The sequence below is a fragment of the Leucoraja erinacea genome, unplaced genomic scaffold (assembly GCF_028641065.1).
Source record: "Leucoraja erinacea ecotype New England unplaced genomic scaffold, Leri_hhj_1 Leri_779S, whole genome shotgun sequence".
NCBI classification, from domain to species: Eukaryota; Metazoa; Chordata; class Chondrichthyes; order Rajiformes; family Rajidae; genus Leucoraja; species Leucoraja erinaceus.
Window position 1 is genome coordinate 6872 of NW_026576706.1, and position 67322 is coordinate 74193.

The window sequence follows — 67322 nt, forward strand, 5'->3', positions numbered from 1 at the left end:
GAGTGAAATGTTTGGCCTATCCAATTCACCCTCAATCTCATCTGATTTTGATGTTTAAGGTGCGTTTCTTGTAGAAAAGTAATGTCCGTGTTATATGATTTCAACTGAGCTAGTATCTTGCCCCTTTTAATTGGTTCATTAATACCCCTTATATTCCAGCTACACAGTGTGATTCCTCCCATTTTCTTTTGTTTATCATCTTGCATTTTCTCTGATTTTAATACCCTTATTTATTACGGTGCATCCATACCTCAGGACTCTGGATATTTGGGGGGGCGTTTATATTACTAACTTCCTTGGTAGATCCCTTTTGCGATTGTCCTTGAAAAAAAAACACATAGTAGTGACATGTTGTGATAAAAAAAAAAATTGAAGAAGTAAATTTACAGTGTCTGGAGTATTTGACACTGTAGTGCGTGTCCCACCCGTCTGTGGAATTCGACATCTATTCGACTTCCGAAGTTGATGTTGTACAATTAGCTCCGCTCCCTTTATTACTCTAAGCCCAGGAGGACGGTACCATTTCAAAATCAATTATATTTCACCCAATTACACTATATATATATATATATATATATATATTTCATTCAGACTTATCAGATCTGTGTTCAGCTACTGTGAAATGTATTTATCTAACACTTTCATCTACTAATTATTTATAATTAGTTATACCTTTGATAATAGTAAGCTGTTAGCTGTAAGGGTTAACCAGAAACAGGCTCCTGGAATTATGCCAGGTGCCCGAGTCTCCTCCCTTCCCCACACAAACTACATAACACTTAAACATTCAGTATTATCTACTTTAATTCTAAAATGTGTTATCTCTATATACGAGCTAGTTAGTCTTTTTAGCACATTATTACATTTTGCCCATTATATAGTTCAGGTTAGTTTCCATTTATATTTCTATATTAGTATTGTTAATTATTGTTAATTCTCTATATTTTGTAAAGCTGTTTTAAGATCTTAAACCGCCATTTGTCCTTGTGATGTTTTCCACATTCGGCTCTGCTGTTCGTCTCTGCGTTGCTTATCAGTCTTTCCTTCATTTTGAACAAAGAATGTCCTTGAGTTGAATTCCAAAGCGTCCAAAGGAGATAAGGTGTCTAGACCAGCGCATGTTCTTCCATTTTAAACTTTTAGAGAATGGCGTTTCTTCCCATATCTTCGGGTGTTCTCTGTGAAGTAGTAAAAGGAAAGAATTTGTCCATATCGTTCTGCTGTCTTGATTAATCTTCTGTTTCTGCCACAATCTCTTGGGCATATTTATAAGATGCGTACGAATTAGTGAAAGTTTTCTCTTTTCCCTTGAAAGTAATGCGCATCCTGGCCGGATAAAAAACGCCACATCTGACATCTTTAGCTCCATGGAGAATCTGTCTTGTCTGTGCAAACTTTCTTCTCTTTTGCACGATCTCATAGGGATAATCCCGGAGGAGTTTGATAGAGTCCAACTCATGACGTTTCCAAACGTCATCTTCACTCCGTATTTGATTTTTTTCATCAGCTCTTCAAGTGCTGAAATGTCCCGAAGTTTGACTATGATCTGTCGTGGGTGGACTGGATCTGCTTGTGACCTTGGCTTAAATCTAGGTATTCGATGTGCCACTTCAATTTCCGGTTCCACAGGTAAATTGAGTACATGTTTGATGGCAGTGAACTCATGGGCATTGTTTTCCCCTGCTCCTTCAGTTACTCCCAGTATTCGTAAATTTTGGCGTCTTGAGCGAGCTTCGAGATCAAGACATTTATCTGAGACTTTCGCCAGTTGACTCTTGAGGCTGTCTAGTTCTAGCTTCATTCCCTGCATATCTTCAGCCATTTGATCAACAATTGTTTCTATGTCGTTCATTGCAGTTACATATGAAGACACAATTACATGCACAGCCTCAAACTTCTTCTTAGATTCTTCTTCCCCTTTATTAATTCTCCCCGTTAGCTCTTCATGCACATCCTCAATTTGTTTTTGTATAATGCCAATGCAGTCAATAACTTTTTGATTACCAGCATTGATGTTCGACATATTTTCCATCAATTTAACTAATATTTTCCATCATTTCAAATAGACCCGGATTCCACACTGGCCATGTGGAATCCAAAATAAAGTGTTAGAAATGTGAGTGTCAATATTTTGGAATATCAGAAGGAAATTGGCATTTGGGTAAATTGTGATTAGTATACACTTGTACTAGGAATTTTGAGTTTATGAATTATTTTGTAAAAGCTTGTTTTAATGTCATCACAATGTTTGTCTTGTAAAATGAAGCAGCGCAGTCAGGATTCCTGTCTCCAGAAAAGCAAATGTGTAAGTGTTTTATCTTTAGCTTTAGAGATACAGCACAGAAACAGGCCCTTCTGCCCATGGAGTGCGCGCTGACCAAAGATCCCCGGTCTAACACTACCCTACACACACTAGGGACAATTTCCAACTTTACCAAACCAATGAACCTCCAAACCCGTATGTCTTTGGAGTGTGGGAGAAAACCGGAGCTCCCAGCGAACATTGGCGGGTCCAGGCAGCGGGCAATCGACGGCAGCACAGCGGTCGGCTGCCTGCCCCTTTTCCGCGGTTACACCCGTGTCCGCATATCCCTGGAGAGGGAACATGCGGTGTCCACGGGGACTGTGGAAGCCTTCCGTGACCGCTAGTCACCGCGGGAGGTCGAATGTATTGTTGATAAAAATGTTAATATTTTAATTTGATAACTTTGTTTGTAAAATGCCAATGTAGGCATTCTTTGATCGTGTTACTACTTTGTATTTTTGTTTGTTCTGAATAAAAGCATTTTGTATGGGGACAAAAAAACAGCAGTCGGTGGCGCTGTCACTGTCTGCTTCCGTCCACAGTCTGGTTGTCTTTTTGGCTTTTTTGTTATGTTTTTTTTTTTTTTTTTTTTTTTTTTGAAGTGTTAGCATTTTATGTGGGGGGAAGAGGGTATGGTAAGGGGGAACTGTCCTTCAGTCACTTCCTGGGGGGGATGCGGCAATTTTTTTTGGGTCGCCCCCCCCCCCCCCCCCCCCCCCCCTCTCACGGCCTGCTAACTGGATTGGCACAGCCATTCCTGCCGGACCGAACCAGAGCTTCAGCAGCGGCGGCGAGGCGCTGGAGACATCACGGAGCGGGCGAGTCCTTACCTGGGATCGCCGCTTGGAGCTTCGCAGTGTTGGGCCACTGCTCCAACATCGCGGAGCTGTGGGTGCGGAGCTCCCAACGTGTGCGGCGCTGACTTCAACATCGTGGAGTCCCGGGACCCTTTGCCAGGGGTCGCCAGCGCGAATCTCCGCCCACCGCGGGCTGTGGACATCGGGAGCCGCGGACTCCGGTGGAAGGTGGCCGATTCAGAGGACCAGGCTGCTGAGGATGTTCTCCCTTTTGACGTCGGGGTTCCATCGTTCCCGGTGAGAGGGCCTGAACATCGGGCCGCCCGTAGCAGCGACTATGTGGTGCTCAGGAGGCCCCAATCATTGGTGAACATTGGGGAACATCAGCGAGGAGGTTGACTGGACTTTAGTTCCTTCCCTCACAGTGTGGGGCCGCTGTGGGGATGTTGTGTCGTGGAATACTGTGTTCTGTGTTTTTCTATTATTTGTATGACTCAGGGAAAAATAATTTTGTTGTCTCTTAATTGAAGACAATGATAATAAATGAAATCAAATCAAAACCCACACATGTCGCAGGGAGAATGTACCAACTCTGTACAGACAATACCTGTAGTCTGAATCGAACCCGAATCTCTGGTGCTGTTAGCGCTGTGAGGCAGCAATGCAACTGCTGCGCCACTGTGTCGCACAAGTGCTTGAAGTTCAGCATCTGTCTGGTAAAATTCAAATGTGGGTCCACGTTGAATTCTGGTGGTCAATTGCTTCAGATCCTATCTCACAAAAGGGGGATTTAATGAAAATCTCTGGGGAAGGTAAACAGTCGAGAGAGAGAAAGCGAGAGATTGCAGGGAGAAATAAATTTGGGCATTTGCAAAAATCCCACAAACGCTGACCTGTTTCCCCGCCTTGGGATTCCCAAAGTGGAATAAATTCTTCCATTTTCACTGTGACAATGAGAGAGGGTTCCTTAAGCAGTAGTAACACAAATCATGAAGTTGAGAGCAACCCCAGCTGTAGAGATAGGGTTAATACATGTCAGCTGATGACAGAGTGAGTTATCAACCTGCTGACGATGTGAAAACGAGAGGAGCAGAGGTTTATAACGGAAAGGGAAAATTTATCGGGTACATCTGATAGTTAGTAAAACGATTGCATGAGTTTAAGAATGAGTTAATTGATTGGTGGAGAATCAAAGATTGGGAAAGGAGAAAGTAAGTTTGAAGTTAAAATGTCTTCACCCCAGTGGGTGGGACCACATAGTATTATAGTGGCAACAGAAACATGTGCCCTAGTGGACAGAGAAACATAGAAAATAGGTGCAGGAGGAGGCCATTCGGCCCTTCGAGCCAGCACCGCCATTCATTGTGATCATGGCTGATCGTCCCCAATCAATAGCCCGTGCCTGCCTTCTCCCCAAATCCCTTGATTCCACTAGCCCCTCGAGCTCTATCTAACTCTCTCTTAAATCCATCCAGTGATTTGGCCTCCACTGCCCTCTGTGGCAGAGAATTCCACAAATTCACAACTCTCTGGTGAACATTTTTTTTCTCACCTCAGTCATAAATGTCCTCCCCTTTATTCTAAGACTGTGGCCCCTGGTTCTGGACTTGCCCAACATTGGTAATGTTTTTCCTGCATCTAGCATGTCCAGTCCTTTTATAATTTTATGTTTCTATAAGATTCCCCCCTCATCCTTCTAAACTCCAGTGAATACAAGCCTAGTCTTTTCACTCTTTCCTCATATGACAGTCCCGCCATCCCAGGGATCAATCTCGTGAACCTACGCTGCACTGCCTCAATCACAAGGATGACCTTCCTCAAATTAGGAGACTAAAACTGGACACAATAGTCCAGATGTGGTCTCACCAGAGCCCTATACAGCTGCAGAAGAAGCTTTCTACCCTATACTGACGTTGCAATGCTACCCAAACAGCTGCTGGTCGCCTCCAGTCCGTCTGTCTTTTTCTTTTTTGTTTGTTTTTTTGGCCATGTTGGACGTATGTTTTCATTTATTTTTAGTTGTGTATGTGTGGGGGGCGGGGGGAAACTTGTTTTAGTCTCTTCCTTCGGGGGGATGCGACCTTTTCTTGTCGTATCCCTGTCTACGTCTCCGTCTGCGCTGAGGCCTAATCGCGGAGCTAGCAGCCGCCAACTGGGACCGATCTCGAGGCTCCGGAGGCAGAGCCAGGACTCACCATCTTTGCCGACTCCGGAGGCTGTGGTGGTGCTGCGGCGACGGCCCGACTTCGGAGCCTCGGAGGCTTCGGCCGCGGGCCCAATGGACGACAACGTCGGGAGCTCGCAGGTCCCAGGTTGGTGACCGATTCTCCGGAGCTCCCGCAACAACAGCTTCATCCGCTGGACTGGAGGGTGGCAGCTTCATCCGCCCCGGGCCGCGGAGTTTGAATCGGCCCGTTCGCGGAGCTCGGATTTGGCCGCGGGACTTGCCATCACCCGGCGGGGGGCCCAACATCGAAAGCCTGGATCGCCTCAACGCAGAGGGAGAACAAGCAAGGAAGAGATAAGTACTTTAAGACTTTTGACTTCCATCACAGTGAGGAGGTGCCTGGTAGACTCACTATGGTGGATGTTCATTGTGTGTTCTGTTATTTTATTCTCTGTTATGACTGCAAGGTATTTAATTTTGTTCAAACTAACAAGTTTGAATGACAATAAAGGATACTTTTTTAGGCAGTTGTAGGCATTTAGAGTTTACTAGACTAAGTGGGACCTGTTGGGTCCGAGCTTCACATGGGAGGGCTGGTCCCCCAACGCAATATTCCACCTCTCCACCAATTCTAATATACACACACACTCACACACACTCAAGTTCAAGTTCAAGTTCAAGTGAGTTTATTGTCATGAGTCCCTGTATAGGACAATTAAATTCTTGCTTTGCTTCAGCACACAAAACATAGTAGGCATTTACTACAAAACAGATAAATGTGTCCATATACCATAATATAAATATATATACACACATGGATAAATAAACTGGTAAAGTGCAAATAACAGAAAATGGGTTATTAATAATCAGAGTTTTGTCCGAGCCAGGTTTAATAGCCTGAAGGCTGTGGGGGAAGTAGCTATTCCTGAACCTGGTTGTTGCAGTCTTCAGGCTCCTGTACCTTCTACCTGAATGTGGCAGGGAGATGAGTGTGTGGCCAGGATGGTGTGGGTCTTTGATGATACTGCCAGCCTTTTTGAGGCAGCGACTGCGATAAATCCCCTCGATGGAAGGAAGGTCAGAGCCGATGATGGACTGGGCAGTGTTTACTACTTTTTGTAGCCTTTCCCTCTCCAGGGCGCTCAAATTGCCGAACCAAGCCACGATGCAACCAGTTAGCATGCTCTCTACTGTGCACCTGTAGAAGTTAGAGAGAGTCCTCCTTGACATACCGACTCTCCGTAATCTTCTCAGGAAGTAGAGGCGCTAATGAGCTTTCTTGATAATTGGATTAGTGTTCTCGGACCAGGAAAGATCTTCAGAGATGTGCACGCCCAGGAATTTGAAGCTCTTGACCCTTTCAACCATCGACCCGTTGATATAAATGGGGTTGTGGGACCCCTCCTACTCCTTCCAAAGTCTACAATCAGTTCCTTGGTTTTGCTGGTGTTGAGGGCCAGGTTATTGCGCTGGCACCATATGGACAGTTGCTCGATCTCTCTTCTATACTCTGACTCATCCCCATCAGTGATATGTCCCACAACAGTGGTGTCGTCAGCGAACTTGATGATGGAGTTCGCACTGTGACTGGCTATGCAGTCATGAGTATAGAGTGAGTACAGCAGGGGGCTGAGCACGCAGCCTTGAGGTGCTCCCGTGCTGGTTGTTATCGATGCTGACACATTTCCAACAATACGAACAGACTGTGGTCTGTGAATGAGGAAGTCAAGGATCCAATTGCAAAGGGATGCACAGAGACCCAGTTCTGCGAGTTTGGTAACCAGCTTGGAGGGGATGATTGTGTTAAATGCCAAGGTGTAATCGATGAATAACAGCCTGACATATGAGTTTTTGTTGTCCAAGTGGTCCAGAGCGGAGTGGAGGGCTAGCGAGATCGCATCCACCATTGATCTGTTGTGGCGGTAAGCGAACTGCAGTGGGTCCAGGTTTTTGTCGAGGTAGGAGTTGATTTGCTCCATGATCAACCTCTCAAAGCACTTCATCACCACCGGCGTTAGTGCCACTGGTCGATAGTCATTGAGGCACGTCACCTTACTCTTCTTGGGCACCGGTATAATTGATGCCCTTTTAAAGCAGCTGGGGACCTCAGACAGAAGTGAGAGGTTGAAAATGTCCGTAAAAACTCCAGCCAGTTGGTCCGCACAGGTTTTTAGAACACGACCGGGTATACCATCAGGTCCCGGTGCTTTTTGGGGGTTCACCCCTCTGAAGGATTTCCTGACGTCGGCCTCTGTGACTGACACTGAAATGCTATCACAGTGAATGGGGGATCGGGAAGGCACATCAGTATTCTCCCTATCAAAGCGTGCGTAAAACGCATTGAGCTCGTCAGGGAGTGATGTTTCGCCGACATTTGAGCTGCCTCCTGGTTTCGCCTTGTAGGAGGTGATTGCATTCAGGCCCCACCGCAGCTGCCGAACATCTGTCTCATCCTCCAGTTTGGAGCAGAAGTCCATTTTGGCCTTTTTGATGGCCTTACCAAGGTCGTATCTGGACTTCATGTAGGCCACTGTATCATTGGAGATGAATGCCCTGTGTCTGGACTTCAGAAGAGTGCGGATCTCAAAGTTCATCCGAGGTTTCTGATTGGGAAACACTCGGAAGGTTTTTGTAGGGATGCAGTCCTCCACACATTTCATTACGAAGTCTGTAACGACAGTGGCGTAATCGTACAAGTCCATTGCCGAGTCCTTGAACATTGCCCAGTCTACAGACTCCAAACAGTACTGGAGTTGTTCCTCTGCCCCCCCCCCCCCCCCCCCCCCGCCCCGACCAGCTCTGTACTGTCCTCACTTCTGGGAGTGCGCTCTTCAATTGCTGCCTGTAGGCAGGAAGAAGCAGCACCGCGGTATGGTCGGATTTACCAAAGTGAGGGCGAGGGATAGAACGATAGGCATTCTTGATGGTGGTGTAGCAGTGGTCGAGGGTGTTAGGTCCTCTGGTGCAGCAGGAGGCATGCATAATTTCCGGTAAGTGCAGAGGTCACGCTGATTGCAGAAGTGCCGCTGACTGTGGAGAGGCCGTGCTCAGCCCTGTAGGTAGATTCCACACATACACACTAACACACACACTAACACATACACTCACACACACTCACACTCACACATACACTCACACACTCACATATACACTCACACACACTCACACTCATACACAAACACACATACGCACTCACACACTGACTCACACACACATACACACATACACACATACACTCATACACTCATACACACACACACATACGCACTCGCACATACACACTCACACACTGACTCACACACCATATATATGACAGTAAACTTTCTTGAATCTACCTACAGGGCTGAGCACGGCCTCTCCAATGTGGGGCTTCCGCAGTCAGCGGCACTTCCGCAATCAGCGTGACCTCTGCACTTACCGGAAATTATGCAATCTGCGCAACCTTTGCTCTCACAGGAAATTACGCAATCAGCACGACCTGTCCACTTAGCAGAAGTCACAAAATGAGCGGGACTTTTGGACTAAACACAGTTGGACCTAATCAAGCATTTATTCCTTCCAAACACAGTCGGCACTAATAAAGCATTTATTCCTTCAAATCACAGTCGGACATAATAAAGCATTTATTCCTTCCAAACACAGTCAAACCTAATAAAGCATTGCAGTTTCAAGCACAGGCAGGGCAACAGGCAAAACAACTCATGGCATTGTCCTTTCATTTCCAATTAAGCAATGCACTTTCAAGCACAGGCAGGCAGCAGACCACGCAACCCACGGCATTGTCATTAAGGGCTAACAAATCATTTATTGCAAGTACATTGCAAACTCACAGTTCAGTTGATTCACAGCTTAGAATGACAGTTGCGGCCTCTCCCTCGCGATCTTGCAGAGTGACTGACTCACATCCAGGCTTCTGGGGTTTTATAGTCCTGCCCCCCCCCCCCCCCCGGAAGGGGCATTACCTTCAATGCGGTGATTGACAGGCGAGAGGACCAATCAACTGATCTCAAGGTTATTTAAACACTCATAACTTTTTTTATTTTTCATTGATGGGAAAAATCCTCAGGGCTGGCTCAGCGGAGGAGGACTGTGAGTAAGATGGCCAAAAATCACAGAGACACAAGGTAGCGTTTTTTCTAAAATCAATGTACAGCGCAGACAGGAAATGGTCAAGATGAGACGTTTAATTATATAGATGTTATGGGTGGCCCAGTAATGCAGCTGGTAGAGCTGTTGCCTCCCCCTGTCAAAGAACCGGGTTCACTCCTGACCTCGGGTGCTGTCTGTGTGGAGTTTGCATGGTCTCCCTGTGACTGAGTGGGTTTTCTCCTGGTGCTCCAGTTTCCTCCCACATCCCAAAGACATGCGGGTTTGTAGGTTAATTGGCCTCTAGAAAAGTTGCCCCAATATGTAAGAAGTGAATGAGGAAGTAGGATAATATAGAAGCAGTCTGGATCGGTGATGGGTGGTTGGCTTGGACTCAGTGAGCTGAAGGGTAGGTTTCCTTGTGTCTCTAAAAATGAAGTTGGGGGCGTGCAAGAGGCCAACTGGAGGACCACAGAATGTCGTGGGTCTTCAAAGGTGGGGAGGAATGACATGGTGAAGACAAGGAAACTGAGGACTGAGTTGTTGCTGGCCTGGGAGCCGATGTAGGATAGCAAGCATAGAGTACGATGGACATAAGTTGCTGTGGGCAGATGTAGCTCGTCAGCCTGGGAAGGCAGTCCATCTCAGAGAGGGAAAACTCTGATTTAAAACCTCCACTGCCTTGTGGCCCTATCCAGTTATGGAAAAGACTCCAGGAGTAAACGTCAAGAAAATCCGGAGTCAGAGCCCCTAAGGCAGTTTGTCGTTGTCTACAACCTCGCACTGGCAGCTCCTGCGACGGCGCTGGTGCCAAACTGTAACGGCCCTGCTGTTCCTTTGGATCGATCAGCGACGTGGAGAGGGGGGACGTACTCCATGGGCACCAGCCTGTCCTCCATATGGCATCGCCCAGGCTTGCACCCGACCAGGATGCATCACCCATGGTCAGGCATGACCGAGAGGGGCCTACTCCAGTAATGGAAGAATACATGGGATGAACGATAGGACACTAACCAGAAAAGCATTGGAGTGGGAAAATCCAAAGTTAACAAGTATTTCAACACAGATAAAATGAAGACACTGAAGGCAATTTGCATGGGTGGTACGGTGGCGTAGCGGTGGAGCTGCTGCCTAACAGCGCCAGAGACCCGGGTTCAATCCCAACTACGGGTGCTGTCTGTACAGAGTTTGTACGTTCTCCCCATGACCTGCGTGGGTTTTCTCCGAGATCTTTGGTTTCCTCCCACACTCCAAAGACGTGCAGGTTTGTAGGTTAATTGACTTGGTATAAAATGTAAAATTGTCCCTGGTGTGTGGTAGGATGATGTTAATGTCCGGGGATTGTTGGTCGGTGCGGACTCGGTGGGCCGAAGGGCTAGTTTCCGCGCTGTATCTCTAAACTAAACTAATCTATACTAAGCAGGTCAGTGTATCACTGTCAGGTCATAGCTTATCAAATCCATATACAAAGCATTGATGTGTAGGAAGGAACTACAGATGCTGGTTTAAATTGAAGATAGACACAAAATGATGGAGTAACTCAGCGGGACAGGCAGCATCTCTGGAGAGAAGAAATAGGTGACGTTTCGGGTCAAGACCCTTCTTCAGACTGATCTGAAGAATTAATCTCTGCTCCTTTTTTTGTCAATAGATGTGTGGCAAATAAGTAAGTAAGTAACTAGGTTTATTGGCCAAGTATTCACATACAAGGAATTTGCCTTGGTGCTCCGCCCACTAGTAACGGCATGACATGCAGTGACAGTTACGAATGACTCAGAAAACACTAAATATTAATAATAATAAAACATTCATGATAAAACACCATTGATCAAACATGTGAACCAACAAAATACCAGATCAAAGGGAGACTTTTTGGCTGTTGAGTAGAGCAACTACTCGTGGATAAAAACTGTTTTGATGTCAGGCTGAGGCAGCTTTGACAGTCCGGAGTTGCCTTCCAGAGGGAAGTGATTCAAAGAGTTAGTGACCAGGGTGAGAGTGGTTAGAGATAATCTTACCTGCTCGCTTAAATGAACGGCAGGTTGGGTCACAAAAAGTGACAACATTTCAGCACGCGAAAAGCGACAAATATTCAGCATGCGAAAAGCGACGGAAATTCAGCTCTGCCGTACATTTTGTAGTTGAAGGAGTTTTCTCTAAACATATTTTCATTCGGCAATCACATGTGAAATATTACCTGTATCCACTACGCTTACATTTATGATAAAAAAAAAAGAATGAATTTTTCTTCTCTCAAGAGATGCTGCCTGTTCCGCGGAGTTACTCCAGCATTTTGTGTCTAAAATAGAATGAATAGCAGACTTCAGCAGCACATGTATTATCGGTCAGAATGCCCTACAAAAAACAAATGCCAAACAGGGCCTTTGATGATATTTTTGAAGAACCAAAATGAACTAGTGTTGACATAAAGTTTGACATACAGCTTGCCTGCTGAATTCTCAATCACAACATTGGCGGCCTTTTCTCTACTTACATTTCTGTGGTTGATAAAACTCTGGAGTGGAACATTGAGCCTCTCAAACTCCAATAGAACTTGGCCCATTATACCTGTATGGTATTTACCTACTTTGTTTCCTGAATACGGCTACCTGAAAAAAGCTATAAACTTCAGTTTTTAAAAATGCTGTTGACATAGTCACAGCAGCTTGGTGCAAAGAATTCCTGTCATCATATGCTATCTGTAATTTTAAGATTACAATTAATGGAACCCTTGTTCTGAACTCTAACAGCAGGAAATGTAGCGTCTTTCAATCTGCCATATTTTAGCCCATAATCATCATAAGCTCCTTAATGATGTAAACTGTAATCTTCAGTACTTTAGGGAATGTAAGATATGTTTATGCATCTGGCCCCAATTGAATCCCTTTAGTTTTCTGTTTCATTCTGGTAATTCTGCACTTCACTCAACAGCTGATATATCCTTCCTGAAGTGTATTGTCCGGAATTGAACCTGATGGTCCAGGTGCAGTATGATTATAAAACTGTTGAATAATACTCATTTTTTTCTATCATCCCCCCAACCGATACTCCATGGAATAAAAGCTAACATGACATTCCATGTTAGCTTTCATTCTGACACAAAGGTTAATTTTAAATTATTTTGTCATATCTATTTTTAGCACCAAGGAAAGCGTTCACGTCGCGGCCCTGTTTCCACCAATCTTTCCACCACCAGGCACAAGAAGCACAAGAAGCACAAGACACACACCATGCGGATGCCGAGAAGTGTGTTCAGCTCTGGCTGAACAAATTCTAATCTTGTGTGGGGACTCGACAAGAAGAAGCACCAATGGACCATTAAATCAAAATCAACATTATTTACATTTCTTCATCTGAAGTAAATGACCTGATACTTTCCCGCATTGCACTCCACCAGCCAGAGTTTTGCATTAGTATTTGTCGTCTTTTGAATCTCCAGGGTGAGGGCATTGTTGGGTATGCGTCAACCCCCCTCTTCTGGAGACTTGTACATCATGAATCTAGCAAACATGCTCCACCTTGTTAATCTTGGTATCTCCAGTGGTACAGAAGTGGGCTTGGCTGATGTTATGGTGTAAGAACAGGGTAGCTCTTATAGCTGCACCATATACAGCAACAACAAGAGCACCTTGCATCTGATGCAGAGGTTCCGGTCCGCCATCAATAAGGAGTGCTTTACCCATAATCCAAATATCTGCAGATCCTTGTTTACCTGTTTCAGCCAGTCTTTCTACACACCTTGGATTTTTCTCCCTGTCCCGCTGAGTTACTCCAGCATTTTGTGTTTAACATCAGGTAGTCTTAATGGTGTCGGGAACTGAGATTTGAGCCAATTACCAAAGAATGTCTTCCTTCGGTTTACTCTGTGTACCCCCTCTACCCCCCCCCCCCCCCCCCCCCCCCCTCTTGACCAACTCAAACTGCTCGCAGATGTCATCACTCTGCTGACCCTATCGTTCAGTTTAGTTTATTGTTAAAGGGTTACTTGAACAGTCAACCCCATCCCTCCTCCAGCCTAGTTCTCCAACCAGTCTGACTGGCCTCGTAATTACATTTTATCTCTGTATGCTTCGTTGTCCCCTTCTCCTAGCTAACAATAATCTATTTCACATTTTCCTTGAGCTTTTGTCCACTTTGATGTCTAATTTTCAACTCCTTATCTCTGTGTCTCCCTCTCCCCTGACTCTCAGTCTGAAGAAGAGTCTTCACCCATTCCTTCTCTCCCGAGATGCTGCCTGTCCTTGTATTGTATTCTTGTATTCAAATTTTATTGTCGTTGCCTCACTTTGAGAACGAAATGAATTTCCCGTACAGCAGTATCGTTAAAAAAAATCACAAGAAAAATAATAAAAATAAATAATAAATAAATAATAAAACATATTAAAAAATAAAATTGAAGTTGAATTAAAAATTTAACAAAAGCACAAACACAAAAAGTCCACAACACAACATAACATAAATGGCACCCAGGTGAGGATGGCACCATAGTCCAGCCAGCCTCCCCTCCGTGTCCATCCGTAGTCGGGGCCTTCCGAGCACCCGCAGTCGCCGCCCCGGGTGGCCCGATGTTCAGGCCCTCACGCCGGGCTGGTGGAACGCCGACGCCGAACCCCGACGGTGAGCATCCTCCTCCTCAGCGGCCCGGACCTCCTGATCAGCCGCCTCCCGCTGCCGGAGTCTGCAGCTCCTGAGTCCGCAGGTCGAGCTGGGCAGAGTCGCAGGACCCCGCGTTGTTAGTCAGCGCCGCCCGCGTTGGGAGCTCTGCAAACCGCAGCTCCATGATGTCGGCAGCAGGTCCAGCACTCCGGGCTCCAGACGGCGACCCCCGGTAAGGCATCACCAGCCCCGCGATGTTTCAGCGCTGTCCCGCCGCTGCTGGAGCTCCGGTCGATCCCGGCAGGAAAGGCCGCGCCAATCCAGGTAGGTAGGCCGCTGTGGGGGGAGGGGGGGGAGGACGCGACTCAATAATAGTCGCGTCCTCACCAGGAAGCGGCTGAAGTACGGTATCCCCCGCACCGTGTCCTCTTCCCCCACATAAAGACACCAAAAAACACACAAAAAAAACACTTTTAACATAACAAAATAAACAAAAAAACAAAAAGATACCGGGCTGTAGGTGGAGGCTGCTGGCACCAGCGCCACCGGAAGTCCCACTGAGTTACTCCAGTTACTCCAATAAATACAATGCAGAAAGGAGAGAAATCACAGCTAAAGGATTTGTTAGGGAATCTGACAAAGCTTTGGAGGTGGTTTGGTCTCAGGATTTACATTGAGATCTATCCTACTTTTTAAAAAAAGTCAAGTTTGATACATGATTGTGAGCATTCCATGTCATTTCAAACACCAGCTGTGTTTTAGGGAATTAGGGAATCATGGACTATTGATTTGAAGTTATGCTCCAAGTTTCTGAAACGTATAAGATTATTAAGGGATTGGACACGCTAGAGGCAGGAAACGTGTACCCGATGTTGGGGGAGTCCAGAACCAGGGGCCATAGTTTAAGAATAAGGGTTAGGCCATTTAGAACAGAGATGAGGAAAAACTTGTGATTCTGTGCAATTCTCTCCCTCACAAGGCAGTGGAGGCCGGTTCTCTGGATGCTTTCAAGAGTGTTAGATAGAGCTCTTGGGGCTAGCGGAGTCAGGGAATATGGGGAGAAGGCAGGAACAGGGTACTGATTGTGGATGATCAGCCATAATCACATTGAATGGCGGTGCTGGCTCGAAGGGCCGAATGGCCTACTCCTGCACCTATTTCCTATGTTTCTATGTAATAAAGGCTAATATATCCATTTGGCTCCCTAATTTCATGTTTGTTTTCTAGTTCTGCACAAAATTTGAGAGTCTTCAATTTACAACAGAAGTCTTTAATGCTTTACCCAATGCTGGCAGCAAGACAACTCAAAATGACTACACACACACACACACTACAGACTGGAAAAAACTATATACAAAACATCTCCCTTTGTCCTGTGCAGCGCCACCTGCTGCACGGGAGGAGCAACGGGTCCTCCCACAAAACATCACACCTAACCTTTGTGTCAGCGAGTCATTGCACAATTACAAAGAGTTTTATTTCTTATTTTTAGCACCAAGAATGAAAAAGTTGATCAGCAGTTGTGCACACTTTCAACGTCCACCCCTCTGATAGACAATGCACCGACTACTAGTACCAAAGATCCTGGCTGGAGCTGGTGCTAGTGATTGTGTAGTGCCAGTGCCAGTGCCTGTGCCAGTGCCAGTGCCAGTGCCTGTGCCAGTGCCTGTGCCTGTGCCTGTGCTAGTGCCAGTGCCAATGCTTGTGCTTGTGTTAGTGCCAGTGCTTGTGTTAGTGCCAGTGCTTGTGCTAGTGCCAGTGCCAGTGCTTGTGCCAGTGCTTGTGCCTGTGCCTGTGCTAGTGCCAGTGCCAATGCTTGTGCTTGTGTTAGTGCCAGTGCTTGTGTTAGTGCCAGTGCTTGTGCTAGTGCCAGTGCCAGTGCTTGTGTTAGTGCCAGTGCTTGTGTCAGTGCCAGTGCTTGTGTTAGTGCCAGTGCCTGTGCTAGTGCCAGTGCCAGTGCTTGTGTTAGTGACAGTGCTTGTGTTAGTGCCTGTGCTAGTGCCAGTGCTAGTGCTAGTGCCTGTGCCAGTGCTTGTGTTAGTGCTAGTGTTAGTGCTAGTGTCAGTGCTAGTGCCAGTGCTAGTGTTAGTGCTAGTGTCAGTGCTAGTGCCAGTGCTTGTGTTAGTGCTAGTGTCAGTGCTGGTGCCAGTGCCAGTGCTTGTGTTAGTGCCAGTGCTTGTGTTAGTGCCTGTGCCAGTGCCAGTGCTTGTGTTAGTGCCAGTGCCGGTGCTTGTGTTAGTGCCAGTGCTTGTGCTTGTGTTAGTGCCAGTGCTTGTGTTAGTGCCAGTGCCTGTGCCAGTGCCTGTGCTAGTGCCAGTGCCAGTGCCAATGCTTGTGCTTGTGTTAGTGCCAGTGCCTGTGCTTGTGTTAGTGCCAGTGCCAGTGCCAGTGCCTGTGCTAGTGCCAGTGCCAGTGTTAGTGCCAGTGCTAGTGACAGTGCTTGTGTTAGTGCCAGTGCTAGTGTTAGTGCCAGTGCCAGTGCTTGTGTTAGTGCCAGTGCTTGTGCTTGTGTTAGTGCCAGTGCCTGTGTTAGTGCCAGTGCCTGTGCCAGTGCCTGTGCTAGTGCTAGTGCTAGTGCTTGTGCCTGTGCTTGTGTTAGTGCCAGTGCTTGTGTTAGTGCCAGTGCCGGTGCTTGTGTTAGTGCCAGTGCTTGTGCTTGTGTTAGTGCCAGTGCTTGTGTTAGTGCCAGTGCCAGTGCCAGTGCTTGTGTTAGTGCCAGTGCTTGTGTTAGTGCCAGTGCCAGTGCTAGTGACAGTGCTTGTGTTAGTGCCAGTGCCTGTGCTTGTGTTAGTGCCAGTGCCTGTGCTTGTGTTAGTGCCAGTGCCAGTGCTAGTGCCAGTGCTAGTGCCAGTGCCAGTGCTTGTGTTAGTGCTAGTATCAGTGCTGGTGCCGGTGCCGGTGCCTGTGTTAGTGCCAGTGTTAGTGCCTGTGTCTGTGCCAGTGCTTGTGTTAGTGCCAGTGCCAGTGCTTGTGTTAGTGCCAGTGCTTGTGCTTGTGTTAGTGCCAGTGCTTGTGTTAGTGCCAGTGCTAGTGACAGTGCTTGTGTTAGTGCCTGTGCTAGTGCCAGTGCTAGTGCCAGTGCCTGTGCCAGTGCCTGTGCCAGTGCTTGTGTTAGTGCTAGTGTCAGTGCTAGTGCCAGTGCTTGTGTTAGTGCCAGTGCTTGTGTTAATGCCTGTGCCTGTGCCAGTGCTTGTGTTAGTGCTAGTGTCAGTGCTGGTGCCGGTGCCAGTGCTTGTGTTAGTGCCAGTGCCAGTGTTAGTGCCAGTGCCAGTGCCAGTGCCTGTGCTAGTGACAGTGCTTGTGTTAGTGCCAGTGCTTGTGTTAGTGCTAGTGTCAATGCTGGTGCCGGTGCCAGTGCTTGCGTTAGTTCCAGTGCCTGTGTTAGTGCCAGTGCCAGCACCAGTGCTTGTGTTAGTGCCTGTGCCGCTGCCAGTGCCAGTGCCAGTGCGGTGCCAGTGCCAGTGCCAGTGCCAGTGCCAGTGCTTGTGTTAGTGCCAGTCCGGTGCCAGTGCTGGTGCTGCACGGCTGCGAGTGCAAGCCCGTCCCCTACAGCGGCACATCCCGCCCACGGGCGCTGTGAATGGTTCTTGTTGCAAGAAGCCGTGGCTGTGAATGGGCAGCGAAAGTGACGATCAGTGGCGTTGATGTCCGCGGCGGGTAAGATGGCAGCGGGCTTGCAGTGTGTGCGCGCATGTTTGTTTGGAGGGGGTTTAGTTTGGATTCGGCAGCTGCAGCTTCATTGCCGTCTCGTCCGCCCGCCCTCCCTCTCTCCCGTGCGGAGCTGCAGAGCCTCGGCGTGGAGTGAGAGGAACGACCGCCGGTCTCCCTGTCCTGTCCTGCCCTGTCCTGCCCGGCCGGGAATAGGGTCGTGGTGGGGAAGTGCGGGCACTTGATCAAGGACCCTGCAAGAGGGGGGATTTATAAATGGGGCAGAGCAGATTGAGGAGATCAGGAATGTTGTGTTGCAATGAAACCCGGGGGGTAGAACTGCTGCACAAGTGGGTCTGGGGTCATTGAGATGAAGGGTCTGGGGTCATTGAGATGAAGGGTCTGGGGTCATTGAGATGAAGGGTCCAGGGTCATTGAGAGGAAGGGTCCGGGGTCATTGAGATGAAGGGTCTGGGGTCATTGAGAGGAAGGGTCCGGGGTCATTGAGATGAAGGGTCCGGGGTCATTGAGGTGAAGGGTCTGGGGTCATTGAGATGAAGGGTCCGGGGTCATTGAGGTGAAGGGTCTGGGGTCATTGAGGTGAAGGGTCTGGGGTCATTGAGGTGAAGGGTCTGGGGTCATTGAGGTGAAGGGTCTGGGGTCATTGAGATGAAGGGTCCGGGGTCATTGAGGTGAAGGGTCTGGGGTCATTGAGATGAAGGGTCCGGGGTCATTGAGATGAAGGGTCCGGGGTCATTGAGGTGAAGGGTCTGGGGTCATTGAGGTGAAGGGTCCGGGGTCATTGAGGTGAAGGGTCTGGGGTCATTGAGATGAAGGGTCTGGGGTCATTGAGGTGAAGGGTCCGGGGTCATTGAGGTGAAGGGTCTGGGGTCATTGAGATGAAGGGTCTGGGGTCATTGAGGTGAAGGGTCTGGGGTCATTGAGATGAAGGGTCTGGGGTCATTGAGATGAAGGGTCTGGGGTCATTGAGATGAAGGGTCTGGGGTCATTGAGATGAAGGGTCTGGGGTCATTGAGATGAAGGGTCTGGGGTCATTGAGGTGAAGGGTCTGGGGTCATTGAGATGAAGGGTCTGGGCATTTATATGCAAGGGGGATTCTGAATGAGGAGGAGCATTGGGGGAAACAGGAAGAGGGGACAGGAACATGGAAGCAAGTAACTGAGCACTGGAGAGGAAGGAAGGAAGGAAGGGAATGAGTATGAAGGATTTGACCCCAGAGTGGAGATGATGCTGGCAAGGATATGGTACCTAGAGTGAGGCCCAGCGCAAATTGGAGGAACAGCACCTCATATTTCGCTTGGGCAGTTTACAGCCCAGCGTTCACTTCTCTAACTTCAAGTAACCCTTCCTTTCCCCCTCTCTGCGTCGCTCCCCCTTCAGCCCCCGTCCCACTTAGGCGATTTTTTTTTTGGTGACTACAGGCTGTTGCCACATGGTTGCGGGGTGACGCCTGTATGGTCGTGAGTAGTCGCCTAAACAGTCGTAACGTTTTTCTGGTTGCCGCTGGATTTTGAAATGTTCAAAACTTTTCAGCAACTGTGGGCTTGGCGTAGCTTGTCTTCTCCTGACGTAGGTGCTGTCGGAGGTTGTCGCCAGGATGACGCAGGTTGTCGCCAGGAGACGTAAGTTGTCGCCGGTTGCTGACTTTGGCGACTACCTATGTCAACCAGCGACAGGTACCGGCAACTGAATTAGTTGTCTCCAGTTGTCGACGACAGGGTCGTTGCTTGTCGTAGCTTGTCGGGGGTGGAAGTAGGTTGACTTTGGTTGTCGCCTGTGTGCTCGTAGGTGGACGACCTAATGAGTTGTCGGTAGCTTGATGTCGACTAGGTGGTAGGTTGTCGTAGGGAGGAGGTCCAGTCGCCGCTTTTTAGGTGACCTGCTACGACTGTGACAGTCGCCTAAAAAATCATCTAAGTGGGTCAGACCCTTTCCCAGTTCTCTGACCAGTCTGACTGCCCCTTTGATTAGATTTTATATCTGTTTGGTTTGTTGTCACCTTTTCCGAGCTAACAATGTCCTATTCTACATTTTCCTTCATCTCCATCTCCTTTGATGTCTCGTTTTTACACCTCACCCTTCCATATGTCTGTGTCTCCCTCTCCCCTGATTTTCAGTCTGAAGAAAGGTCTTGACCCGAAACGCCATCTATTCCTTCTGCGTGTCCCACTGAGTTACTCCAGCCTTTTGTATCTATCTGAGGTATTGGCAAAATGGGGGAGAGGTGGGTTGAGTAAAGTGATAATGAATGGCATGTTGGCCTTCATAACAAGAGGAGTTGTGAGTATAGGAGCAAAGAGGCCCTTCTGCAGTTGTATAGGGCCCTAGTGAGACCACACCTGGAGTATTGTGTGCAGTTTTGGTCCCTAATTTGAGGAAGGACATTCTTGCTATTGAGGGAGTGCAGCGTAGGTTTACAAGGTTAATTCCCGGGATGGCGGGACTGTCATATGCTGAGAGAATGGAGCGGCTGGGCTCGTACACGCTGGAATTTAGGATGAGAGGGGATCTTATTGAAACGTATAAGATTTTTAAGGGTTTAGACACGCTGGAGGCAGGAAATATGTTCCCGATGTTGGGGGAGTCCAGAACCAGGGGCCACAGTTTAATAATAAGGAGCAAGCCATTGGAGATGAGGAAACACTTTTTCTCACAGAGAGTTGTGAGTCTGTGGAATTCTCTGCCTCAGAGGGCGGTGGAGGCCGGTTCTCTGGATACTTTCAAGAGAGAGCTTGATAGGGCTCTTAAAGGTAGCGCAGTCAGGGGATATGGGGAGAAGGCAGGAACGGGGTTCTGATTGGGGATGATCAGCCATGATCATATTGAAGGGTGGTGCTGGCTCGAAGGGCCGAATGACCTACTCCTGCACCTATTGTAAAAATGAATAAAGTAAATTAATAAACATTTTTAAGTCACTTGCTTGTTTAAAGGCCTATGGATAAAGATTTTAAAAGGCAGGTAAAGTTAAGATTTTTGTTCTTTTCAAATGTTATTGGTCTATTACAAGGGAGACACAATGGCACAGTAATGCTGCTGCCTCACAGCACCAGGGACCCTGGTTCGATCCTGACTTTGGGTGCTGTCTGTGTGGAGTTTGCACATTCTCCCTGTGACAGTGTGGGTTTGCTCCGGTTTCCTCCCACATCCCAAAGACATGTGGGTTTGCAGGTTAATTGGCCTCTGAAAATTGGCCCTTATGTGTAGGGAGTGAATTAGAAAGTTTAATAACTTAGAAGTAGAATGGGTGATTGATGGTCAGTGTGGACTTGGTGGGCTGAAGAACATGCTTCCATGCTGTATCTAAACTAAACTAAAAGACATACAGTGCAGAAAGAAGAGATGTCGTCAATTTTATTTCTATAGCATTTAAAAACAACTCTCATTGACGAAAGGTACACAAAAAAGCTGGGGAAACTCAGCGGGTGCAGCAGCATCTATGGAGCGAAGGAAATAGGCGACGTTTCGGGCCGAAACCCTTCTTCAGTCTGATCCCGATCTGCAGTTCCTTCTTAAACATCTCATTGACCAAAGTGTTTTACATCAGTGCGGGTACTAACATGCTACAAACAGTGGTACATACCTCAACAATACATACATAAATACATACCTACAGAGCTCCCTCAGAGGACCTCAAGAAAGGCTTGAGAGTAGAAATACGTTTTAAATCTAGACTAAAAGCCCTGTCCCACTGTACCAGTTCATTCAAGAGCTCTCCCGAGTTTAAAAAAAAATCAAACTCGTGGAAGCACGTAGAATGTACATAGCGGGTACGTCGGAACTCGGGGACGTCTCTTAGCGACTCGTAACGCTAACGACAGGTATTCGGGAAACGCGGTAAGTTCGGGAAGACTCGTGAAGATTTTTCAACATGTTGAAAAATGTCCACGAGAGCCCCGAGTACCTACGAACGGCTATTACCGTAAATCTCCGAGTTCGAATCAGGGCAAACTCGGGAGAACTCTTGAATGAACTCGTACAGTGGGACGGGGCTTTTAAAAGAGTTGATGGAGGGGGCAGTTCTGATGGGAAGAGGGATGCTGTTCCATTTGTTAGGGAATCTGACAAAGCTTTGTAGGCGATTTGGTCTCAAGATTTACGTTGAGATCAATCCTGCTTTTTAAAAAAATAGTCAAGTTTGATACGTGATTGTGAGCATTCCATGTCATTTCAAACACCAGCTGTGTTTTAGGGAATTAGGGAATCATGGACTATTTTTGGTCCTTGATTTGAAGTTATGCTCCAAGATTCTCAAACATATAAGATTATTAAGGGATTGGACACGCTAGAGGCAGGAAACGCGTACCCGATGTTGGGGGAGTCCAGAACCAGGGGCCACAGTTTAAGAATAAGGGGTAAGCCATTTAGAACGGAGATGAGGAAAACATTTTTTCCCCAAAGAGTTGTGAACCTGTGGGATTCTCTACCTCAGAGGGCAGTAGAGGCTGATTCTCTGGATACTTTCAAGAGGGAGTTAGATGGAGCTCTTAAAGATAGCGGAGTCAGGGGATATGGGGAGAAGGCAGTAATGGGGTACTGATTGTGGATGATCAGCCATGATCACATTGAATGGCGGTGCTGGCTCAAAGGGCCGAATGGCCAACTCCTGCATCTATTGTCTATAAGTTTTATGTTGGTGCAAATCCAAAATCATTGTAGATTCCGAGATACAGCATTGAAAGTGGCCCTTTGACTCAATTCATACATTATGACCTAGTTAGTTCCATTTACCTGTGTTTAGCCCATATCCTTCTAAACATTTCGTATCCATGTACCTGTCCAAATGTCTTTTAAATGATGTTATTAAGCCGGCTTCAACTTCCTCCGGCAGCTCGCTCCATGCACCCACCGTCCTTTAAACTTCAGTCTTTAGAGATACATCATGGAAACAAGCCCTCGGCCCACTGAGTCCATGCTAACCAGCAATCTCGCCATACAGTAACACTGTCCTACACACTGGGGATAAACATAGACACATGGAAAATTGGTGCAGGGGGAGCCAGCACCGCCATTCATTGTGATCATGGCTGATCGTCCCCAATCAATAACCCGTGCCTGCCTTCTCCCCATATCCCTTGATTCCACTAGCCCCTAGAGCTCTATCTAAATCTCTCTTAAATGTTCTCAATGTGGGGCGAGTCCAGAACCAGGGGCCACAGTCTTAGAATAAAGGGGAGGTCATTTAAGACTGAGGTGAGAAAAAACTTTTTAACCCAGAAAGTTGGGAATTTCTGGAATTCCCTGCCACAGAGGGCAGTGGAGGCCAAATCACTGGATGGATTTAAGAGAGAGTTAGATAGAGCTCTAGGGGCTAGTGGAGTCAAGGGATTTGGGGAGAAGGCAGGCACGGGTTATTGATAGGGGACGATCAGCCATGATTATAATGAATGGCGGTGCTGGCCCGAAGGGCTGAATGGCCTCCTCCTGCACCTATTTTCTATGTTTCTAATATCTCTCTCTCTCCTGTACACCTGTGGATGTTCAAGAGAGTACTTGCTAGCTTGACGAAATCTAGCCATTGAATTATTTCCCAAACCAGCTCTCAGTCATCAGCAGAGTGATGAGAGGAATCAGGTGACACCTACTAATGAATAATCTACCTGCCAGTGTTCAATTCAAGTAGTTCCAGCAATTCGGGCTCCTGACTTCTTCACAACGGTAATCCAGATAAAACACGGCTGGATTTTGCTGTAAGAATAATAATAAGATTACCTTTACTTTCCATTGAAGTGTTCTATTCATCCCATGATAATAATAATCTGCCAAACATCCTCTCTGTAACTAAAAGTTAAGTTATAAATTCATGTGATAAAAGCAGAATTAGACCATTCGGCCCATCAAGTCTACTCCGCCATTCAATTATGTCTGATCTATGTCACCCTCCTAACCCCATTCTCCTGTCTTCTCCCCGTAACCCCTGACACCCGTACTAATAGAGAACGTTTTACAGGATGGAATGTGTTCATCTGTGGTTCACGAGAAGATCTTTCTTAAGAAGCCAACAACTTTCATTTTTATCCCTTTTATTTTTCTATGAATGCAGTATTTATTTGTCTTTATTTCAGTTTCTGTACCTGACTTATGCCCTGAATTGATTATTTTACCTGACAGCCTTTGATTAACTAATTAATTAATTCATATTCTTCACCCTGGTTGCTCAATAAGAATAGAAGCTGGGAGGTCATGTTGCAGTTGTATAAGATGTTGGTGAGGCCGCATTTAGAGTATTGTGTTCAGTTCTGGGAATAGGAAAGATGTTGTCAAGCTTGAAAGGGTTCAGAGAAGATTTGCGAGGATGTTGCCAGGACTAGAGGGTGTGAGCTATAGGGAGAGGTTGAGCAGGCTGGGATTCTATTCCTTGGAGCACAGGAGGATGAGGGGGTGATCTTATAAAGGTGTATAAAATCATAAGAGGAATAGATCAGGTAGATGCGCAGAGTCTCTTGCCCAGAGTAGAGGAATCGAGGACTAGAGGACGTAGGTTCAAGTTGAAGGGGAAAAGATTTAAATATGAATTTGAGGGGTAACTTTTTCCACACACATGGTGGTGAGTGTATGGAACAAGCTGACAGAGGAGGTAGTTGAGGCAGGGACTATCCCAACGTTTAAGAAACAGTTAGACAGGTACATGGATAGGGACAGGTTTGGAGGGATATGGACCAAATGCAGGGAGGTGGGACTAGTGTAGCTGGGACATGTTGGCCGGTGTGATCAAGTTGGGCCGAAGGGCCTGTTTCCACGTGGTAAAACTCTAAATGGATCGATTGTAATCATGTATTGTCTTTCTGCTGACTGGTTAGCACGCAACAAAAGCTTTTCACTGCACCTCGGTACACGTGACAATAAACTAACCTGTAAACCTGTAGATGTTTTACATTTGAGTGTTTCGTGCCTTAACATATTTCTCGGTACTTCTAGGAGCAAGGAGGCTGGACCATGGCTGCAAGAGGAAGAATTGCTTCTTTCCGTTTGCCTCCACTTCCCACCATCAGGGAAATTATCAAGTTGTATAATTTGAGAGCGGAAAAGCAACTTTCTCAGAATTTCCTGTTGGATTTAAGATTAACAGGTAACTATTTGGCTTTAACGTGTAGTCTTACAGTCTGATGCCTGCTTGTAATTTCCAGGCCTGTGAAAAGTCCGATTTAGGTCTCAGAAGATAGGGAGGTTCTTATTTGCTCACTGGTATCTTGGCAACACTGGTTCATTGAAATAGGGGCCCTGTCAGCGAAATCAGTTGAGGACTCGGACTTATGGAGAGTGAGACGTTATTACATGATATCACGGAGGAACTGCCCCAGGAGACAGTTTATTCAGAGCATAGATGACTCGGGTTTATATATTGCTGGACAAACAAGTGTATGTGCAGACTAGTACATATCGGAGTTCCTTAAACAGCACGGTCGGGGAGTTGCGATTTTATTGAAGCTGCCAAAATTACATTAGACCCGTACATAGGCTCTGTTGGTTTTGTAGGGAACAGATAATAACATCACGCACAGATATCTGTACACAATGCTCCAATTATTCGGCCACCGCGTTCCTGAGAAAAATGTGGCATCTTTAGTTTCCCAACACGTGTCAACAAGCAGAATTTTTAGCAAAATTCTCTCAAATCGAGCTGGCCCAGCAGATTGGCACCTTCCACCGCCGGTCTGTGCAGCTGCTGCAGGCTGTGCTCGCATGATCCACTGGCTGACCCAACTGTTGTAGGATCCCACCCACCCACCCACCCTCTGGCAACTGGCAACGCCGCCCAGCCACGACCTGCAAACACGCTACCTGTCTCCACCAGTTCTTCCCCTATGTCACCATGTCCTGCTACTCCGGCTGATCATTGATCTTTAGGGCGTTTTTAGTAAGTGTTGGTAGAAAATCTGCCGATTGTGTTGTTATCTTCTCAATCTTCCCTGGAGAAAGACAGAACTAATGGAATAATTTTCATGCCATTTTGAGTTTGCCAGGGACCATGGCCCTTGCATGACCATTCTTTTATTAGCCAGTTGGTGTGGTGTGATGTATTCAAGAGAGAGTTAGATTTTGCTCTGAGGGCTAACGGAATCAAGGGATATGGAGAAAAAGCAGGAACGGGGTACTGATTCTGGATGATCAGCCGGAAGGGAGGCCGAATGGCCTACTCCTGCACCTATTTTCTATGTTTCTCTGCTCCTACTGTATTAAGAGGGAGGACTTTATGAGATGTGTAGGAAGGAGCTGGTTTAAACCGAAGATATACACAAAAAGCTGGAGTAACTCAGTGGGACAGGCAGCATCTCTGGAGAGAAGGAATGGGTGACGTTTCGGGTCGACCTGAAACACCACCCACTCCTTCTCTCCAGAGATGTTGTCTGTCCCTCTGAGTTACTCCAACATTTTGTTTCTCTTTTCGGACTTTATGAGATCCCTTCCCTATTGGCCCTCAAAGAGTGAGGGTGATTCCCACTTGCGCTTTGAGGGTCGTGAGGTAAAACCTTCCACCGTTGGGTAGATAGTGGGTGACGGGATAGTTGGTGGGTAGTTTGTGAGGTGGCCCACTCCTGCTTCTACATATGCACGGCATTTGTCTGCTTGCGATGCTTGATCTTGCCTCCCTCAATCCCATCCCAAATACTCCTCCACTTTGAGCACTAGAGACTTCCAGGAGTTAGTGCAGATTTTGCAATTCTTCAAAGAGGCCAATCTGTTCATGATAGTGATTGGGCTAGGAATTCCACAGCCTTTAAGATGACATGATGGCCAGTGGGAGAGTCTAGGACTAGAGGTCATAGTCTCAAAATTAAAGGATGTTCCTTTCGGAAGGAGATAAGGAGAGATTTCTTTAGTCAGAGGATGATGAATGTGGAATTGTTTGCCACAGGAGGCTGTGGAGGCCAAGTCAGTGGATATTTCTACGCAGAGATAGATAGATTCTGGATTAGTATGGGTGTCAGTGGTTATGGGGAGAAGGCAGGAGGATGGGGTTAGGGGGGAATGATAGATCAGCCATGATTGAATGGCTGAGTAAACTTGATGGGCTGAGTGGCCTAAATCTACTCCTATTACTTATAACCTTATGACAATGAAGGTATCTACCAGACTTGTGTATCCTGGTGGATATCTTTTCGGTTAGGAATCCGAATTTGCAGAAATCGAGTGATGTTGTTCTAACCTTTGTATCGCAGTAGGAATGCTCCCCTAACATCAAAATTATCAGAACAATGTGTGTTCTTAACAGGTAGTAAAGCTGTTCCTTCCTACAGAATGGTTCACAATAGGGAAATCAATGACCGCATGATGCCTTTTTTTGGGAGGGTCTGAGTAGACATTCAAGAAGTGCAAAAGAGCTAACTTTGTCATAGTCCTAGTGATACAGCGTGGAAACAGGCCCTTCGGCCCAACTTGCCCACACCAGCCAACATGTCCCGGCTACACTAGTCCTACTTGCCCATATCCCTACAAACATCCCACCCATGTCATGCCATTCCTGTTACCATATTCAGCAGGAATGGATGGTACTGACTTGCAAATTAACGTGAAAGTTCAGTTTTAACAATAAAGTGGATGTTGGTTATGAGGGATATTAATTATGGTAGGCGCTTAATATTTTCTAGCATAAGTGCTAAATTGGTAAGTTGTAAAAACAATTCTGGGCAGGAAAAAGGCTTAGACCCGTACAGCATAGAAACGAGCCCTTCAGCCCAATTTGCCATGTGACCAAAATGCCCCATCTACACTAGGCACGCCTGCATTTGGCCCATATCCCTTTAAACCTTGCCTATCCATGTCAGTCAAAATGTCTTTTAAATGTTGTGTACAGCTGGGTATATGACAGCTTGTTCCATATACCCACCCTCCTCTGTGTGAAAAACTTACCCTTCAGGTCTCTATTATGTACTCAGGTTTTTCATTTCCCTAATCTTGGTCAAAGATTGGGGATGATCAGCCATGATCACATTGAATGGCGGTGCTGGCTCGAAGGGCCGAATGGCCTACTCCTGCACGTATTGTCTGTTGTCTATTGACTCTGTGCATTCACCCTATCGCTTTGCCTCATGATCTTGTACACCTCTATAAGATCTTGTACATCTCCTACACCCAAGGAGTAAAGCCCTAGACTGCCAAAAATCTTCCGAGACCTCTGGCCCTCAAGTCCTGGCAATACTCAAGTAAATTTTCCTTGCACTCTTTCAAGTTTAACAACATCCTTCCTTCAGCAGGGTGACCAAAACTAAACATAATGCTCCAAATGCGGCCTCACCAAAGTCTTGTACAACTGTAACATAACATCCCAACGTCTGTACTCAGTACCCTGTATGATGAAGGCCACTGTACCAACAACCTTCTTGACCACCCTTTCTACCTGTGATGCCACTCTAAGGGAACTATGTACTTGTACTCCTAGATCCCTCTGCTCTACAACACATCCCTGGGCACCCGACCATTCACCTTTGGTTCAACCCTGGTTTGACTCCGAAGATGCAACACACCCTGCTAGCCAGCATTAACCTCCATTTTCAATTGTCAAGGAACCATGTACCTGAACTTGTAGATCTCTCTGCTCTATAACACTCCCCTGGGCTCTGCCATTCACTGTGAAGGTCCTGCTCTAGTTTGACTCCCCAAAATAGAACACCTCACACTTATCTGCATTAACTTCCATAAACCATTTCTGGGCCCATTTGCCAAATTGTTCAATATCCGCTATAGATTTTGATAACCACTTCACTATCTATGATACCAGCCACTTTAGTGTCATCTGCAAACTTACTAATCATGTCTTCTTCATTCTCATCTAAATCGTTGATATAGGCGCCACAGTTTTAGAATAAAGGGGAAGCCATTTAAGACTGAGGTGAGAAAAACCTTTTTCACCCAGAGAGTTGTGAATTTGTGGAATTCCCTGCCACAGAGGGCAGTGGTGGCAAAATCACTGGGTGGATTTAAGAGAGAGTTAGATAGTGCTTTAGGGGCTAGTGGAATCGAGGGATATGGGGAGAAGGCAAGCACGGGTTATTGATTGGGGACAATCAGCCATGATCGCAATGAATGGCGGTGCTGGGTCGAATGGCCTCCTCCTGCACCTATTTTCTATGTTTCTATAGACCACAAACAGCTATGTTCCCAGTACTGATCCCTGGGGCACACCACTAGTCACAGGTCTCCAACTGTCTGAAAAACAACCTTCCACCATCACCCTCTGCTTCCTCCCATGAAGCCTATTCCCTTTCCATTTGGCTTGTTCGCTTTTTGTATCTGTCAAAGTGATCACATTTACTTTTATGCATTGCACCTTTTTTGGAGATGGGAAAATAAAACTAACTCCTTCAAATCAACTGTTTCATTATGAAGTCTCCTCAAGGGATGCTTACTTAAAAAAAAGTTCTCCTCTCTCGGACATATCCCCCAACTGCGATCAGCCTGAAGAAGGGTCCCGACCCAAAATGTCATCCGTCCATGTCCTCCAGAGATGCTGCCTCACCTGCTGAGCTACTCCTGCACTTTGTCCTCTTTTTGTAAACCAGCACCTGCAGTTCTTTGCGTCTACACCTTTAATTTAGTCTCAAAGACCCGAATCGTGACAGAATGGGGCATTGTGGCTTGCCTCGCTAGTTAGATGTTACAGCTCATCCTGCAGTTGAGTTTTTTTCCTCTTAAGTGTTGGTGATACAGCCTGATATTTAAGGGTTCAGTCATGAAAGGAATCACATTGATGGAGGCTGAAATCAAATCCGATCTACACTGCATTCAGAAAGTATTCAGACCCCTTCACTTTTTCCACATTTTGTTATATTACAGCCTTATTCTAAAATGGATTAAATTCATGTTACTCTGACATGCACTGTCAACTGTTGGGCCTTATATAGACAGGTGTGTGTACCTTTCCAAATCATGTACAATCAATTTAATTTACCATTGGTGGACTCCAATCAAGTTGTAGAAACATCTCAAGAATAATCAATGGAAACAGGATGAACCTAAGCTCAATTTTGATTGTCATAGCAAAGGGTCTGAATACTTATGGAAATGTGATACTTCATTTATTTCTTATTAATTACTTTGCAAAAAATTCTAAACACCTGTTTTCACTTTTATATTATGAGGTATTGTGTATAGATGGATGATTTAAAAAAAAAAGAATTTAATCCATTTTCAAATAAGGCTGTAATGTAACAAAATGTGGAAAAAGTGAAGGTCTGAATACTTTCTGAATGCACTGTATTAAGGAAGAGAAACGAAAGGAAGGCATAATTGGATTAACGGATAAAAAATACAATATACACATTTAAACTTTTAACAATTGCTTAAGAGGTGAAATTGTTCCCTGTGTGGACCGAGTAGCTCGTATATTTCATTATTAATTACGTGTTATTAAAAAAGGTCCATTTCCATGAGTAAACATGAGCCTTAGATTGAGATTGATTTACATTCAGTATGTAGTTCTGTCAAATCTTCAAAGATAGTGCGGTGGAAAGAAGAGCAAGTAAAGACAGCAGTATTCACGTGAACTATCTTCCTTTACACAAGTTGAAGCGCAATGCATTAATTAATAAATGTAAGCAGCATTAATGTTGCTGTTGTGTACCGAGCAAATGTGTAGGGCGGCACGGTGGCGCAGCGGTAGAGTTGCTGCCTTACAGTGCTTGCAGCACCAGAGACCCAGGTTCTATCCCAACGATGGATGCTGTCTGTACGGAGTTTTACATTCTCCCCATGACCTGCGTAGGTTTTCTCCAAGATATTCGGTTTCCCCCCCACACTCCAAAGACGTACAGGTTGGTAGGTTACTTGGCTTGGTACAAGTGTAAAAAAGGTACCTAATGTGTGTGTGTGTGTGTGTGCATAGCAGTGTTAGTGTGCGGGGATCGCTGATCAGTGAGTACTCGGTGGGACGAAGGACCTGTTTTCGCGCTGTATCTCTCAACTAAACGTAAATTCCGAGACAACAATTTAACCTTCAGAGTATCAATAAATGAATCACCACATCTGCTCAACTATTTTCCTTGAATGTTTTAGAATGGTAAGATAATGGCTAAAGTTACCCTTGATCATATAAAAATTGTTTTAAATTATTTTGCATGTATTTGTTGGTGTGGACTTGTTCAAATGTGTAATATTGAACAGTGCAGCAATAAAAGGTTCCATTAAGAGAAAATGTAACACTTAGATCCAGACAAGTATTAATTAATCAATTGTATTGAAATGTTTTAAGTTAGCACATTTTGTTATATTACTTTGATGAATACCATAACATGCCTTTCAGATAAAATAGTTCGGCAAGCTGGAAATTTAAGGAATGCTTATGTGTGTGAAGTTGGTCCAGGACCTGGAGGAATCACTCGATCTATTCTCAATTCTGGTGTTGCAGAACTACTTGTGGTGGAGAAAGATACCAGATTTATTCCTGGCTTACAGGTAGCGCATTGTCATGTATTAATGTGAAGGAAGCAATGTTGTGTGTGCGATATGGAAGCTTTCGAATGACCCTAGTAAATTAATCCTTAAGGGCCTGTCCCACTTACGCGATTTTTTTCGGAGACTTGCCGGCACCCGTCACAGTCGCAGCAGGTCTCCGAAAATGTTCAACATGTCGGAAATCCAGTGGCGACCAGAAAAAGGTACGATTCTTTGGGCGAATACTCACAACCATACAGACGTCACCCCGCAACATTTCTTCCTGAGAAGATTTACAGAGATTCGACGCTACTTCCTGAGAAGATTACTGAGATTCGGCATGTCGAAGAGGATTCTCCTAAACTTCTACAGGTGCATGGTAGAGAACATTGTGACTGGTTGCATCATGACCTGGTTCGGCAACTTGAACATCCAGGAGCAAAAAAGACCACAACAATTTGTGGCCACTGCCCAGTCCATCACCGGCTTTGACCTCCCCACTGTCGAAGGGATCTATCGTAGTCGCTGCCTCAAAAAAGGCAGCCAAAATCATCAAGGGCCCACACCATGCTGGTCACACACTCATTTCACCATTGCCATCAGGAAGAAGGTGCAGGAGCCTAAAGACTGTAACGTCCAGGTTCAGGAACAGCCTCTTCCCCACAGTCATCAGGCTATTAAACACAACGAATAAGCTATGAGGTCTGAACTGCAAAAGACTATTATCATTGCACTATATTTGTTATTTATTGAACTTTTTCATTTTTTTCTCTTCCCCCGCTATATACAATGATTACATATTGACATATTCTGTTGTGCTGCAGCAAGTAAGAATTTCGTTGTACCATCTGGGACATATGACAGTAAAACACTCTTGAGTAGTCTTGTAGTCTTTTCCGCTCCTGGACGTTCAAGTTGCCGAACCAGGCCACGATGCAACCAGTCAGAATGCTCCCTACCGTACACCTATAGAAGTTTAGGAGAATCCTCTTCAACATGCCTAATCTCCGTAATCTTCTAGGGAAGTAAAGTCGAACCTCCGTAAATCTTCTCAGGAAGAAATACAGCGGGGTGACGTCTGTATGGTCGTGAGTAGTCGCTCAAAGAGTCGTACCTTTTTCTGGTCGTCGCTGGATTTTCAACATGTTGGAAATTTTCGGAGACCTGCTGCGATTATGACGGGTGCCGGCAAGTCGCGGAAAAAATCGCGTAAGTGGGACAGGCCCTTTACACTGCTGTCCAAATTCATTAGTATTTGAAAAAAAAAAATCACCAACTGTATTTGCAACAGAAATGATATAGGAATACATTGATAAGAGACTATTTTAAGTACAATTATGTTTTCATGTAGTTGATGGCGGAGGCAGCACCAGGGAAAATTCGCATTGTGCATGGAGACATTCTGACCTATAACATGGAACGAGCTTTTCCAAAACAATTTCGAAATGAATGGGAAATCGGTAAGCTTTGCAATGACTGTTGAACTGTTAACTTGAGAAGTTTGTTATCAGTCCCGAGAATTGGACTTGATGAAAGAATGTTGGAGATTAATTTTGACGAACAACTGGTCTCAAAGTTTTTTTTAATTGATTCATAGAATCATAGAAACATAGAAAATAGGTGCAGGAGTAGGCCGTTCGGCCTTTCGAGCCTGCACCGCCATTCAATATGATCATGGCTGATCATCCAACTCAGTATCCTGTATCTGCCTTCTCTCCATACCCCCTGATACCTTTAGCCACAAGTGCCACATCTAACTCCCTCTTAAATATAGCCAATGAACTGGCCTCAACTACCTTCTGCGGCAGAGAATTCCAGAGATTCACCACTCTCTGTGTGAAAAAAGTTTTTCTCATCTCGGTCCTAAAAGATTTCCCCCTTATCTTTAAACTGTGACCCCCTTGTTCTGGACTTCCCCAACATCGGGAACAATCTTCCTGCATCTAGCCTGTCCAACCCCTTAAGAATTTTGTAAGTTTCTATAAGATCCCCCCTCAATCTTCTAAATTCTAGCGAGTACAAACCGAGTCTATCCAGTCTTTCTTCATATGAAAGTCCTGACATCCCAGGAATCAGTCTGGTGAACCTTCTCTGTACTCCCTCTATGGCAAGAATGTCTTTCCTCAGATTAGGAGACCAAAACTGTACGCAATACTCCAGGTATGGTCTCACTAAGACCCTGTACAATTGCAGTAGAACCTCCCTGCTCCTATACTCAAATCCTTTTGCTATGAATTCCTCACAGGTCCTCAGCTATTGAGTTATTCCGTTTTTCCTGAGACTAGTCTTGACCTACAGGCTAAGCAATTTTCTTTTTCGTATTCTATTTCATTTTCACATTTTAAATATGCTTTTAGCGCATTTTTTATACTTTAAAAACTTTTTAAGTGTGGTCGTGATTTCAAAAAGCTGCCTCCTCATTTTTGTCACAGCATTGTAGAATATGAAAAGAAACTGATCCATTTAAAGAATAATTTCCTCCTTCACTACATTAAGTGAATCACTGCCAGACGTTTCAGCTATGGATTGTTTTCCAATTGTTATAAATCAGATTGAATCGGTTGCATTTAAAATACCTTGTCCAGTTCGAAGCCGAAATCAGCCCTTTACATAAAATTTGTAAAACTATAACCAATGCTAATATTTAGTTCAATTATAAGATACACAATAAAACACATAGAATAACGAAGGTAGACAAAAATGTTGGAGAAACTCAACGGGTGAGGCAGCACCTATGGAACGAAGGAAATCGGCAACGTTTCGGGCTTCAGGTTTCGACCCAAAACGTCGCCTATTTCCTTCACTCCATAGCCTCTCATGCCTCACCCGCTGAGTTTCTCCAGCATTTTTGTCTACCATCGATTTTCCAGCATCTGCAGTTCCTTCTTAAACATAGAATAACGATCTAGGTTGCTCTTGGTTTTCAGTACATAGGAAGTAAACACTGAAGAGCTTATGTAAGGGAAGGAACTGCAGATGCTGGTTTAAACTGAAGATAGACACAAAAAGCTGGAGTAACAGGTCAGACAACATCTCTGGAGAAAAGGAATGGGTGATGTTTCGGGTCGAGATCCTTCTTTATACTCTGGCTATTATTGAATCTGAATCCTATTGATTGCTGGTTCTCCAGTAGCCAGTTAATATCAAATTCATTGTTTCACTTTGGGAGGTCAAATGAAACATATAAGATTGTTAAGGGTTTGGACACGCTAGAGGCAGGAAACATGTTCCTGATGTTGGGGGAGTCCAGAACCAGGGGCCACAGTTTAAGAATAAGGAGTGAGCCATTTAGAACGGAGATGAGGAAACACTTTTTCTCACAGAGAGTTGTGAGTCTGTGGAATTCTCTGCCTCAGAGGGCGGTGAGGGACGGTTCTCTGGGTACTTTCGAGAGCTAGATAGGACTCTTAAAGAGAGCAGAGTCAGGGGATATGGGGAGAAGGCAGGAACGGGGTACTGATTGGGGATGATCAGCCATGATCACATTGAATGGCGGTGCTGGCATGAAGGGCCGAATGGCCTACTCCTGCACCTATTGTCTATTGTCTAATGTAAGGGGAAAATATACAATTAATGGCATGAGGGATCTTGGTGTTCTGTTCCATAAGTCTCTGAAATTGGCAACTAAGTAGATGGAGTGGTAAAGAAGGTATACAGTGCCCTCCATAATGTTTGGGACAAAGACCCATCATTTATTTATTTACCTCTTTACTCCACAATTTGAGATTTGTAATAGAAAATCACATGTGGTTAAAGTGCACATTGTCAGATATTATTAAAGAATTTTTTTTAATACATTTTGGTTTCACCATGTAGAAATTACAGCTGTGTTTATACATAGTCCCCACCCATTTCAGGGTACCATAATGTTTGGGACACATGGCCTCACAGGTGTTTGTAATTGATCCGGTGTGTTTAATTGCCTCCTTAATGCAGGTATAAGAGAGCTCTCAGCACCTAGTCTTTCCTCCAGTCTTTCCATCACCTTTGGAAAACTTGTATTGCTGTTTATCAACATGAGGACCAAAGTTGTGCCAATGAAAGTCAAAGAAGCCATTATGAAACTGAGAAACAAGAATAAAACTGTTAGAGACATCAGCCAAACTTTAGGCTTACCAAAACCAACTGTTTGGAACATCATTAAGAAGCAAGAGAGCACTGGTGAGCTTACTAATCGCAAAGGGACTGGCAGGCCAAGGAAGATCTCCACAGCTGATGACAGAAGAATTCTCTCTATAATAAAGAGCAATCCCCAAACACCTGTCCGACAGATCAGAAACACTCTTCTGGAGTCGGGTGTAGATTTGTCAATGACCACTGGTCATTGACAAATCCACACCCGACTCCTGAACGAGTTTGAATGAAATTTCATACCATGCAGTCATGACAGAAAAAAGCAACAAAACACACAATTAACAAAATTTAACACAAACATCCATCACAGTGAATCTCCAGGCATCTCTTCACTGTGTTGGAAGGCAAAAAGTCGAATCTCTTTCTTGCTTGTTTTCCCGCTGCTGCGTCGAGGTGATCGAGGCTCTCGATGTTGAAGCCCCCGCTGAGTAATGGTAAGTCACGCGGCCGATTTTAAAATCCGTGAACTGGCCGATTCAAACTCCGCGACTCGGGCCGGACAAAGCTGCCGCCGCGGGAGCTCCTGAAAATCGGTCACCAACCAAGGACCTGCAAGCTCCCTATGTTACCGTCCACAGGGCCCGCGGCCGAAGCTCTGAAGGAAAGACAGACGGACTGCAAGCGAGCCGCAGCTGCTTGGGCAGCACCGCCACTTCCGTAGTTCATGACCAGAAATACAGAGGCTACACTGCAAGATGCAAACCACTAGTTAGCCGCAAAAATAGGGTGACCAGGTTACAGTTTACCAAGAAGCACTTAAAAGAGCAACCACAATTCTGGAAAAAGGTCTTGTTGACAGATGAGACGAAGATTGACTTGTATCAGAGTGATGCCAAGAGCAAAGTATGGAGGAGAGATGGAACTGCCCAAGATCCAAAGCATACCACCTCATCTGTGAAACACGGTGGTGGGGGTGTTATGGCCTGGGCATGTATGGCTGCTGAAGGTACTGGCTGACTTATCTTCATTGATGATACAACTGCTGATGGTAGTAGCATAATGAATTCTGAAGTGTATAGACACATCCTATCTGCTCAAGTTCAAACAGATGCTTCAAAACCCATTGGCTGGCAGTTCATTCTACAGCAAGACAATGATCCCAAATATACTGCTAAAGCAACAAAGGAATTTTTCAAAGCTAAAAAATGGCCAATTATTGAGTGGCCAAATTAATCATCCGATCTGAACCCAATTGAGCATGCCTTTTATATGCTGAAGAGAAAACTGAAGGGGACTAGCCCCCAAAACAAGTATAAGCTAAAGATGGCTGCAATACAGGCCTGGCAGGGCATCACCAGAGAAGACACCCAGCAAATGGTGATGTCCATGAATCACAGACTTCAATCAGCATTGCATGCAAAGGATATGCAACAAAATACTAAACATGACTACTTTCATTTAAGATTCAAGATTCAATTTAATTGTCATTTGGACCCCTTGAGGTCCAAATGAAATGCCGTTTCTGCAGCCATACATTACAAACAAATAGACCCAAGACACAACATAATTTACATAAACATCCATCACATCGCTGTGATGGAAGGCCAAAAAAGCTTATCTCTCCACTGCACTCTCCCCCTCGATGTCAGAGTCAAAGTCAAAGCCCCCGGCTGGCGATGGCGATTGTCCCGCGGCCATTAAAACCACGCCGGGTGATGCAAGGTCGCACACCGGGTCTTGGTGTTAGAGCCCCCGGCGTGCGCTCGCAGAGTCTCGCGGCCATTCCAAGCCGCGCGGGGCGGTGATGCCAGGCCCCGCTCCTGGAGCTCTTCAACCCCGCAACTCGGGCGGGAGAAGTCGCCGTTGCGAGAGCCCTGAAAAGCGGTCTCCCTCCAGGGACCCGCGGGCTCCCGGTTCCGCCGTCCGCCAGACCCGCAGTTGCAGCCTCCGAATCTCCGGAGGTCGGGCCGCAGCAGTGCTCCACCACCGCTCCACCCGCTCCGGACTCGGCCAGCTCCGCGACGGTGAAGTGAGTCATCAGCACCAGAGCCCCCGGTCTTCTCCTGTTGGAGGCCGCTCCTCGTTGCAGCCCCAACGACAACGGAGACCCGACAAGAAAAGGTCGGGTCTCCCGTGCAGGGCGAGATTTAAAAGTTACCCCCTTGTGTCCCAAACATTATGGTGCCCTGAAATGGGGGGGGGGCTATGTATAAACACTGCTGTCATTTCTACATGGTGAAACCAAAATGTATAAAAATGGCCTTTATTAAAATCTGACAATGTGCACTTTAACCACATGTGATTTTTTTTTTCAAATTGTGGAGTACAGAGGCAAATAAATAAATGATGGGTCTTTGTCCCAAACATTATGGTGGGCAGTGTATGGTATGCTTGCCTTCATAGGTCGGGGCATTGAGTATAAGAGTCAGGAAGTCATGATGAAACTTTATAGGACTTGGGCTAGGCCTCATTGGGAATATTGTGTGCAGTTCTGGTTACCCCATTACAGGAAGGATGTGGAGGCTTTGGAAAGGGAGCAGAGGAGGTTTACCAGAATGTTACCTGGATTTGGGAGGTATTAGCTGCAGGGAGAGGTTGTACAGACTTGGAATATTTTCTCTGAAAGACCATATATTTTAATTATCGGAAGACAGTCAGAATCTTTTTCTGGGGATGGAAAAATTAAATACTAGCAGGGATAGCTTTATGGTGAGTGTGGCAAACTTTAAAGGAGACTAGATCAAATGGGACCCATCACCCAACATGGGGGGAGGGGGGCACGCAGCTTCACAGGGGAGGGCTGGTCCCCGAACGGCACTTACCCATAGGCCATACACACCACTCTCTAGAGAGGGAGGGGGGGGGGGGGGGGGGGATAGAGGATAGAGAGGGACGGGAGGGGGGGGGGGGGGTAGACAGTGAGGGTCGGCAGAGAGGGAGGGAGTAGAGGGGGAGGGGGGGGAAGAGAGGGAGGGGGTGTTGGAGGGGTAGAGAGGGAGAGGGGGAGGGGTTGGTAAAGAGGGAGAGGGGCAGCAAGGGAGAGAGATAGAGACCCTAACCCATCTCCCTCCTCATTTCCCTCATCCTCCCCTCACTCCCATTCTCTGCCCCAGGACCTACCCAGGTCGTAGGGCAGCTGGTGATTGGTGAAGTGTGAGAGGCAGCCAGCTTGAGAGCCCATTGTTACCGTTGGCAACGTCCCATTGTGATGTCATTGTGGCAGTCGGCAGGCTGCTTGAGAGCCCATTGTGATTGGTGCACCGTGAGAGGCATTGTGACATCATCACTGGACGCTCTCTGAGAAAGCGGTTTGGGCTTTTTTTTTTTTTTACTTTAAATCATGAATAACTTCAGAAATATAGGTCGGAATACAACAGGAAGATGTTTATCGCTTCAACAAGAAAAATGTGAGTAGAATATGTGAAAATGGGAAGGCTGTAGCTTAGCGTTTGGAAGAAGATAGGAAAAGGCAGGGCAGAGTGACACATTGCCGGTACAAACAAAGAGTTTTAGTAATATAGATGTCTGGGGCAACCTTTTTGCACAGATTGTGGTTGAGGCCGACACGATAGTTGCATTTAAAATCCTTTTGAATAGGGAATGGAGCAATATGGATTATGCGCAGGTAGATAACGGATGATCTTGGCATCAAGGTCGGCAGGGACATTGTGGGCTGAAGGGTTTCTTATGCTATACTGTTCTATGTTCTACATTCTATTGGCATGCATACCTAATGGGGTCATTGTCATATCAGATCACAATATTAGCGGAGAATGAAATGGATACTACTCAGGTATATCATGTCATTTTATGGGTCAAGTGGCCTTATTCTGCTCCTAGAACTTATGAACTTATGGATAAGTAGGAACCTTCAACAAAATATGGGATGACCTTGTTTATTATATTTTGTAATCATCGCAAACTCTGTTTTCTCGCCAGTAACTCCTCCCACTCCCTATCAGTTGACCAAAGCTTCTTCACAAAGCAACATATAGTCATAATTTTTTCTTTGATATGGACGTGCTCTAAATTCTAGAGTTCACTTTTTATATCTCTCACCAAGTTTGGTTTAGTTTAGCGATACAGTGCGGAAACAGGCTCTTCAGCCCAACGGTACTGCACCGACCAGCGATCCCCACACTATTCTACACACACGAGGGATAATTTACAATTTATACCAAACCAATTAACCTACAAACCTGTATGTCTTTGGAGTGTGGGAGGAAACTGAAGATTTCAGAGAAAACCCATGCGGTCACGGGAAAGAAGTACAAACTCCGTACAAACAGCAACCATAGTCAGGATTGAACCAGGGTCTCTGGCGCTGTAAGGCAGCAACTCTGCCACTACGCTACCGTGCCGCACATGGTCATGCTCTAAATTCTAGAGTTCACTTTTTATATTCTCTCTCTCCTCCCATTCTATCTTTTCTCCAAGAAGATGCTCCTGAAAACATTTGACCAGCATTTAAGTGGTCCTTATATCTGCTTATGTGAATTGGCAGTTTTTGTTTGTTACTGCTTCTGAAAAGGGCTTGGTGGGTAAATGTTATGTTCAAAGGACAAAATCTCTCTAGCTTTTCCAAGGCCTTGACTTCCATTTTCAAGTTTGACTCTCAGAATTGGGCACGTGCTTCTGCAGATATTCTAAAGATTTAGCATTATTTCTTTATTCTGTGGGTGGAAATGTGTTCTCAGTCACAAGCGCTGAATGTGTAATGGAGAGTGTTTTCTGAATGTATTCCGTCTCCAAAATTCGACTTTGTAAACGTCATAGAATTTTGAAGGTCAAGTTACAAATGATACATTTGGTGCATCCGACTTGAGACCAAAACAAAATGTGTATGAAGGAACTGCAGATGCTGGTTTAAACAATAGACACACAAAGCTGTCCCGACCCGAAACGTCACCCGTTCCTTCTCTCCAGTGATGCTGAGTTACTTCAGCATTGTGTCCCTATCTTCTAGAGCAAAACCACCATTATGTTTCTATTTACCCAGCCAGAGATTCTTAATGCGCTTTTTTATAAAGAGCCACCTTGATAGATTTCAAGAGAGGCAGATACCTATGCATTCTGGAACTCTGAAATAGTCATAGATCATACAGCATGTAAATAGGCCCTAATGCTGAGCTTGCTTATGCTGATCACGATACCCCTTCTAAGCTCATTCCCTCCGATCTGGACCTCCTGCAATCCAAGAAATAAAGTTCTAGCCTGCCTGGGTAGTTCTATCTTAAAGTTCTATCTCTCCTGATAGCTCGGGCCCCCAAGACCCAGTAATAGCCTTTCTCTGCACTCTTTCCAGCTTAATGACATATTTTCTATAGCTGGACGACTATAACTGAACATCATGCTCCAAGTATGGTCTCACCAACTTCTTGAACAGCTGTAACATTAGATCCCAGTTTCGATTCTCCATTTTTAAGTCGAGGAACAACATTAGCCACCGTCCAGTCTTGCGGCACCTCACATGTGTCGAATGATGATTTGTGTACCACCTGCAATTTGGAGCCAAACAGCACGGAAACAGGCCCTTCAGCCCAACTCGATCCACGTCAACCATGATGCCCCATTTAAGCTAGTCCCATTTGCCCACATATGCCTTTAAATTTCTCCTGTCCGTGTACCTGTTCATGTGTCTTTTAAACGCTATTATAGTTCCACAACCTCCTCCTGCAACTTGTTCCATCTACCCCTTGTATTCTTGTGCGACCTTATTAAAAGGCCTTATGAAGTTCAAATAGGCTGAAGTTCATATAGGCAACTTTAATGGCTGTGCCCCCGTCAACCTTTCTTGTTACTTTCTTCTCACATTCTAGGATATACCTGATCAGGAACAGCTTCTTCCCTACAGCCATTCGACTATAAAACACTACAACCTCAAATACGCTCTGAACTACAGAAACTATTATTGCACAATTGTTATTTTTGTGAGCATACTCACAAATATACATATATATGTATCTGCCTTCTCCCCATATCCCATGACTATCTTTAAGAGCTCTGTCTAACTCTCTCTTGCAAGCATCCAGAGAACTGGCCTCCACCACCCTCTGAGGCAGAGAATTCCACACACTCACAACTCTCTGTGTGAAAACGTTTTTCCTGATCTCCGTTCTAAATGGCTTATCCCTTATTCTTAAACTGTGGCACCTGGTTCTGGATTTCCCCCAACATCGGGAACATGTTTGCTGCCTCTAGCGTGTCCAAACCTTTAACAATCTTATATGTTTCAACAAGATACCCTCTCATCCTTCTAAATTCCAGAGTGTATAAGCCCAGCCGCTCCATCCTATCAACATATGACAGTCCAGCCATCCCAGGAATTAACCTGGTGAATCTATGCTGCACTCCCTCAATGGCAAGAATGTCCTTCCTCAAATTTGGAGACCAAAACTACACACAATACTCCAGGTGTGGTCTCACTAGGGCCCTTCTTCTTGGTATGGCGTGCACAGCCTAAAATTCTAAGACAACCTGTTCTGTTTGATTTTTCATTTGTGCACGCCAGGTTGATTGCCTTAGTCGAAACAGGGTGGACCACGTGAAGGTTGCAATCTCCTACCCCTGTACAACTGCAGGAGGACACTCTGGTATTTTTGTCTCTTTGCATTACCTGTGGTACCAGCGTATGTCTTGATTGTATTCAAGTACAGTATGATTTGACTGGATAGCATTCAAACAAAAGCCTTTCACTGTATCTTTCTACACATGACATTCTGACAATAATAAACCAATACCAATATCATGCCTCCTTTTTGGCCTATTTAAGTATGATTTTCAATCCCCCACATTGCAGATTTGGGATTTGACTTTTTCATTTTTTTTTAATCCTGTGGCCTTGCTTTTGAATTGTATCATGTTAAATTTTCTTTCTGGAGAGAAGGAATGGCTCTGCAGAGGTTAATTCCTGGGATGGTGGAACTGACATATGTTGAAGGAATGTAGCGGCTGGGATTGTATACTCTGGTATTTAGGATGTGAGGGTATCTTATTGAAACATATAAGATTATTAAGGGTTTGGACACGCTAGAGACAGGAAACATGTTCCCGATGTTGGGGGAGTCCAGAACCAGGGGGCCAGAGTTTAAGAATAAGGGGTAGGACATTTAGAACGGAGATGAGGAAAAACGTTTTCACCCAGAGAGTTGTGAATCTGTGGAATTCTGTGTCTCAGAAGGCAGTGGAGGCCAATTCTCTGGATGCTTTCAAGAGAGAGTTAGATAGAGCTCTTAAAGATAGCGGTCAACGGATATGGGGAGAAGGCAGGAACGGGGTACTGATTGTGGATGATCAGCCATGTTCACAATGAATGTCGATGCTGGCATGAAGGGCCGAATGGCCTACTCCTGCACTTATTGTCTATTGTTTACTGTTTCAGGTCGGGTTGTGAGGAAGGGTCTTGATCCAAAACGTCACCCATTACTTCTCTCCAGAGATGTTGCCTGACCCGCTGAGTTACTCCACCATTTTGTGTTTATCTTCGGTGTAAACCAGCATCTGCAGTTCCTTCTTATTGTTTGCTGATTTCCAAGTTTTTTGTCACATGTAAACTATGTTGATACTCGGTATACCAGCTTCAAAGCCAAACATATAGATAGATGTGAACTAGGTTTTTTTCAAGAAAGTGTGTTGTATGACTCTTTGTAAACATGTTTATAATCTAAGGTCAACAGTCACGCCATTAGTTTAGTAATAATTTAATGTATTTAGTTTCATCTTGGATTATTGACTCAACCACAATTTTTACTTGGGCCACAATGATATTACTGAGCCAACTCTGACCTTACAGTAGATTTAGATCAACTTACTTTCTTACTTATTTGTATTACAGACTTGAGGTCAGATAAAAGACAAGACATTACATTGAATAAATTACATACAAAAGCACAATACATAAAATCAAGAATAAAAAAACAGAACATTTTCCTCAAATTTGTTTTTTCTTCTTGAAACCACTTGCTACCTCATCATCAACCACAATGATGAATTTTATTCCATTTAACAAAACTAAGAAGCTGGAATCAATCATTCCGTGAGTCATTCAGGCTATGTCTAGTTAGTTTAGCTCCATAATGGGGAAAAATAAAATGGATTCAAATTGGGATATGCTGCCATCCTGTGGCCAAGCCCAGTATTCGAACAAGCTCTGAAAAGTAAATGAATAATGACAAATTGAACCAATCAGATTAGCTTGTGATAAGTGATTTAAAATGATGGTGTATTGAAATATCTGTATTTGCAATAATACAGATTATTTTCAAATATGAGAACGGTGGCGCAGCGGTAGAGTTGCTGCCTTACAGCGTTAGAGACCCGGGTTCGATCCTGACCATGGGTGCTGTCTGTAAGGAGTTTGTATGTTCTCCCTGTGACCTGCGTGGCTTTTCTCCGAGTTCTTTGGTTTCCTTTAACACTCCAAAGACGTGCAGGTTTGTTGGACAATTGGCTTGGTATAAATGAAAATTGTCCCTGGTGTGTGTAGGATAATGTTAGCGTGTGGGGATCGCTGGTAGGGGCAGACTTGGTGGACCAACGGGCCTGTATCCACTTTGTATTTCTAAACTAAACTAAACAACTAAACATCCAGTGTCAGTTTTTTTATTATGATATGAAATTATTGCAATTTGGTTTGATAATGGTAGTATAATTGACATGTGTGTACAAGCTTACTTTGTGGGCAATTTTGGCTTCTGATGACTCGGACCTCAGTGAGAATAATACATTATTTTTGTTTGCTGGATAGAATAGTAAGATTAAACGAGAACTTACCAGTTTGAAGTTTGATCTGTATTTTATGAGGAGGAACGTTGAGGGAATACATGAAAAGAAACCCGCTACGCGCATGCGTGTCATCCTTCAAAGCAGCGGTGTGAGGTCACAGATACCCTATATTGACCTAAAATAGCAAGATTATCAAAGAGATACCAGCTCAAGATTTGACCCTATGAGGGTGGGAGCGGAGGGCATGTATTCCCTCAACGTTCCTCCTCATAAAATACAGATCAAACTTCAAACTGGTAAGTTCTCGTTTAATCTTACTATTTTACTTCGGAGTCACGTGAGGGACTCCATGAAAAGATTTCAAAGCTCTGTGACCTCATGCCGTGGAAACGAGTCCATGCTTCACAACTGCCTTGGTAGTTAGAGAGAAATTGTTAATTATATTCAAAGCATTCATACCAATTATTTAATGGAAATGATAAATAATATCGAATTAATTGAAATCATAACCCTGTATTCTTCAGGGATAAATTATCATACAGAACTTAAAATTGGTCCCCGAAAACACGTTCCCATACTGCTAACTGGTTTGTTAACATTTCTGAAACATATTCTCCAACAACCATCCCGCAATCCTGATGATTTGGTCCATGGATACATCAAGGCGTTTTGCTGCAGATGTAGCTGCAGCCCTGGTGGGGTGAAAATGAAATATGTTATTGTCCACTCCCGCCTATCAGACCATTTCGCGGTGGCAGAAATATGGGATATGAGTTACACTCTATGGTACAGTATCTTAAAGCTGATTAAACGCCAATTCCTTGCCTCTGATAGCCTTTTTTCTTACTGTATAACAAAACCATACTTTACTATACAGAGGCATTGTCCTCCGGGTAGGCCATCAATTCTATGACCTGCCCCGCTAATCCTGGCCTATTTTGTTTAATAATACGGTCCTGGATCACAAACCTCAATCTTCGTGCCGCAATAGTGAAGCCATCCAGTCTTACTTTTAGCAATAACTGGAGCTTATACACTGTGACTAGCGCTATCAGCATACCATTTCTAGTTAGTTATCCAGATTTAATGCTGTAGCCGGCGACCAATTCCTTAGCAAGATCAAAGCCACACTTACATTCCAAATATAGTTATGTTACTGTTTCTTGCCATAAATAACTTGACAATGCACTTTCGGCATTATTCACAGTGCTGAAACACAGTCCTCCATATTGCAGGCTGGTAAGCAACTGTAGCACCCCCGGAACATCCTTATTTCTGTGGTCCAGAAAGTTATCATGGCAGTAATTAGTCCATTTTAATAGGACGTAAATACTGTTATAGAGTAGACCTTCTTCGTGCTGCTGTGATCATGTCCACAGTTCTATCGATAGCCCCATGTCCCATAGCGGTGTTATAGAGTCTACAACCTACTAAATCAATATTATCTATGACATGGATAGCTATCCTCAGTTACTGGATGCACCAGCAACTTAGGACTACGGCTATCGTTATACATAGTTCCAGCACCATGTCCTGTACCCCGGGAAAACCATAGTTGGGTAAGCCAATCAGGTACTAAGACATCCCCAATGCCGATTCCTGTTGAATGTCCCTTCGTACCCCAAATTTATAACTAGACAAGGAGGTAATACATAAATGGAAAACCCCTCCCCTAGTGCAGTGAAAACAGCATCTGTAGCTTCTGCCTCAGGATCTGGTATCAATGATACATACCTCGGTAACTGGTGATTTAACCCCAGGATGCAATTCTAATATCCGGCCTTACCTACTTTACTGATTTTAGCAAATACCATCTATCCAACATCCATTTAGTACTTCCAATAATTTTTCGTGGCCTGGTGTCTGCCACTGATTTAGTATCCCTGGTAGATATGTAGCCCATAACCAAATATTCCTTTGGACACACCATTCCCAACTTTAATTTGCCAATTCATCACAAGCTGGTGATATCTTTCCACCCATATGACTTAAATATGCCATCACCGAGGTATTATCTATCTACCATCTAGCATGCTGCAGTTTCATTCCTGAGCAATAAGATTTTTGCCCATGAAATGCACTTAACATTTCTAACCCTTAGTGTTATGTAGGTTAGCTTCTTATATATTCCATCTCCCCCATAGCTCGAGATGGTATCAGTTGTACCATAACCAATTGCACTGGCGTCTGTTTGTAATAGCACAGACGGGTTGTGAATAACTATTGGGTTTGGAGCAATACTAAACATTGTGTTCCCCACATTGTAATTCTTTTATAGCTTCTATCATTTTTTCCCATTGGCCAAAATAAATGACCTCTATAATATATGCACCCATTAAACTCTGTGGCTTTCCATATTAGTAAAGTCATTAACATATTAAATGTGTTAATGGTGTCAATTTTGACTTAAGTGGATGGATAATGAATCCCAGCTGTTCAAAACAATAGTTTAGTGGCAACCACTGGCTAACATGCCGATTCATAAGTTATTCCCACAATAAGGATATCATCCAACTATACCATTACTCTATGATTTTGGTGTTGCAGCAGTCCCAACGCTGGTTTAAAATTTTTCCCCCTGTTGGATATTGAGTAGCAAGGATCTTAAAGATTAATACTTGCCATACAGTAGTCTGCTGAACACTAAGTCTTTAGCACTGCTAAAAATATCCATTTTTAAAATGAATATATTGCACAACATTGTGAAGTATTGATAATCCATAATAATACGGCAACCCCCATCTTTCTTATTTCTAATAAAGATATTTGAGACAAATCCTGTTGTTCAGGTTTGGTTTATTCCATTACCAGCATGTATATCTGTCCGGTATATGTTGTACTGGAGGGTTTTGTTTGTGTAGAAACTCTATCAGATATCCCTTAAAACTGCTAAGGATATATCTGTCCATAGATATATTACACCACGCTTCAACATGAAGTTGCAATATCCCTCCAACTTCCGTGCTCCCTATTAATGCTGGAGCCCCAAATTCACCTACCTCCATGGTATTGGTGGTAACCAAGTTATTTTTCTTGGTTTCATATGCGGTTGTGGAGAGCCTAATGGTTAATGTTACTTATGCATCTTCCACAGTGGTCGTCCCGGCCCAAACCCTAAACAGGACGCTGCTGCTGGGTACCTCTGCCCAATTCTTTGTAGTATAATACAAAAACACTACCTCTCTTAGGATGCACATGAGGTTAATGTCTTCCCCAGATAACCTTTGGATGCTTTAATCAGCCCCAAAGTGAAGCCTCCTCGCCAATTCTTTACCTGTTTAGACAGGTCTCCCCCCCCCAAATAACGGGGTGTATAGCCCTTTGCTTACATAGTATAGCGAACTAGGGTCTAGAGCTGGCTTAATGGCCCTTCAAACTGCACATTCCAAAAAAAAAATAGTGCTAATGGCATCCTTGTGGTCACTAATATTGTACACCTTATTTAACATGCGGGCCAAAGCTGTTATGCCCGCCATGAGACCTTTCAGAGTATTACGGATTATCCCAACTCCTAACGGCCTTCCCAACATGTCTGCAAATGCACCTGTAACAATGGCTACATTAAGAGCAGCACAATATTCCGGGGTATAGAAGCCTTGCCAACACTTCAGCAAAAATATTAGCTTGAAGTTGATGGGTGGACACACAGTCCTTCAATACTCACAGCCATCCTCTCTCGCAATCATTCTCCGTGAGTTCTGCTGGCAGTACTGCTCATCATGTTCGGCAGGTTGTTTTCCCCCCCCTTCAATAGGGGACAGTGGCTCCATCACCTGCTCAGGCTTTACCCCGTCAGACCTTCCATACCCTCCTAAGAGGCGTCCGACATTTCATGCAGCCCATATGGGAAACTGCTGTGGGACTTATATTATTATTTGCCCACTGTGGCTACCTCCAATCCCGGAGCCTGCCAATATGGAGAATTTTACTCCAGCAAACCGCTCCAGCCGACTTACATGCTCTCGGGCACTCGTCGTCGCGGGTGCTTAATATATGGGACCGCTCCTGCCGACCTTGGTGCTCTCGGGCACTAGTCGCACGCGGTATATCCCACAGCCCGTCCCCATGCCTACGGGCACTGGACCGTTCCCCATGGTCCTGGTCCTCACGGGCACCTCTACCCATTTAGGGTGAAGTTTGGCACTCGCTCCCATCTGGGAGATGCTGGTGCCGACATTTATAGCTGGCTGCTGCTGGTCATTAAACAACAGCCCTTCAGCTCTATACTGACATCAGTCGGTGGCTCCCTGCTGTTGAGCATCCCACCAGTAACGACCTGTGGCTGTGGCCTGCCTTCCTTAGGTGGCTCGCTGCTGTTCAGCAACATACCAGTCTCTTCAGAATTCAGCAAGCACTCTGGAAAAAGCACCAAAAAAGGTAAGGGAAATTTGTTCTTACCTGTACTGGTTTTCAGCCTGCCGTTTTCGGAGGAACGTCCTTCCTCCCGCAGCCCCACAGACCCCGTAGCACAGGTCCATGGGCTGCTGTTCCCGATGTCTGCTCTCTCTCTCTCTCTCTCTCTCTCCCCGGGTGGTGCAGCTGATTTAATCAGCTGCGGAGCGCCGAACGACTGCGGCTAAAAATAGACCCGACTTGGTCTAGAAACTCCCCGGGCCGTGTAGCTTAGTTTCCCGCCCGGCAGCAGTCTCTTGCCGGTGCGGGTAGCGATGTCGGGCACAGCTGTTCTGTGCTAAAAATAGCCGTTAGGGAAACCTCTCCGGAGGATTCCCCGCTAAACGGCTGCTGCTAGCTGGTTCTGGCTGCAACATTTCTACAGTCTCCCTCCAGCTCCTGCAGCTTCTTGTATTTCCTACCTGCAAGGTAAGTGGAAAAATTTTGCAGTCTCTTACCTGCTTCTTTGCCTTTCTCTCTAGGGAGACGTTGTCTCCCACTTCTGACTCCGTCAATGCGTGTATGCGATATGACACGCATGCGCGTAGCGGGTTTCTTTTCATGGAGTCCCTCACGTGACTCCGAAGTAAAATTCAATATTTAATCAGAATTCTAGGTGCCGAAGTCTGTTCATTGATGTTCATATTTTATTACATTGTTGGAAGGAAATTGTACACATAGTAGTACATTATTAGTGGAATAAATGAAATTTCAAAGTCTGAAATTATTCTCTCATTCTTAAGTTAAAACATGTCAGGAAATTTAGTAGATGCATTTTAAATGTGACATAATACCAGAAAAGGGGTCCCGACACACACTAGGGACAATTTACATTTATACCAGGCCAATTAACCTGCAACCCTGTACATCTTTGGAAAGTGGGAGGAAGCCGAAGATCTCGGAGTAAACCCATGTGGTCATGGGCAGAGCGTACAAACTCTGTCCAGACAGCACCCATAGTCAGGATCGAACCTAGATCTTTGGCCCTGTAAGACAGTAGCTCTACCACTATGCCACCATGTCACCCTGAAAGGATTTCCATTGATAATTTTATGTTGGTTTATTTTTCAACCAGTACTCTTGACCTTTCCAGACAGATTGCAGTTATACTATTCTGAAAGTCTTTCCTTTCCTCTAGACACTGTGGGGAGGAATAGATTCATCATCGATGAAGCATATGCCAATGAACAGATTTTTATTTGAGTTACCAAGTGCATGGCAAAATATTTCAATGCAATTATTGATATTCATGGATGTGGTGCAGCATATTGGCAAGTGGAAATTCAGAGTGACATGATTTGAGGTTAAATAGTTACTCCCGAAACTCTCCATTTAGGATTTGGTTATTTTCCAACTCCGAATAAATTGCCAGCATGTCTTATTGTGGGGTATTGAGTGTTTCCCAGTTCCACTGCAACCGAAAGATAGACACAAAAAGCTGGAGTAACTCAACGGGTCAGGCAGCATCACTGGAGAGAAGGAATAGGTGACGATTCGGGTCGAGACCCTTCTTCGGATTGAGAGTCAGGGGGAAAGGGAAACGAGAGAAATAGATGGTGATGTAGAGAGATACAGAATGAATGAATGAAAGATATGCAAAAAAATGAAAACGAGTACATAGTACATACAAACTACCAGTAGTTTGTGTCTGTGTTCGATTTAAACCAGCATCTGCAGTTCCTTCTGCTACTGATATGTTTCGTGGATCTAAGAAATCACTTTGAGATTCTGTTTTCAGACAAGAAGTGGAAACAATGCTCATGCTCTGTGAAAGTAACAATGTAAAAATGTATAAAAGTTCATCAAACTTTCAGCAGTTGAGATTGATAATTGGTAGGAAAATTATATTTTTATTAACGTATTTTGATTTTCACTTTTATAAAATAATTTGGTTATTGAACTTGATAACATGGGTCGCGGCCATTTTCACTTATTCACTGCTTGTTTTTATAAATTACATTTTAGGATTACCAAATGTGCACATCATTGGTAACCTGCCCTTCAGTGTTTCAACACCTCTCATTATTAAGTGGTTGGAGAATGTTGCAAATCGTGATGGGCCCTTTGTCTTTGGGAGGACACAGATGATCCTAACTTTTCAAAAGGAGGTTGCAGAGGTATGTGTTGGACATTCTGATGTTTACCTGACGGTAATGTCGACTTTACGCTAGTGCTTACATCAAGTAAATTCCATGAATTGAATTGAATTTAATAAACTGTTTTAGTCAAGTGTCAAAGTTTGTTTCTTAAACAGCAGATAGCAACAAAATTGTTAAAGGTAAACCACGGCAATCTTTAATTGATTCGTCAGACGGGAGTGGCAAGATCTACAATGAGCACAAAAGTTGCTCAGTGCTTCTCGGGCTCCACGCACAGAACAAAGGAAAGTTAGCACAATTATGCATCTTTCTTATCAGTAAAACACTCCTACCAAGTCTGAATATGGCATGACTGAAAGATTTTATAGCCTTTCAGAATTTCGGAAAAGCTGGGTCCAAATCCAATAACGTTATTACTTATCCCTGGAGCGTGTGCTATTTTTTTCAATCTTGGCTTCTTTATGGCCTTGAAAGAGCACATGTTATTACACAGACTTCCATCTTAATGTCTTTATTAAAACGACAACGTGTCCTCCATATTGTGTTCCATATAATTTGCAAAGTCATTCGGACTTGGCACCAAGACATTCTTTTGTTCTACCAGACCATGTTTTTGTAGACGAACGACTACATTTTCGATTTGACTGTTCGATTTGACTATTAGCTCATTCACAAGTACAGTGCATTCAGAAAGTATTCAGACCCGTTCACTTTTTCCCACAATTTGTTACGTTACAGCCTTATTTTAAAATGGATTAAATTCATTTTTTTAATCATCAATCTTCACACAATACCCCAGAATAAAGAAGCAAAAACAGGTTTTTAGATTTTTTTGCAAAGTAATTAAAAATAAATAATTGAAATATCACATTGACATAAGTATTCAGACCCTTTACCACGACACTCAAAATTGAACAGGTTCATCCTGTTTCCGTTGATTATCCTTGAGATGTTTCTACAACTTGATTGGAGTCCACCAGTGGTAAATTAAATTGATTGGACATGATTTGGAAAGGCACACACCTCTCTATATAAGGTCCCACAGTTGACAGTGCATGTCACAGCAAAAACCAAGCCATGAAGACGAAGGAATTGTCCGTAGATCTCTGAGACAGGATTGTGTCGAGACACAGATCTGGGGAAGGGTATAAAACAATTTCTGCAGCATTGCAGGTCCCGAAGAGCACAGTGGCCTCCGTCATTTTTAAATGGAAGAACTTTGGAACCACCAGGACTCTTCATGGAGCTGGCCGCCCGGCTAAACTGAGCAATCGGGGAAGAAGTGCCTTGGTCAGGGAGGTGACCAAGAACCCGATGGTCACTCTAACAGAGCTCCAGAGTTCCTCTGTGGAGATTGGAGAACCTTCCAGAAGGGCAACTATATCTGCAGCACTCCCAACAATCAGGCCTTTATGGTAGAGTGGTCAGACGGAAGCCACTCTTCAGTAAAAGGCACATGACAGCCCGCTTGGAGTTTGCCAAAAGGCATGGTAAACAAGATTCTCTGGTCTGATGAAACGAAGATTGAACTCTTTGGCCTGGATGCCAAGCGTCACGTCTGGAGGAAACCAGGCACCGCTCATCACCTGGCCAATACCATACCTACGGTGAAGCATGATGGTGGCAGCATCATGCTGTGGGGATGTTTTTCAGCGGCAGGAACTGGGAGACTAGTCAGTGGAGCTGGAGGCCTCGCTCGGGACTGATGTTGAGCCTCCCCGCGGGGACATGAACTTACCATCGGAGCCGATCCCTTGCCTGGGATCAATACTTCAACCGCAGCCTGTGGACTTTGGCATCGAGAACTCGCAGTCTCACGAGAGACCGAGTCGGGAGCTCCAACGACGCAGAAGGTTCGACAAGTCCCGACCCGGCACGGGGAGATGAGATTTCCCCCATTGCAGGAGCTTGATCGCCCCGACGGGGAGGGCGACGGGAGTAAGATCGTCCGTCAACGGAAGGTTCGAGGCCCCCGACCGCGGGAGAGATTGAACAAAGGGAAGAGATTGAACTTTGTTTTTCGCTTTCTATCACAGTGAGGAATGTGGAGGAGTCACTGTGGTGGATGTTCATGTTAAAATATATTTTGTGTGTTATGTTGGTTTATTTGTATGACTGACTTGGCAAATGAAATTCCTTGTATGTTGCAAAACATATTTGGCTAGTAAAGTATTATTGTACTGTATTGTGGTTATGTGGGCACACATACGTACACACAAAAACAAACAAACGAACAGTTTGTGGTGCAGAACCTATTAGAGGTTGTCGTGATTAACAGCCCAATGGCTTATGGTAGGGAACGTGATTCAGAGGATTTTTTGTCTTATGTGAAAATCACTAGTTCTGCTCGTATGAACAAACCAAACAACTGTTGCCTTTAAAAATGGTTGCGTTACACTTTGAACCCATATGTTTCCTTTACAGCGTCTCACAGCAAGTACCAGCAGTAGACAGAGAAGCCGGTTATCGGTGATGTCCCAGTATTTGTGTAATGTGAAAAGCTGCTTCACGATTCCAGGCAGAGCCTTTGTTCCAAAGCCCAAGGTAACATATTTTTTGCATTGTTGTATTAAAGAGTCCCTGTTGTGGAATTGCATTTTACATTCTACTTGTCTGGATGAAATTTGCATAAATGGAAGCCATCTCAAATTTAGCATCATGGGTTGCTAACTTAAAAAGTACGATTATAATTAGTTTCCGTAAATAACTGTGGTCTGGAAAATGCATCCAGGAATGATCCCAGGCATGAATGGGTTAACATATGATGAGCTTTTGACAACACTGGGCCTCAACTCGCTGGAGTTTAGAAGGTTGAGGGGGGACCTCATTGAAACTTACAGAATAATGAAAGGCATAGATAGAGTGGATGTGGAAAGGATGTTTCCACTGGTGGGAGAGTCTAGGGCCAGAGGTCATAGCCTCAGAATTAAAGAGAGCTCTTTTAGATAGGATGTGAGGAGGAACTTCTTTAGTTAATCTGTGGAACTCATTGCCACAGAGGGCCAAGTCGGTGGTTATTTTTAAGGCAGAGATAGATATTCTTGATTAGATCGGGTGTCAAGGATTATGGGGAGAAGGCAGGAAAATAGGAATTGTTGGCGTAGATCAGCCATGATTGAATGGGGGAGTATTCGATGGGCTGAATGACCAAATTTGAACTTGTGAACTTGTTAGGCTGTTTGTGCCTGCAGTAGTTATTGAAAGAGTTGTCCACTTGGGACTCTCCCAGTCTTTTCATCGTAATAATGCACATTAGTTCCTTCAAATGTAGGTCAAGTTCTCTTCTGAAAAATTCATGGAATTTAATGATGCCACTTTTTAGTAGATCAACCCAAAGTAATTGGGTCATATTAGTAATATATTCATATGAAGTAATTGCTTTAAATATTTCCAGTGTTTATTTTTGTTAATTATTTTATACATTGCGGGGTTTTTCTACTTGCGCATAAACGGTACAAGATAACGCTACGATTTTTCGCCCACTCACCGTTCTCCTGTGCTGCGAGTGCAACACTTTTCGTTCCAATCGGTGGCGTATTATAAAAGATATCGAGGTTTAAAAACCTTAAACCGTGCGTGCGCAGATTCCTTCAGTCAGCGCCACGCAGATTGGTCTCTTCTCCTGCCAGTCAATGCCACGGACGGGATTGGAAGACACCCCTTCCTGCCCCACCGGCGGCGGCCTGTCCCACCTCACTCACAAACTCCTCTCTCCCCTCCTCACAGTAACTTGTCTATCGTCTCCCGTACCACCAGTGGTGGCCGCGGGGAGGGGGTTCAGTGGAGGCCCTGGTCTCGTCTCTCTCTCCCTCATCACTCACCCCTCACTGGGTAGCACAGTGGCCCAGCGGTAGAGTTGCTGCTCTACAGCGCCAGAGACCCGGGTTCGATCCTGACTACGGGTGCTGTCTGTACGGAGTTTGTACGTTCTCCCCGTGACCTGTGTGGGTTTTCTCAGATAACTTTGGTTTCCTGCCACACTCCAATGACGTACAGCTTTGTAGATTAATTGGCTTGGTTATAAAATTGGTCCTAGTGTGTCTATGATTGTGATAATGTGCGGGGATCGCTAGTCGGTGCGGACACGGTGGGCCGAAGAGCCTGGTTCTACGCTGTATCTCAAAACTAAGCTAAATGTGCTCTCTATGGAGTTTATTACATTTGATGCTCATAATATAGTCTCCAATTGAGTGATAAAAAAAATCTAAAGCAATTTGTCTGTCCTCTGCAGAACACTTGCATTCAGTCCACATGGACAACCCAGAACTTCTAGTTGTTTGTCATTATAATTATCATGTATCACTGTGAATGGCTCGATTGTAATTATGTATTGTCTTTCCGCTGACTGGATAGCATGCAACAAAAGCTTTTCACTGTACCTCGGTATACCTGATAGAAATCTAAACTAAACTAAATAACTATCTGTTGCACTACCATTCAGTACCTTCTTCTGCCTCCCACAATGCCCAATGTAAGTGCATTGTAACAGCACTTTAATTTCCATCTTGTCTTTGGGATTTTAGTACTAGCGGAGTCAAGGGGTATGGGGAGAAGGCGGGAACGGGGAACTGATTGTGGATGATCAGCCATGATCACATTGAATAGCAGTGCTGGCTCGAAGGGCCGAATGGCCTACTCCTGCATCTATTGTCTAAATTTGGTAAGATTGGATGACTGTCCCTCTGTTTCTCTCAATCTAGCTGCTGGATTTTAAAGTAATTGTTACCCTGATGACTTTTGGTTTTCCACCTAACATATATGCTCCCTCTGTTCTTTCCATATATTTGTAAACTGAAACTAGTTTGCTGTTTCGCATTTCCGGTTTTGATGAGTGTTCCTTGACCTGGGACGTCTACTGTCTTTCTCTCCCCGTGTCTGACCTACTTGTTGCTGCCCGCATTTTAGTTTAGTTTAGAGATACAGCACGGAAACACGCCCTTCGGCCCATCGCGTCCGCTCCGACCAGCGATCCCCGCACATTAACACCATCCTACACACACACACAAGGGACCATTTACATTTATACCCAGCCAATTAACCTACAAACCTGTACGTCTTTGGAGTGTGGGAGGAAACCAAAGATCTCGGAGAAAACCCACGCGGGTCACAGGGGGCACGTGCAAACTCCGTACAGACAGCGCCCGTAGTCAGGATTGAACCCTGGGTCTCCAGCGCTGTGAGGCAGCAACTCTACCACTGCACCACCGTGCCGCCCATTTTTTGTTTTCTTTTGTGTTTTTGATTACTTATTTCTCTCAACCTTGTTTTACAGAAAACGACCCCAATTTCTCCATTCTAGCCTTGTAGCTAAAATACCTCATCTGTTGAGCCATCGTTGTTGATTTTTTTAATACTCCTTGGATCCCGTTTGGTACAGAAGGTTGGGCTGTTGTCTCAGCTTCTGGAACCCTGATTAAATTCTGGCATCGTGCTTTCTGTGGGGAGTTTGCATGTTCTTTTGAGGGACCAAGGGATCTCCTCAGGAAGATTTAGTTTCTCCGCACAGTCCGAAGACATTTGCATGGCAGATTACTTGGCTTCTGTAAACTGCCCCTACAGTGTAGATGAGCAGAACCTAGGAACCGGGATTTGTGCAAATTCATTGGTAGGCCAAAGGGTCTGTTGATGTGCTCTATGACTCTGATTTATGTCTCCACAATGTTAGGCAGAATTGGACACCATACTTTCGGGTCGAGGCCAAGCTTGAAGAGGGGTCTCTACCCGAAACGTCACCCATTCCTTCTCTCCAGAGATGCTGCCTGTCCAGCTGAGTTACTCCAGCATTTTATGTCTATCTTTGGTATAAACCAGCATCTGCAGTTCCTTCCTACACATGGCATAACCAGTGTTTTGTGCAGATTCAATGCAACTTGTCGATTCTATGTTCCAGATGTGAATAGATGTGAAGAATTGCTATCCTTTTTTACTGCAGGAAGTAGAGAAATGCAACAAAATCAACTGGAGTAGCAGGGCAAAGAAAAGAGTTTGGATTTGTTCATTCCATATCTTGTTATGATGGCTAGTTTCTTTTTATTAAATGTGATCCTTCAGTTGCAGAGAGAGCTTAGATTATTCAACTGCCTGTGGAAGAATTGAGGATATTTTCAATTATTTTCTGTTATGCCGAAGGTTTAGTTTAGAGATACAGCGTGGAAACGGGCCCTTCGGTCACTGAGTACACCCCGACCAGTGATCACGCCCTACACTAGTTCTATCCTACAGGGGCAATTTTACAGAAGCCAATTAACCTACAAACCTGCCCGCCTTTGGAACGTGGGAGGAAACCAGAGCACCCGGGGTAAACCTACACAGTCACACGGGGAACGTGCAAACTCCATACGGACAGCACCCGTAGTCAGGATCGAACCCGGGTCTCTGGCGCTGTAAGGCAGCAACTCTAGTCAGTCTACCCCATGTTGTACCGTTTGATAGTAGCAGGGAAAAAGGATCTTGTGTGGCGTTCTGTCCTGTATCTTGTTGGAAGTTGCGGGCCGTCACCACTTTGGCAGTGTTGATGCTGATTGGGCATTGTGCACTATCACATTGTGCATTGAGAAGTCTTCTTCTTCTTTTTATCGAGTCCACACACAAGATTAGAAGTTGTTCAGCCAGAGCTGCACACAATGGTGTCCGTCTCTGTCACTTCTTTTGCGTGGTGGTGGAAAGATTGGTGGAAACAGGGCCGCGACGTGAACGCTCTTTCCTTGACCCCTTTGTGAAGTCAATAATAATGCTTATAAAATTGAGAGGGAGTTTTATGGAATTCTGACACACTGAGGTTCAAAAGACAGAGGTGGACGTGCTGTTTCCCTTGGTGTCCAGAATGATGGGTCATGGGATATGAAATGTAAGACTGAGATGAAGAGAAACTTCTTCATATTCAGAGAATTATGAACCTGTAGAATTCTTTACCACATAACTCTGTGAAACTATTGTAAAACTCACAATAAACCAAAGACATGCCCTTGATCACAGTATAATTATTGGGGAAAAATTGATATTAAAATTTTGGAAAAACCCAACAACCCCCACAATGAAGATGTCGGAGAGACCTTACATTTGGAAAAAGTTAGATATGTCTTAATTGACAAACCAGAATTATTCATTAGAATATGGTCTCCATTTATAGATTACTTGAAGGGGTAGATCGGACCAGCACGGAGGCCGGACTGAAGCCTGAACCCATGACTAGATAAATAGTTATGATCTCTGACCTACGGACCTATCTCCCAAGTCGTATTATTGATAGTTTATCCTATTTCTCTAATCTATTTATTTCTATCTATCTATAAATATAAATAAATAATTAGAGGCAATGTTAATATGTAACGGATAAAGGAGGATCCCAGCTACTTTGGTAACTGGGTCCATGGAAACCTGGATACTTAATATGTAACCGTTAAACAAAGTCTGTACTGGTTTGGATTATGATATGCAGATGCCTCTAATAAAAATGTATTTAAAAAAAAAAAGAACTCTGTCGCGACCAACACACTGAATATTTTTGGAGAGAGAGAGAGATAGAGACAAGTTTTCGAAGGGAAGAATAAGGGAGAGGCCATTTAGAATGTAGATGAGGAAAAACGTTTTCACCCAGAGAGTTGTGAATCTGTGGAATTCTCTGCCTCACAAGTCAGTGGAGGCCAATTCTCTGGCTGCTTTCAAGAGAGAGTTAGATGGCGCTCTTAAAGATAGCGGAGTCGAGGGATATGGGGAGAAGGTTGGAACTGATTGTGGATGATCAGCCATGATTACAGTGAATGTCGGTGCTGGCTCGAAGGGCCGAATGGCCAACTCCTGCTCCTTTTGTCTATTGTCTGTTGGTAGGGGAGAAGAGTTGAACAATGGTGAGATAGATGAGAGGCCATGAAGGGTAGACAGACACAAAAGCTGGAATAACTCACCAGGCCATGCAGCATCTCTGGAGAAAAGGAATGGGTGATGTTTCGGGTCGAGACTGAGTCAGGGGAAAGGGAACCTAGAGATTCAGGCTCAAAGGGACATGTGTTCCACTATTCTGTATGTTTTTGTAGATATTCAAATTCTATTAATCGCCGGATCACTGGTCATGATATTAAATCTGAGTTTTCTTTTCTAGATTGATGTGGGAGTTGTACGTATTACTCCGCTGGAGAGACCACAGATTAACCAGCCATTCAAACTGGTGGAAAAGGTGGTGCGATGTGCATTCAGCTTTCGGAGAAAGCATTGCCGCCGAGGACTTGAGTAGGTTACTGACCATCTACAGGCGTTCAGTTTTGGGGTCAGATTCACATGTAGCTGTACAATTGTTTGATCAAAACAATTTGGGGAAGATCTTTCACATGTTGCAGTTAGCATTGGAAACTACACATTTTTGTTTGAGAATGTGGACTTGAGGGCCTGTTCCACTTAGATGTCATTTACCTGACACCATTTACGCGTTATGGCGCACGACACGCGCGTTGTGACGCACACGTGATGCTCGTATGGTGCGCATTACATGCGCGTGGTGCGTGGTAATGTAGGCAGTGACGTGCGGTTGCGCGCGGCGCCCCTGGATTTTGGGATGTACAAAATCTTTGCGCGCCATCTGACGCACAAATGACGCCCACATGGGACAGGCCCTTCAGACCCGTCTTCAGACTGATTGCAACAGGGAGGAGAAAGCTAAAAGACGGGTAGGAACATGACAATGCCAATTAATAGGTGGATATAGGCAAGGGGGGAGGATGTTGATTAGACGATGATTTCAGGAAGGTAAGAGATTAAAAGTAGACAAAAAGGTGTGAGATGAAAGGAGTGAAATGTAAAATATAGCTCGAGAACTATAGAAATAGAATAGCATAAGGAAAACGTGTTCAGGTTTGGACTGTTAAGCTAGAGGAGGTAGACAATAGGTGCAGGAGTAGGCCATTCGGCCCTTCGAGCCAGCACCGCCATTCAATGTGATCATGGCTGATCATCCCCAATCAGTACCCCGTTCCTGCCCTCTCCCCATATCCACTGACTCCGCTATCTTTAAGAGCCCTATCTAGCTCTCTCTTGAAAGTATCCAGGGAACCGGCCTCCTCCACCGAGGCAGAGAATTCCACAGACTCACCACTCTATGTGTGAAAATGTGTTTCCTCATCTAGAGGCAGATTAAATTGTGACATTAAAAAAAGGAACTGGTTACATAGATAATAGGTGCAGGAGTAGGCCATTTGTCCCTTCAAGCCAGCACCGCCACCATTCAATATGAGCATGGCTGATCAGCCAGAATTCCTGCTTTCCCTCCAGATCCCATGATTCCGTAAGTCTTAAGAGCTAAATCTAACTCTCTTGGAAACATCCAGTGAATTGGCCTCCACTACCTACTGTGCCAGAGAATTCCACAGATTCACAACTCTCTGGGTGATAAAGTTTTTCCTCGCATGCAGTTGGATGTGTATTAGCAAGGGAGCGCTGCATTGCTATTTGTATAGTACAGATATAGCACCCAACGGACCAAGGTCTCCCACCTTGCCGTGAACAACCTTTGCCACCCTGTGTTTAAATAATTCCTGCTTGTGTTGATGACCCCCTCGTAGCTACATTCAGATACCAGCCCTGTGCATGGTACTGATTGTAGATCAGGAGTGAAACGCAAAACTGACTAAAGCATAAAGGAGCAACTGCTCCCTAAGTGACATAAACCCACACGTGGACTGCGTTTAGACTCAAAATGCTGGAGTAACTATGCGGGACAAGTAGCATCTCTGGAGAGAAGGAATGGATAACGTTTCGGGTCGAGACCCTTCTTCAGACTGAGGGAACTCTGCAGATGCTGGTTTGTACAGTAGACACACATAATGTTTGGGACAAAGACCCATCATTTATTTATTTGCCTCTGTACTCCACAATTTGAGATTTGTAATAGAAAAAATTACATGTGGTTAAAGATTTAAGATAGTCACGACCATTCTCTGAGAACCAAATCACAGGCACTCCGTTTCTGATGTATTTTTAGGCTAATCAGGTAACACCTATTTATGGGGTTTTTTCCCCCATCACACTGAGGTAAGGTTATGTAAGGTATGTATTTCTCATTCCATGGATACTGCCTATTTCCAGCGTCTACTTTAGCATTTTAAACACAGGGTTTTTAATTCTTGTCCGAATACAGTAAAACATGTATTTGCGATGGTGAAACATGTATTTGTCTTTTTTCGTTTGTCGGTTGCCTTTTTGCGTCGTCTTTTTGCGTTTGTCGTTTGTCTTTTTGCGTTTGTCGGTTGTCTTTTTGCGTTTGTCGTTTGTCTTTTTGCGTCGTCATTTTGCGTTTGTCGGTTGTCTTTTTGCGTTTGTCGGTTGTCTTTTTGCGTTTGTCGGTTGTCTTTTTGCGTTTGTCGGTTGTCTTTTTGCGTTTGTCGGTTGTCTTTTTGCGTTTGTCGGTTGTCTTTTTGCGTTTGTCGGTTGTCTTTTTGCGTTTGTCGTTTGTCTTTTTGCGTTTGTCGTTTGTCTTTTGTCGTTTTGCGTTTGTCGTTTGTCTTTTTGCGTTTGTCGTTTGTCTTTTTGCATTTGTCATTTGTCTTTTTGCATTTTTTCGTTTGTCTTTTTGCGTTTGTCGTTTGTCTTTTTGCGTTTGTCGGTTTGTCTTTTTGCGTTTGTCGGTTGTCTTTTTGCGTTTGTCGTTTGTCTTTTTGCGTTTGTCGTTTGTCGTTTTGCGTTTGTCGTTTGTCGTTTGTCGTTTGTCGTTTGTCGTTTTGCGTTTGTCGTTTTGCGTTTGTCGTTTGTCTTTTTGCATTTGTCGTTTGTCGTTTGTCGTTTTGTCGTTTGTCTTTTTGCGTTTGTCGTTTGTCCTTTTGCGTTTGTCGTTTGTCTTTTTGCGTTTGTCGTTTGTCGTTTGTCTTTTTGCGTTTGTCGTTTGTCTTTTTGCGTTTGTCGTTTGTCCTTTTGCGTTTGTCGTTTGTCTTTTTGCGTTTGTCTTTTTGCGTTTGTCGTTTGTCTTTTTGCGTTTGGCGTTTGTCTTTTGGCGTTTGTCGTTTGTCTTTTGGCGTTTGTCGGTTTCTTTTGTCGGCGTTTGTCGTTTGTCTTTTCTGCGTTTGTCGTTTGTCTTTTTGCGTTTGTCGGTTGTCTTTTTGCGTTTGTCGTTTGTCTTTCTGCGTTTGTCGTTTGTCTTTCTGCGTTTGTCGTTTGTCTTTCTGCGTTTGTCGTTTGTCTTTCTGCGTTTGTCGTTTGTCTTTCTGCGTTTGTCGTTTGTCTTTCTGCGTTTTTGTGTTTGTTGTTTGTCGTTTGTCTTTCTGCGTTTGTCGTTTGTCTTTTTTTGTCTTTTTGCGTTTGTCGTTTGTCTTTTTGCGTTTTTCGTTTGTCTTTTTGCGTTTGTCGTTTGTCTTTTTGCGTTTGTCGTTTGTCTTTTTGCGTTTGTCGTTTGTCTTTTTGCGTTTGTCGTTTGTCTTTGTGCGTTTGTCGTTTGTCTTTTTGCGTTTGTCTTTGTCTTTGTTTGTCTTTGTGCGTTTGTCGTTTGTCTTTTTGCGTTTGTCGTTTGTCTTTGTGCGTTTGTCGTTTGTCTTTTTGCGTTTGTCGTTTGTCTTTGTGCGTTTGTCGTTTGTCTTTCTGCGTTTGTCGTTTGTCTTTCTGCGTTTGTCGTTTGTCTTTCTGCGTTTGTCGGTTGTCTTTCTGCGTTTGTCGGTTGTCTTTCTGCGTTTGTCGGTTGTCTTTTTGCGTTTGTCGGTCTTTGTCTTTTTGCGTTTGTCGTTTGTCTTTTTGCGTCGTCTTTTTGCGTTTGTCGTTTGTCTTTTTGCGTTTGTCTTTGTGTTTGTCGTTTGTCTTTTTGCGTTTGTCGTTTGTCTTTTGTCTTTTGTCGTTTTTTGCGTTTGTCGGTTGTCTTTTTGCGTTTGTCGGTTGTCTTTTTGCGTTTGTCGGTTGTCTTTTTGCGTTTGTCGGTTGTCTTTTTGCGTTTGTCGGTTGTCTTTTTGCGTTTGTCGGTTGTCTTTTTGCGTTTGTCGGTTGTCTTTTTGCGTTTGTCGGTTGTCTTTTTGCGTCGTCTTTTGTGCGTTTCGTTTGCGTTTGTCTTTTGTCTTTTCGCGTTTGTCGTTTGTCTTTTGTCTTTTGTCTTTTTGCGTCGTCTTTTTGCGTTTGTCGGTTGTCTTTTTGCGTTTGTCGGTTGTCTTTTTGCGTTTGTCGTTTGTCTTTTTGCGTTTGTCGTTTGTCTTTTTGCGTTTGTCGTTTGTCTTTTTGCGTTTGTCGTTTGTCTTTTTGCGTTTGTTTTTGCGTTTGTCGTTTGTCTTTTTGCGTTTGTCGTTTGTCTTTTTGCGTTTGTCGTTTGTCTTTTTGCGTTTGTCGTTTTGCGTTTGTCGTTTGTCTTTTTGCGTTTGTCGTTTTTTGCAAAAAGACGACAACGCAAAAAGACAAACGACAACGCAAAAAGACGACGCAAAAAGACAACCGACGGACGCAGAAAGACAACCGACGGACGCAGAAAGACAACCGACGGACGCAGAAAGACAAACGACGGACGCAGAAAGACAAACGACGGACGCAGAAAGACAAACGACGGACGCAGAAAGACAAACGACAGACGCAGAAAGACAAACGACAAACGCAGAAAGACAAACGACAAACGCAAAAAGACAACCGACAAACGCGATCTTTTTGCGTTGTCGTTTGCGTTTGTCGTGTCTTTTCGCGTTTGTCGTTTGTCTTTTGTCTTTTTTGCGTCGTCTTTTTGCGTTTGTCGGTTGTCTTTTTGCGTTTGTCGGTTGTCTTTTTGCGTTTGTCGGTTGTCTTTTTGCGTTTGTCGTTTGTCTTTTTGCGTCGTCTTTTTGCGTTGTCTTTTTGCGTTTGTCGTTTGTCTTTTTGCGTTTGTCGTTTGTCTTTTTGCGTCGTCTTTTTGCGTTTGTCGGTTGTCTTTTTGCGTTTGTCGTTTGTGTTTGTCGTTTGTCTTTTCGCGTTTGTCGTTTGTCTTTTTGCGTTTGTCGTTTGTCTTTTTGCGTTTGTCGTTTGTCTTTTTGCGTTTGTCGGTTGTCTTTTTTGCGTTTGTCGTTTGTCTTTTTGCGTTTGTCGTTTGTCTTTTGGCGTTTGTCGTTTGTCTTTTTGCGTCGTCTTTTTGCGTTTCGTTTGTCGTTTGTCTTTTCGCGTTTGTCGTTTGTCTTTTTGCGTTTGTCGTTTGTCTTTTTGCGTTTGTCGGTTGTCTTTTTGCGTTTGTCTTTTTGTTTGTCGTTTGTCTTTTTGCGTTTGTTGTTTGTCTTGTTTTTGCGTTTGTCGTTTGTCTTTTTGCGTTTGTCGTTTGTCTTTTTGTCTTTTTGCGTTTGTCGTTTGTCTTTTTGCGTTTGTCGTTTGTCTTTTTGCGTTTGTCGTTTGTCTTTTTGCGTTTGTCGTTTGTCTTTTTGCGTTTTTCGTTTGTCTTTTTGTTTGTCTTTTTGCGTCGTCTTTTTGCGTCGTCTTTTTGCGTCGTTTGTCGTTTGTCTTTTTTTGTCGTTTGTCTTTTTGTTTTTGCGTTTTTTTGCGTTTGTCGGTTGTCTTTTTGCGTTTGTCGGTTGTCTTTTTGCGTTTGTCGGTTGTCTTTTTGCGTTTGTCGGTTGTCTTTTTGCGTTTGTCGTTTGTCTTTTTGCGTTTGTCGTTTGTCTTTTTGCGTTTGTCGTTTGTCTTTTTGCGTTTGTTTTTGCGTTTGTCGTTTGTCTTTTTGCGTTTGTCGTTTGTCTTTTTGCGTTTGTCGTTTGTCTTTTTGCGTTTGTCGTTTTGCGTTTGTCGTTTGTCTTTTTGCGTTTGTCGTTTTTTGCAAAAAGACGACAACACAAAAAGACAAACGACAACGCAAAAAGACGACGCAAAAAGACAAACGACAAATGCGAAAAGACAAACGAAAAACGCAAAAAGACAAACGACAAACGCAAAAAGACAAACGACGAACGCAAAAAGACAAACGACAACCGACAAACGCAAAAAGACCAACCGAAAAACGACGAACGCAGAAAGACAACCGAAAAACGCAAAAAAGACAACCGACGAACGCAAAAAGACAACCGACGAACGCAAAAAGAAGACAACCGACGAACGCAAAAAGACAACCGACGAACGCAAAAAGACAACCGACGAACGCAAAAAGACAACCGACAAACGCAAAGCAAAAAGACAACCGACAAACGCAAAAAGACAACCGAAAAGACAAACGACAAAAAGACAACCGGCCAACGCAAAAAGACAAACCACGACGCAAAAAAACAAACGACGACGCAAAAGACAACGACAAACGCAAAAAGACAACCGACAAACGCAAAAAAAGGGGACCAACCGACAAACGTAAAAAGACACCGACAAACGCAGAGAAAGACAAACGAGACAAAACGCAGAAAAGACAAACCAAAACGACAAACGCAAAAAAACAAACGACAAACGCAAAAAAGAAAAACGACAAAAGCAAAAAGACAAACGACAAACGCAAAAAGACAAACGACAAAAAGCAAAAAGACAAACGACAAACGCAAAAAGACAAACGACAAACGCAAAAAAGACGAAACGACAAACGTTTGTCTTTCTGCGTTTGTCGTTTGTCTTTCTGCGTTTGTCGTTTGTCTTTCTGCGTTTGTCGTTTTGTCTTTTTGCGTTTGTCGTTAGTCTTTTTGAGTTTGTCGGTTGTCTCTTTTTGCGTTTGTCGGTTGTCTTTTTGCGTTTGTCGTTTGTCTTTTTGCGTTTGTCGTTTGTCTTTTTGCGTTTGTCGTTTATCTTTTTGCGTTTGTCGGTTTTCTTTTTGCGTTTGTCGTTTGTCTTTTTGCGTCGTCTTTTTGCGTTTGTCGTTTGCGTCGTTTTTTGTTGTCGTTTGTCTTTTTGCGTCGTCTTTTTGCGTTTGTCGTTTGTCTTTTTGCGTTTGTCGTCGTCTTTTTGCGTTTGTCGGTTGTCTTTTTGCGTTTGTCGGTTGTCTTTTTGCGTTTGTCGGTTGTCTTTTTGCGTTTGTCGGTTGTCTTTTTGCGTTTGTCGTTTGTCTTTTTGCGTTGTCGTTTGTCTTTTTGCAAAAAGACAAACGACAAACGCAAAAAGACGACGCAAAAAGACAAACGACAAACGCAAAAAGACAAACGCAAAAAGACAAACGACAAACGCAAAAAGACAAACGCAAAAAGACAAACGACAAACGTTTTTTGCGTTTTGTCGTTTGTCTTTTTGCGTTTGTCGTTTTGCGTTTGTCGTTTTTGCGTTTGTCGTTTGTCTTTTTCGTTTGTCGTTTGTCTTTTTTCGTTTGTCGTTTGTCTTTTTGCGTTTGTCGTTTGTCTTTTTGCGTTTGTCGTTTGTCTTTTTGCAAAAAGACAACCGACAAACGCAAAAAGACAACACAACCGACAAACGCAAAAAGACAACCGACAAACGCAAAAAGACAACCGACAAACGCAAAAAGACAACCGACAAACGCAAAAAGACAACCGACAAACGCAAAAAGACAACACAAAAAGACAAACGACAAAACAAAAAGACAATGCGACAAACGCAAAAAGACGACGCAAAAAGACAAACGACAATGCAAAAAGACAAACGACAAACGCAAAAAGACAAACGACAAATGCAAAAAGACAAACGACAAACGCAAAAAGACAAACGACAAACTCAAAAAGACAAACGACAAACGCAAAAAGACAAACGACAAACGCAAAAAGACAACCGACAAACGCAAAAAGACAAACGACAAACGCAAAAAGACAAACGACAAACGCAGAAAGACAAACGACAAACGACAAACGCAGAAAGACAAACGACAAACGCAAACGAAAAACGACAAACGACAAACGACAAACGCAAAAAGACAAACGACAAACGCAGAAAGACAAACGACAAACGCAGAAAGACAAACGCAAAAAGACAAACGACAAACGCAAAAAGACAAAACGGACAAACGCAAAAAGACAAACCACAAACGCAAAAAGACAAACGACAAACGCAAAAAGACAAACGACAAACGCAAAAAGACAAAAGACAAACGCTAAAAGACGACGCAAAAAGACAAACGCAAAAGACGACGCAAAAAGACAAACGACAAACGCAAAAGACAAACGCAAAAGACAAACGACAAACGCAAAAAGACAAACGACAAACGCAAAAAGACAAACGACGCACCCAAAAAGACAAACGACAATGCAAAAAGACAAACGACAACGCAAAAAGACGACGCAAAAAGACAAACGACAAACTCAAAAAGACAAACGACAAACGCAAAAAGACAAACGACAAACGCAAAAAGACAACCGACAAACGCAAAAAGACAAAAAGACAAACGCAAAAAGACAAACGACAAACGCAAAAAGACAAACGACAAACGCAAAAAGACAAACGACAAACGCAAAAAGACAAACGACAAACGCAAAAAGACAAACGCAAAAAGACAAACGACAAACGTAAAAAGACAAACGACAAACGCAAAAAGACAAACGACAAACGCAAAAAGACAAACGACAAACGCCAAAAGACAAACGCCAAAAGACAAACGACAAACGCCAAAAGACAAACGACAAACGCCAAAAGACAAACGACAAACGCCAAAAGACAAACGACAAACGCCAAAAGACAAACGACAAACGCCAAACGCCAAAAGCCAAACGCCAAAAAGACAAACGCCAAAAGACAAACGACAAACGCAAAAAAGACATACGACAAACGCAAAAAGACAAACGACAAACGCAAAAAGACAAACGACAACGCAAAAAGACAAACGATAAACGCAAAAAGACGTTTGTCGGTTGTCTTTTTGCGTTTGTCGGTTGTCTTTTTGCATTTGTCGTTTGTCTTTTTGCGTTTGTCGGTTGTCTTTTTGCGTTTGTCGTTTGTCTTTTTACGTTGTCGTTTGTCTTTTTGCAAAAAGACAAACGACAAACGACAAACGCAAAAAGACAAACGAAAAACGCAAAAAGACAAAAGAAAACCACAAAAAGACAAACGACAAACGCCAAAAAAGACAAACCGACAAACGCAAAAAAGACAACCGACAAACGCAAAAAGACAACCGACACAAACGCAAAAAAAGACAACCGACAAACGCAAAAAGACAAACGACAAAACGCCAAAAGACAAACGACAAACGCAAAAACACAAACGACAAACGCAAAAAGACAAAAACTGAC

At 44.4% G+C, this 67322-nt stretch overlaps 1 protein-coding gene across 1 annotated transcript; it reads left to right on the forward strand.

The window, feature by feature from the left end:
• The first annotated feature begins 17477 nt into the window (after positions 1 to 17477).
• LOC129694728 (dimethyladenosine transferase 1, mitochondrial-like) lies at positions 17478 to 58531 on the forward strand. The gene is made up of 7 exons (XM_055631475.1): positions 17478 to 17608; positions 24536 to 24686; positions 30858 to 31009; positions 32340 to 32448; positions 50144 to 50295; positions 52702 to 52821; positions 58376 to 58531. The coding sequence occupies exons 2-7, from the start codon at positions 24554 to 24556 to the stop codon at positions 58505 to 58507; spliced, it is 798 nt and encodes a 265-aa protein (XP_055487450.1). The 5' UTR covers positions 17478 to 17608; positions 24536 to 24553; the 3' UTR covers positions 58508 to 58531.
• Positions 58532 to 67322: the final 8791 nt, after the last annotated feature.

Coding starts and splice junctions, on each gene's coding strand:
- LOC129694728 (XM_055631475.1), top strand. CDS start 24,554: ATGGCTGCAAGAGGAAGAATTGCTTCTTTCCGTTTGCCTCCACTTCCC. Junction 24,687..30,857: donor GTTGGATTTAAGATTAACAG/GTAACTATTTGG, acceptor CATGCCTTTCAG/ATAAAATAGTTCGGCAAGCT. Junction 32,449..50,143: donor TCGAAATGAATGGGAAATCG/GTAAGCTTTGCA, acceptor ATTACATTTTAG/GATTACCAAATGTGCACATC.